We start from the raw sequence: 70,908 nt of genomic DNA, 5'->3' as shown, positions 1-70,908 counted from the left end.
GGAGGGGCCTGGTGGTCTCCGTACACCTGCCCTCATCAGCACCAGCCAGCAGGGCTTTCCTTTGCAGGGGTGATGGGACCCCACACGTATAAAATGAGGCAAAGGTGACCTCTGTGTACCAGCTCCGAGATGTGTATGGCTTCACCGCAGGCTGCCACACGTTAGTGCAAAAGCTCACGACGGCCAGGCTGAAATTATTTTTAAAGTAGTCCAGACCAGCCAACTCTTAGCGAGGCAGAACCTGCCTTCTCTGCACATCCCGTGAAACCTCACTCGGCACTATTAGCTGTTGGTAAGATAGGGTCGGTGAAGGAGCTAGGCCCCACCGACCTTCACACTTCCCCGACCTTGAGACTCTCCACTCTCACCTAGACAGGCAAGCCTCCCCTCCGGTGCCCCCTCTCCCCAGAGTTTTCCTACTCTCCCGCCTTCTGAAAAGCAACCCCACAAAATCCAGCCCCAGGGACTTTCCCCATGTGCAAGCCTGTCAAAGCATCCCAGGATAAAGCGTGTGTGTGCTATTGCCACCTTGCGGTCACATCAATCAGTCCCGAGTCCTGGAACCCCGACACTGGCAGACACTGGGACTGGGGGTCCAGGCAGCAGCTGCCAATTTCTGCAGCAGAGTGGCAGACAGTGACCGCCAGGACAAGGCCAGCAGAACTCAGAAGGCTGTCCTCTAAGCTGTCCTCTTGCTGCTGCCTCTGACCACCCCCCGCCCCAGCAGAGGCTCCCCCAACCCCCAGACATGAGTTCCAGACAGCAGCTACCTCCCCGGACCTTCGTGGCTTCTATGGGTGGCTTTGCGAACATGGTTTATTTCTTTGTTATCTTGCTTTTGCAAGTTAAATGATTTTCGCCCCTACTATCAAAATAATGCTTGGGTTTTACTTTTTTTTAAGTTTGCACACTAAAAAAAGTACAAGAAAGAATTGCAAATATGCTCACAGTCAAAGACAAACAGCATTTACAGTTGGGTACATTTCCTTCAAATTTTTTTCTATTCATTTTTGTCTTATAGTTATTAAGATCATGTGGTACATTCAAATTATGCATAATGGCATTGAAGTCTATTTTCCCCTGTTTATAAAGGAATTGCATGCTCATCACAGAAAAGCTGCTTCTTGGAGGTTCGTTAGCTATTCCTCATCTAAACCATACCCAAAGAGTCAGGCCCATCATCATGAGTTTTGAAGATGTGGAAAATCACCAGTCTGGTTTTTGGCACTGAAAATGGCCATTACGTTGTTCTCTGCAGCTCTGCTTCTGGTGGAGGGGGAAGGAAAGTCTTTCTGTTCAGCTTCTCATGTCACAAGCACGCAGAGCGGGGCCACCATTCTCACACGCCAGAACAGAATGGCACGGGTATTATTTTAAGTGGACGCCCAGGCTGGAAAGAGATTCCATCTGAGCGGAGAGGACGAACAGATGTGGAGTCTCTGCATGTTTCCTTCCACCCAGGACCCGAGGCATCCCCTACATCTTCGCTCTGTGTCTCATCCGGGCCCAGACCCCGAGAAGCGGGGCGGGAGACACAGGCAGACCGAAGCTAGCCTTTCCGACTGCGTAAAATTGGAGAGCATAGCCATGTGTCTGGATGCGTAAGCCATGTAAAATTCTGTAAGACCCTGGGGTTCCTGCACTTTTCCAGTGATGTGCTGGAGGTAGCTTGTACAGTTTCTGAGACCTGACTGTGCCCAAATCTTCCCAGCTGCACGTTCAGGGAATTCATGGTGGTAGATTAGAACTGGACACAGTGGTAGTATTTATACCACTGAAATTGGCAAATGCTACAAGTCAGGGGCTTTTCCTTACTCCAAAAAGCTGATTGTTAATCATTTAGGAGCACACCACTGCCTCTGATGTTCTAAAACAATAGAATGTAGGAAAAAACCAAATCCCACACGTGAGACTACAGCTCCCTTGTACAGACCACAACTCCCAAGGTGCAGTGCGCCACGAGTGTACCCATCCTTCCTGTTCTGTGGTTTTCCAGGGGATGTGGAATGATGGCAACAGATTCATGTAAGAACCAACGGCACCTGTACTACTATAATTCAAAACACTGCAACAGTCAACTTCTTTTTTAGCAATAGAACCTCCTATTTCAAATAAATCAGAGCCACTTAGACGAGCTACTAAAAATCATGGAGACTTTCTAAATGTACTAGAAATATTACAGGAAATGCAAAGGGAAAGCAGATATTTTTAGCAAGGCCAATATCTGGGAGCTTACTATCCAGACCTTTGGTGTGTGTGGCTGAAAGGATTTGACCACAGCCTGGCCAGCCTGCTCTGGAGCACCTCCCTCCCAGTGTTCCTCCCCCCGGCTCTGCTCTGTAAGCCGGTTTGTTCTCCTCACTGCCGTCGCGGAAGAGGTGGGCCAGCCCTGCTGAGAAGACACCTTGGACACCTCCGACCAGGTTGTCCTTCCTGACACAAACATCCGTAACCTTGCCCGTCTTGCCTGAGCAGCCGATTTCACAGGTGTGTGTGGAACGGTGTGATCGATGCCTGTCTGCACACCCATGAAGGGAGGCCATGTGCTTTCACTCAACTCTCAGCCCAGCACCTGTCAAGGAGACTGCCAGAAAGGAGGCAATCTGCAAAGACTTCTGGACTAATTAACGAGATTGATGGTAGAAATATAGAATCAACATTTATAAATTTCCTGCCAGACTCTTACATCCAATAAATAAGGACCATTTAAAAAAATAAGTATATTTGCTCACTGAATAAACACTTACTGAGTGTGTACCTTGTGTAGGGAACAGCGCTCCGTGCTGGGCACATGGCTGTGGTTTGCACGGTCCCCACCCCTCTCTTGTGGAGCACACGATTCTTCTCCACTGTGTAGGAGACCCCGTCCCTAACCCAACCTCGGTTGTGTTCTCCCGAGTCGTGTTTGTAACGGGTCTCGCCCTTGGGCTCTGGCCTTCGTCCATTTGGTACAGTTTTAGCAAGAAACCTGCTGGATCAGTTTAGCAAAAATTCCCTGCCATTGATATGACGTAAGAACAAAATACATATCGTGTCTGTCTCCCCATTTCCTGGCATTCAGTTCCTAAAATTCTCGGAGTATATCTGAAGTGATAAACGTCCTTCTGTATGCTCACAAGATGACCAGGGGCTCCTGGACAGCCTCAAGCTGAGGACTGGTTGCCAGGGGAACCAACCATGTGATTAGAGGGTTGGCACTTTCAGCTCCTCCCACCCCCAGAGGAAGTGAGGGGCTGGAGGTCGAGTTAATCACGAATGGCCAGTGACTTAATCCACCATGCCTAGGGAACGAAGCCTCCACAGAAAGCCTTCTGTGATGGTGTTGGGAGAACTTCTGGGTGGGTGCTCACACAGAGGTGCTGGGAGGGCGGTGCAGCTGGAGGTGGCATGGAAGCTCCATGTTCCTTCCCCACACCCAGTCCTATGCATTCCTTCCACTTGGCCGCTCCTAAGTTGTCTCCTTTCTAATAAATGGGTGATAGTGTTGCCGTAGGTAGGTAGCTAGACATTAATAAAGGAAAGAGAGCAAAGGGAATGAGACACTGAGCTTAATAAACTGGGGAGCGTGAGCTTGTCTGCTTCACCAGGAAGCTACAGCTTCGCACTTCAGGGGACCACAGCATTTCTCCTCCAAGGGGATTAACACCCCTCCCTTCCCCCTCCTGTACTGGATTGTTGGGGGGTTTCATGGGGAGGTGCTGGACCGGACTGGAGTGGCCTGTCAATCTAAGTCAAGGGTGTAAACCTCCTAAAAGCTCACAAAAGCTTGGGGAGTTGATTGGTTCTTTGAAAAGGCACCTGGTCCATTCTAAACTCAGGCTAATATAATTCCAAGGGAACAAAGAAGCTCTCTCGCCCACCTGGTGATGCACTCGCCTCAGTCCTTTGACATTCTTTCTCGCCCAGGAGCACTCGGCCATGCGGGTCTGGCAGCTACCAGGCCCGCAGCAGACTGCATGGGCTCTGAAGCACTCAGCTCTAATATGAAGCAAGGACTCTGGACACTGGCTTTTGTTTCGGCCTTGCTGAGGCCACAGTCGGACTTTTTCCATGGTGGGGTGGAGGGAGCTGGGACTTTGGAAGCCCAGAGGCATATTTCTACCCAAATGAACCATTTGCCACACCACAATCTCCCATGCGTGGGGCTTTGGAATGCTTTCCACACTATTCTGTGGAAGAGCCTAATTTCCACCAACAACAATAGTAAATAAAGCACTTTCCTGAGTTTTGTGAGCCATTCCAGCAAATTATCAAACTCCAGGAAGGAGTCCTGCCTTGTAGCTATTTGGTCCAAAGCACAGGTGACACAATGGGACTTTAGACTGGCGTCTGGCATGGCAGCAGCCTAGTGGGGCTGAGTCTTGAACCAGTGGGGTCTGCTCTGACCCCGGGCGGCTGGTGTCAGACTTGAATGGAGGGCACACAGGTGGTGACTGGGGAGCTGGAGAATTAGTTAGTGTGGGGAACGTACGCATTCAGCGACAGAGGGCGGTCAGCAGAGTGAAGGAGAGTGTTTTTCCTTCATTGGTATCTGACCACCCTGACTTTTTGATCAAATTCTGCTCTTATCATCCTGGCCTGCCTTCCGCAAAAATGTTGCCAGGCCGGTTTGGCCAGAATTCCCCCTCACCCACTCACCGCCCCCCCTTCCTTTCAGTACACGGTCATGCATTGACCCACCCTTCTCCTTGTCTCCCTGAATAAAGTTCCCTCGACTCTTCTTTAACAAATGTCATGAATACTTTTTTTACCACGACCTGCCCAGGCCTCTATAAGTAGAGCATACTTGAAGAACTGGCCAGAATTCTTCTGCCCAACCAATTATTAGTTTTCTATATATAACAATGGATCTATTTTTGCCTCTTCTCCAGCAAGGCACGTCATTCCAGAATAGCGGCTACAATTCATATGCAACAGAGAGCCGTGCTCAATTAGTACGGTCTTTCATTTGGACCAATCCTTTATTATAACTCCCCCCAACCCCTGCCGCCTCTGTGTATGACCATCAGGAAGTTTCTGGGTTCCTTTTTGGCTGTTATAGTGACATTATATATAAATTGAGCCAAAACCACGTTGAAACCGGTATTTGGAGTCCAGTGAAAATCAATTGAAAAAGACTGTGTTTCTTGTAAGATATTTCTGAAATTTGCATCCTGCTACTGTGAATTCCTTTGATCAATTGACAAACTTCATTATCAGCTTAAAACTAAAGTGCTCCATTTGTCAAAAATTTCAAGAAAAGCATGATTTTCCTAGCCATAGCTATAGGAAAAAATGGTGCAAGAGTTTCTCTATATGGTAGCCCTTGATACAAATCAGGCTTGTCTGAGAAAGAGCTGCTTAAATCTGTATTCTCTGTAACACAGCGAAGGGTTACACAGCTTGGAACCCTTTTCATGAGCACTAAGTGAACTGCTTTGAGAAAATGTCTGTCCGTTCCTTCTTTCTCTCTCTCTCTCAGTGCACCTCCCTCACTCCCTTCCTCCAGCCACCAACCTCCCTCTTTCTCACACGGTCACACAACCACACAAACACAGACGTACACACAGGAGCAGTCCATCCCCGAGCACTTCAGTAACATTTTCCATCCTCATTTTCTTTTTATTCAATGCATATTTCTGGAGCACAAAGACTTACAGAAGTAAAGAACATAGGATCAAAATTTGCTCCCAGCTCTATGCCTCCCAAAGCTACCATGACCACCAGAATAGCAAAGAGGAGACATCTGCATTCTTGTTGACAACCAAGGAAAGTGCCTCTGTGCAGGGACCCTGGAGGGCTGTGCAGAGCACAGAGCTCCTCCGCATTGTGCCAAGTGCTAGCCAGTTCCCTACGGTGGCTGTGACAAGGCACCGTGGACTGGGTGCTTTAACATCAGCTAAACATCTTCTCTGGTAGTTCTGGAAGCGCTGAGGAGGAATCTGTTCTGCATCTGGTGGCTGCCAGCAACCCTCAGCTTGTGGCTGCATCCTCCCATCTCTGCCTCCAGTCGTCACACGGTGCCTCCCTGTGGGTCTGACTCCAGACTTCCTTCTGATAAAGACACCTGTCATTGGAGAAGAACCCGCCCTAATCCGGTAGAATCTCATTTTAACTTGATTACATCTACCTATTTCCAAGGGCAGGAGGAGGGGAGCCCCGGGGGGCAGGGACACTGTACAGTCCAGTACCTAGCAATTGAAGGAGGACTTGAGAGGAGATAATTACGCTGCCTCTCAAACATTCATTCCACCCCCTGCCCCCGGGAGAGGAGCCGCCTGGGCTGGATGGGGCCATTCCCACACCCAGAGAGCTCTTGTCCCAGCCTCCGTGCCAGTGATGGGTTCAGGAATCAGCAAGACACCTCTGCTCCTGACTGGTTTGAAGGTAAACAAATGAACCGAGCCGGCCCCTTGAAAGGGAAGCCAGAATTTGCCTTCCATGGTTGAGGAGAAAGCAGTCTTTTTTCTCCCCTGTTTTTTGCGTGGGTTTGATTTTTCAACAATGCTTTTCATTTTTTTTGAAATGCCCATTTATTGTAGGAAATAGAGAAAAGTACCAGAATTATGAGCTTATTCCTAATTTTGCCAACCAAAAGTCGTCACCATTATCAAGCATATTCTTCCAATCTTCACAACATTGACACCCCGTGTTATTTCAGCTTTATTGAGATGCAATTGCCATACAACATTGTAGAAGTTGAAGTGGTACATACATAGCTCAATTCTTTCAAATATGCACCTAAGTACAAACATGTGTAATTAAACACAGAGAAAATGTCCTGAAATAACACACGTTTACTAATTTCTGGAAAAGGAAACTGAACTGTGAGCTACAGTGAAAAGGATTTTTGACTTTATGTTTGTGTTTTCTGGCAATGTAAGAAGGTACTGCTCGGTTAATTTAAAAACACAACTTCAGAAAAGCAAGGAAGCTATAAGCAACATTGAATAAATAAATTATAAAGCACATGAAGTATTTGGAGTGTATTTACATGGTCCTTCCTCCAGGCCTGTTTCAAACGCCCCATCCCCTTGACACCTGTTTTGGCCCACTCGGCCAAATCCATTCTCTCTCCTTCCGACCCCGCAGCATGGCCTCCCCCCACAGCCCGTGCCCATTCTGCCTCGACTGCGCCCCAGGCTCTTCCTCCCCCACTCAACTGCCAGCGTCTCCAGGGTAAGGCTGTTTCCTCCCTGACACATCCACTGTATAACACCCTCACCCCAAGCACAGCGCCTTGCACATAAAAGATGCTACTTATTTGTTGAACTGGATTTTGAAATAGTCCCTTGCGGAACCCTGTAACCATTATTGATCTCTCCTTGTAATAGCTACTCTGTTCTTTCCAGGACTATAATCCATACACCGCTGTCCAGGGCAGATTCGTATGTCTCTGGTTGATGAGTCAGCTGGTTAGAACTCTGTGAACAAGACCTTGATCTTGTTAACTGTCTTCTGTTCCAGGGCCACAGGCCGCACCCCGAGTTCCAGCCAGCTGTGATCAAAATGGCCATCGTGTATAACGAATGCCAAGTGAGAAAGTGGGAGGGGCTGTTTCCCAAACCATCGCCTTGCGCTGGGTAGAGAGAGATGTTTCCACACGCGTGTTCTGTTGGGGGCCTTTCTGCTCGCTTGCCTTTCTCACGTGACTGGAACCCTCACTCACCTCTGCATCTGCTTCAGGGCCTGGCCCTACTTGGTGTGTACATTCAATGCGTGATTCTCAAATGGAATTTTACTAAGAGTGAGTATTTTGCTGGTGGAGTATTATTGTAATACACGAGGGTCAAGTGCAAAAGCAGTTGTCTGTGTTACAGGACGGCAGCAGGCCTCTGAGTCTTTCCTTTGTCTAACCTGACAACAGCCGGTAAATGAGTCCATCACTATGTTACACAATACAAAAAAAAAAAAAATGAGGCAAACAAAGTATAAATTCAAGGGCACCGGGATAATAAAATGTTGCAGTCACACCTAAACTAACTTAGAGTCTATGCCTATAAGAGTTATTGTTTGATATAAAAACACGCAGCTTTCCAAATCCTACTTAATCTTAGTTCATAGCAGTGCATCTCTACTGCCAGCCACCCAGAAAGCTACGGTGGGGCAGATACAGTGCGTACAAGTCTTCGAAAAGATGACCTACGATGGAGTCACTGGATTTGAGTTATGCTGCAGTGCGCTCTGGGTCTGCCTAACCATTGCCTGGAAGTGGGGACCACAGAATGGAGAGGGTCTCGCCAGTGCGACAGCAAAGGCGGCCTCGGGTGGGGGTGGGAGGGGAACAGGGCTGTCATGAAGACAGTCCTAACGGGTGGTATTGGGATACGGACAGCTTCCTACACAAGGTTTAGCGAAACCAACTCTGGGAAGAGGAGTCCTGCTTTGGTTTCCCCTGGGTTCCAGCGCAGGAATGTGCTAAGTTCCGTGCACGGAAATTGGCTTCCAGATCCCTCCGATTCTCAAAGGCAACTTAAATATAAAATCAAATTTACCCTCTTTCTTGAAAAAATCTGTTATGAAAGGCAGAACAGTGGCCTCCTGAAATATGTCCATACCCTGACCTCCCAGAACCTGAGAGTGTGGCCTTTATTGGCAAAAGGGACTTTGCAGGTGTGACTAAGTTAAGGATCTTAAGGTGGAGAGATTACCCTGGATAATTGAGGTGGGACAGATGTGATCACAGGGTCCTTCAAAGACGGATGTGGGAGAGTCAGAGTCATACCAGGGGACATGTTGGCAGAAGCAAAGATTCAAGTGACAGAGAGCCAGGAGCCAAGGAAGGTGGCAGCCACTAGATCCTCCGGTGCCTCCGGAGGAACGCAGCCCCTCCATCCCGGTTTTAGGTTCCTGACCTTCGGCACGGTACGCAGATAAATGCGTGCCTCTTGAGGCCACTGAGGTCATGGCTCATTTGTTACAGCAGATGTAGGAAACAAGTACATCTGTCATCCTCTTTCTGTGACCCAGAAAGTCTGCAGGAAGCAGGTGACTCATTCCCAAAGGGTCACTGAGGACAATTGTTCAATAAAGGAACCATTTTCAAGACGTGGGCTTGGTTGAAGAAAACCAACCAGGCAAGGTGGTACGTCCCCGCGTGGGCAACATCACAGCCGTTACTCTGCTGGACTGGGGGGCTGGGGTAATTCAGGGCACCCAGACAGTGTGGCAGGAAAGGGCCCGCAGCTGAGTCAGCCTGCAGGGAATGGAGAACATCTCTGTCCCCTGCTCCCACCCTCTCATCTTGGCCAATGCAGCCCAAGGCCAAGTCCCCCCAGAGGCCACGGGATGAGGGAGCCCACTTGAAACGTCCCTAGGCATCAGCCCTACTGGGCACAGAATGGAAGGGAGAGAACAGAGAGGAGATCCAGCCTTCTCCGACCTTCCTCACCCGGGGAACGGCTCCACCATCCTCCAACCTGGAGTCACCTTGGTCTTCTCCTCTTCCTCTCCCTCTTCCCAGGCAGGTTCAGCTCTGACGCAGAGTCAAGGCTGTCCTGGTTTCCCACATCCCTGAGGGCCCTGCACCGTCAGAGCTGACCAGGGCGGGCAGACGGGCCTGCCCCTCCTTGCTCGCGTCTTTGCCTCGTCCCCACGTCACATTCCAGCAGCACAGAGCACTGCTGTCCATGCTTCCAGGTTCATGCAAAGTGATAAGATAATACAAACAATAACTTGGACACGGGATATACTACTAATCTGCTGCCTTTTCGCTCGCATTGTTGCTTTACGGGATTGCGTAAATTGTATCCGTGCAGCCCATCACACGTAGTGACCTCAGACGGAAACATTCACAGGGACCTGTTGGTGAGGGGCAGGTTGAGTGACTTTATTTTCACAGCTGCCCAGAATCTCAGCGAGAATTGTCAACAGTGAAACTCACCGCGAGGCCCCGCGAGGGACGTGGCATGACTGCTCAGAGCATTAAAAAAAATAAAAAGGTATGGTATTTCCAGAATCTAGGGGACTAGAAGCAAAAGGAAGAAGAAAAGCATTAACGGCAGGAGGGTAGGTGAAGCCCAGGCCCCGCACATTAGGAAACAGGACTTATCTGCGCAACTCAGTGGCATTTCAAATATTCCACCATTTCCCTAAAAACGCACCATAATTCTTCACTCAGGAAAACTCGTATTTATCTCACTGCTTGGAAAGTTTATGGGGTGCTGAATGTGAGCTATGGAGGCACGGTAGAGCAGAAAATTAGTTATGCTGCTAGACTTCAGAGAACTCTGAACAGAATCGCTGAGGCAAGGACAATGACTCCGGGAGGGAAGCAAGCTGCCTTCCTTTGTTCAAGAGCTCAGCAGTTTACAATTATATGTGTCTCATTCTGATTATAAAATAACACGACACACTGTAGGAAATTCAGAAAACACACCGAAGTATTAGGATGTAAAACACTCTCCAAAAAACGGCATTATACAATTCCTTCCAAAATTTTTCTATAAATACGTTTGCTTGAGAGGGGGCTCATTCTATCTGTCCCAATTTTGTGTCACTGAGTTCTTTTTAGGTGGCATTGTACTGAATATGTTCCCACATCATCAAAAGCATCAGACACTTATAAATGAACAAGGATAAGGAGAAATGGCCTCATCAGTGAAATTGAGACCACTTATTAAGCAGCTGGAAAAGAAAAGAAAATTCGATCGCTAGAATTCTCTCCTTCCTCCAAAATAAATTCTAGGCCATAAAAATTTAAGTATTAAGAAATAAAAATATCAAAGCACTGGCATACAGCTGCAGATAAATATTTATCATTTTGAACTTTTCTAATTTTTTTCACTTTCTAGGCATGCCATAAGAGCAAAACCTTTATGTAAAAAATGAAATTTGACTTATATAAACATACATTTCTTTGTGTAAAGAAATCATGAGTCATCGCTTCCTGGCCTTTTGGCTAAGATCAAGTGTAAGAAAGCGTGAGTCCAGCTGGAAGAAAAACGACAAAGAGGGATAAAATGTTTGCAACCGACCTGGCAGGTAATGGGTTAATATGCAAAGAATACTTACAATAAAAAGCACTTAAATGACTTAAGAAGTCAGTTCACAGCAGAATCATCACAAATGGGCCATCTGAAGTGGTTCGACTTCATTAATAATCAAAGAAAAACAGCTAAAGAGATGCAGACACTTACTTGCTACCAGGCTGTCAGTGGTTGATAATAACTGGTTAAATCCACTGTTGACGGGAGTGTTGGCAAATGGGCAGCTCATTCATCTCTGCTCCCATCCCATTAGCCAAAGCCAGTCCTGATCCACACCCACCTTTAAGCGGGTGGAAAGTTCAGTCTTACTAGGTCCAGAATGAGAGAAGCCCAGCAAATAAATCAGCCGCCAGAATAGCGGCCATGCTGAGCACTGGAATAGTTACTGGATTTTTATTTTCTCATTTGTTGATATTTAATACTGTTGTTATATGTTTACAACTGACTTATATCTTTAAAAGCTAGTAAAATAGCTTCAAAGCATAATTCTAAATATTTTTTAGAATTTTTAAAATTTACTGATATTTAGAGAGAGAGAGAGTTGTTCCACTTATTTATGCATTTATTGGTTCCTTCCTGTATGTTCTGCTACCGAGGATCGAACCTGCTACCTTGGCATGTTGGCACGATGCTCTAACCAACCGAGCCACCCTGCCAGGGCTAACTATTTTTAATAATAATCCATGTGTGGCTGAATCATAATTAGTAACCCATTACCTTATCTTGGAGATTTGTATTTTCTAAAAGTTTTGCTGTTATACATAACACTGCCATAAACATTTTATTGCAAAATGGCTTTCCCTGCATTTCGTCAGAATAGCTTGTCATCTGAAAACATTAGTGGATCAAAGAGTGTGAACATTTTCTCATTCACCTTGTTTTCTTATCTTTCTTGCAACAAAATACAAACTGCATGAAATAAAATGAAAAATGACAAGGAGAAAAAAACGGTATCTGGAAAAATTTCTCATTGGCAATTTATTGGTGGATATTCTTATTTCACAGAGCAGGGTAGTTCTATAAATTTTATGGAGAATTTCATGGGAACTGGGGAGAGGGCAAATTAGACAGTTAACTGGCCTCCACCCTAAGTAAGAAACCAGAGCAGTCACATGAGAACCAGGTCCCCGAGGTCCTGTTTCCACGCCACCATGTCTTAAATACATCCCCAACGATGGGCCATTTACTTAACCTCTGTGGCCTCAATTTATTGACTACAAAGGGAGATTAAAATGCCCACCACTCGGTGACATAAAATAAATACTAAGATGTACTAAGGACCTGCTGTCTCTCTGACAACCACCATTCAGCTGCTTCTGTTGGCGTTTTAACAACAGTGGCTTAGGGACGTGTTGTCAAGGCTAGAGAGGAACAGGGGCTGTGAGCCCCTCCGGAAGAAGGGGACCAAGGAATCAATGAAAGGACGCCACCGTGTACTTTTTGGAGCAACCCCCTCCTCCTGCTTCCAAAGCCCAGGGGAGTGGCCCTGGGCGGGAGAGGATATTGAAAGGGGTAAAGACAATGCATTTAAGACCTGCAGGTTTTAAGCTCACCCTTGAGCAAGGGGAGGAGCCCCTTTCTCTAACGCAGTAGTTTCCAACTGGGATGATTTTGTCTCCCCGGAGACTGTCTTAGGCAAGTTGGGGGTCGGTGATATTTATATTGGCACCTGGGTGGACGCCAGGGACGCTGACAACCATCCTACAACGCACAGGGCAGGTGTCACCACAGAGAACTGTCTCGTCTAAATTGTCAGTAGTGTCCAGGGTGAGAAGCCTTGCTCTAAATTGATATTTGTACACCCATATCAATAGCTTTACAGATTTGATTAGATGTCAAGATTGACTGTACTTTCTTCTAATTGGTTATAACACTGAAGGTCTATATTATCATTGAAAATTTTTTTTAATTTTGGAAGATAAACAAAAACTGAGTGAAAAAAGTTAAATAATGTTTTTCTTAATAAAGGGAATCAACTTGCATTATAATCTGTTTAGGGAATAATACCCATTCAAATACTGTTTATCAAAAATCATAGGATTGAAGTCTGTGTTTTAAAAAAGCTTTTATTACATGGCAAAGAAAAGAGAAAAATATGAATAAAGTAAGAATTTATTTTAAGACTCTAGATAAAGGGAGAAGCAGAACCCTGAGGGAAAAATAATAAAGACAAAACTAGAAATTTATGAATTTCAAAACACAAAGTGTTAAATAAATCCAAAAATTAATGATTTGAAAAGGCTGTGACAATATGCCAGTTCCCTAAACTTACATGGCCCTAAGGGAATCTCTGGTGCTTGATAAAATTAGATTTCCAGGTCCCCTACCTCCCCAAACTCAAATCCAGAACATTTAAGGACGGTCCTGAGATGTGTGTTCTTAGCAAGCATTCCAAGTGATGGTCGTAATGGGCAACTTCAGGAAACCCTGCAAGCAGCCAATCTTTAACCAGGCTAATCAAAAAAAAAAAAAAAAAAAGGAGAGGCGGACAAACTATAGGTGAAGCGATTAAGCAAAACACACAAGCGAAAAATCCCCTCATAGACACATAGACACAGCCAATAGTATGGTGACTCCCAGAGGGAGAGGGGGTGGGGCAGGTGGAAGGGGGTACGGGGGTAAGTGGTGATGGAGGGAGACGAGACTTGGGGTGGTGAACACACAGTGCAGTGTACAGGTGACGTGTTATAGAACTGTACACTTGAGACCTGAATCATTTTATTAACCACTGTCGCCCCAATAAACTCAATAAAAAGGAAAAAATCATAATGAATGAAAGAGGATTCAGAACCACATTGATGAAAAAGACTTTAAAAATATGAAAGAAGGAAGTGTCCTCTTTTACAGAGTAGTGTCCTCTATTACAGAAAAGTCCTATTTCAACTCTGGCCTTTGTAGCTATTTGCATTCTGGTGATGGATGGGACGAACCCCTGAATTTGTCCTCCCTGCCCCTAATTTATCCCTATACGTCTCCCGCTCATTGATTTATCTGTGAACTTTGCTTTTCTCGTTCATCTCAGTAAACTTTTCCTCCGAGAATTCTGGAGCATCCGATCTAAAGTTTCCTGCTTCCGCTGACTCTTCTTTCTCTTAACGCAGTCGCTGTACTTCTCACCCGGAACCAGCCCTCCCTGTTCTGCGTCACTCTGTGAGCACCCTCAGGTGGTAGCCTGGTCCCTTTGCCTGGTGGTGACCCTGGGACCCGGTATGCCTCACCCTGCCTTGCAAGTGAGCAGAAACGTTCCAACCCCGGGCTGGCTCGTCAGGCCTCGGCGCACCGGTGCCGGCGGCAGCTGAGCCTATGGAGATGCGGCCTCCAGGCTCACGGCTCTGACACTAACCCAGAGTGACTGAGCAGCAGATCGGTGACCTGCCGACCCCAACGTAACTCACCTAATGCTTGTCCCCAGGTCCAGAATCGTGCCAGCGACTGGGGCCAGCTCTGCCTTTAACTGAGGAGCAACTCTCTGGGCATCTAAGACGAAACACGTGAAATGCACCGTTAACATTTATTTGTTGGTGCTACAACATGCTCTAGATTGTTCCTTAGGGTTTGGCTGTTCTGTCCTGTCCCACAGACCTGCCGTGGGGTGGGCACCAGTGGCACGTCTGTGGGACAGGCGGACATTGAGGTGACTTCCCCGCAGATGTGAGCACGCTGTTTACCAAATGCAAGGGGCCGTGTACTTCCCTGGCTGCAGAGAGCTTTCAAAGTCTGGAACCCAGGAGAATCTCCCTCAGTTCTCTCAAGAAAACAATGGAGCACTGTCTTTTTTTTATTATTATTATTAAGATTTTATTTATTTTTAGAGAGAGAGAGGACAGGAGGGAGAAAGAGGAGAAAAACACTGACGTGTGAGAGGTAGGAAATCGAACCAACAACCTTTCAGTTCGCAGGCCAGCACCCAACCCACTGAGCCACACGAGCCAGGGCTGAACACTGTCTTCAAAACAGCAGCACAGCGTCTGGCCCAGAAAATGGTGCCGTTGCTCTTATCGGCAGAGGCAGTCAGTCACAATTCCTACTCCAATCTGTGCATCCCCTAAGCCGTTTTAATGAAAGACTCCCCCAGATCGAACATCTTTGGGTCTGGGTGACACCCAGCTGTCACTGGCCCAGCTGGAGGGTCCGGAAGGCTTCACGCCCACAAGAGCGAGCCCCGGCCGGGCCTGCCGGGAGCTTACCTGTCAGCAGGCAGGCCGACTGTAAACAGGCCATCCTGGTTAAGTGGCAACTTGTCCCGCAGTGGGACGGTCTTGTCGGGCGATCTGTTGTTACTTTACACACACTCGCTAGTTGTGCAAATCACAGGGTCCCTGGGTGTGCCCATCACCTCACAAAAGTAAACCTCAGTGGGAAGAGGTGGAGATCATGGAATCCCACAGATGGAGCTCGGAGCTTGAATCACTCTTTCTTGTTGTGCCGTGAAGCTTTGCCCTCATTGTGGGACTGGTCTTTTTTCCCTGGCAGCGGTGTTGGAAGTTGCCGACCCTTCGCCTCTCGGTCCATTGGCCAGTGATGTGTCACAACAGCCAGGACTGGAAATGCAGCCAGGCCCGGGACAACTTAAAGACCCATCGCCAATGTGCTTCTTTTTACATTGCAGCCTTTAGTTGCCCATATAATTATTATTTTTAATGTACGGGCAATCAAAGACACGGACAATAAAATTTAAGCCAACCCTAGATTAAACTGTGGGCGAAATGAAATTTCCTAAATTTGGCCCCTTCTCCCTCCCTTTCATCTCCACCCTGAATACTCGAGTTTCCTCCATTGCGTACGGTCCAGCAGCCAGGGTGCCTCAGCTGTTCGTCAGACCCCATCCTCCGGGCTCCCCACTTCCTCTGACCACCCAGGCCCCTCATGGGAGCCTGTTCATTTTCCCAGGGAAAATGACCCACGGCATGGGAGGCGTGGAGGGCCCTTGGTGATAATGTGGCCAAGCCCCTCATTTTGAGTCTGGAAAGTCCGAGGACTGGAGAGGTGGGTGATTTGCCCCAGGTCAGCAGAATCTCAGGCGCTGGGGCCCAAAGAGAAACCAGGGGAGGGGGTGCATGTGGAGGAGGGGGGTACTTCATAGGCCTCTGACAACCTGGGAGCCTCCTCTGTCAGCAAAGGGTCCTCACACCGCATCCCACAGGCAGTTCTCCTCACGATGCAGACTCCAGGTGTGATTCACGGGAAGTTGGTTTTGGAATTCCTTTCTGCCTAAATACATCTTCAAGTATCGAGAATCTTCTGTCGGGGCTTACATTCTCCGACTAGAATGAGAATGCGAATGGCTGTTTTTCAGGGGCAGAAATTGGGGTGATTTTTCTCTTTAACTTTCCTTTTTGAACTAGTTCTGCCCTGCCTGAATTCCTCACGATAAGCATAATGAATTTTACAGAAACAAACGAAATTAATAGAATATTGTCATAATATTTTTACCTTAATTACACAGGTAAGTCTAGCTTTGCAGACCTGACCATAGAGAATCAAGTTAACAGCTAAAGGTTCCCAATGATAAAAGAGCAGCTTTTAAACACTCTCACTATTATAGATCAGGACAAATGTGACTGTCCCTGGGGCTGATGATAAATGGACACAGGTGCATGTTCACCTGAGCGCACCTGGGAACGCTCAGGGCTGGCTCGACTCCAGAACGGAGAGAGCTCTTTCTGGGAGCAGCAGCAGCACGCGCCTGCTGGGGATTCACATGTGGTCGAACTCGGCTTTCTACCGACTTCTAGATTTACCCAGAAATGTACACAGACACTGTTTGGAAGCAGGGTGGGCAGAAACCACATACCTCCCAAGGGTAAAGCAGTAAAAGTAGTCAAGAGAAACCACTGCTGGAAAGTGGAAATTTAATTGAACTTTTCTTAGTAACTTATATTAAGTGCTCAATACAGTCACTGGTATACAGTCAGCCCTCCGTAAGTACTGGCAATCAGTGTCTATGCTCCTGGGAACCACAACTCCCATGATGCACTGTTCCTCCTTCATCCTGCCTACAACTTCCAAAATGCACTGCTTTTCTTCCATCCAACCTTCCTGCCTACCTTCATCGCCCTTCTGGGAAGAGGACAGCTGAGAGCAGGTGGGGAGCAGAGCAGAGAATGCAGCCCCCAAGGAGAAGTAGCTGACCACATAATTCCCTTGGAGGTGCAGGCCCCCGACCCCTCAGTGAGGAGGTAATAGAGTGATTTAAAGAAAACAACAATAAAAGAAGGCCATCGTAATCTTGCTCAGGCAAAGTCATCAGCTGACTCCCCAGGACTGTCTGTATTCATTTGCTTGTTTGATGTTACCCAGCTCCGCCTTGTGTTAGAAACGGAGGTCAGCTCCTCCCAGACCACGGCGCGAAGATGTCTGCTCATTACCAGAGTTCCAGGTCGCAGCGGGGTTTAGTGTTTTTCTGTTTCCGTGGCTGGTTAGAGAGACGTTAGAGGAGGCTCTGCAGGATTCCAGAGAGGAAATCTGATCAAATTTCTGAGTGATTCATGGAGCTGCTTTAGCTTTGCAACCAGAGAGCCTTCAAGGGTTACATCAAGAGATATCACACGGTTCATTCAAACACACACCTTAAAATTATGCCAAGCGTAGATCATTCAGGAAAACAACGAAATGGCTCTGCTTGAGCAGAGACCAAGTCCAGAGTTTTCAGGTGACTGTATTTTATCTTAGGAAAACTTCTGAGAGCTGACAAGAATAATGTATATTGCAGTTTTAACGAGATGAAAATGAGTGCCTCCACGAATCATGTCGGTCCGAATGAAGGGGTCGTTTTGCGGGTCAGAAGTGGCCGCATGTGGGCAATTTCACAGGGTTCACCCTAGAGGCCGGGTCTTCCACCGAGCACGTACTGAGCGCCTGCTCTGTGCAGGCCCCCACAGCGGGGCTCATAAGGCGGGGTGCGGCCCAGCCCTTGCTCTCCCAGGATGCATGGGCTCTGGCTCAAGGAAGCTGGAGTGTAAGGGGGCCACTCCAAGAGGCAACTCCCCGGATCTCCCTCTGAGCTCCTCTTAGATGGGGCGAGGCTGACAGACCAGTGAGGGAGCTGCGGAGGCACTGAAAAGCTTTCATGTTGTGTTTTGATGTTGACACGCAATACTGAAAGTCAAGGAGTCTTGAGGGCAATGGCCGCTGTACACCCCAGGGAGCAGCCGCGTAGCTCTGGGAGGCAGTGCAGGCGGCTGGTTACTCTTGCACAGCACTGTCCCAGGCTATGGGCTGCTGGTCAACCAGCTATTGGTGCAGCTGCCAGGAAGACTCATGCTGACTGACAGAAAGTCAGCTCAACACCCACACCATCAGCTAACTGTTGTCACCAGCCATGGCCAAGGGAAACCACCCCTGGGAGAAGAGAGCGAAGCCAGCGGGGGAGAGGGCACTTCCCACCGTCCCACCGAAACCCACCCTTGGCATCCAGGGGAAGCAAGAAATGTTCTCGCATTATAATCCTCACTCTGAAGAAAATGAGCAATTCGCCAAGGAAATCTGTTGAGTGTGAAGATCCAAACTTTTGGGGTGCGGTTTCCGATCAGCTACCAAGGTCTGAACTTCAGCCAGCCTCTGGACTCCCAATAAAGACTGAGGCCAGAGCGCAGACTGTAAAGTAAATGGTCACGTATTTATCGGAAGCTTCCATCTAACATCCACGCAAAGAGAAGATGGGCGTCTGGATTGCTTGAGTCTCTGAGTGTATGCGTGTTAACTTACCCTTAACGGTGCTGCGTGAGAGGGAAGGCCCCAAGGAGAGTCAACAAGCATCAAAACTTTTAAAAATGTTTAAATATCAAAGTGAGGAGGAGTAGCCCACTGTGGTACAATCAGGCATAAAAGAGATTAATTCAATACAATTAAGGAAAATATATGGTAATATGAGCCAACTAAAAGGGAAGTGATTCTCTTCATGTGACCACAAAATTATCAATGAAGAAAGTTTCATGAGTACCATCTGTTGAGATAGTTATTAATAAACTAGATAAATAAATCAAAAATACTGTGTTCTGTAGTTAGAGGGAGACCCTCCCAAAGGGAGCCGCAGAAAGTCCTGAGATGATGCCATCGTTAAGGCACGTGAGACCTTCCCGTACTTGTGGCTGTGACTGGCGCGTGGGTAGCAGCCACTGGGTTTCCTTCGGAATCCGGGGATAAGCTAGGAGAAGTGTTTTCCTGGTGATGCTAGTGTGTCTCTCAAATGTAATCAGGGGAACCCATGTGCTCCCAAAATGTCACAGAAAAAACAAGAAGAAACCTTGCTGAAATTGACTCTAGAATTAATCATTGATGATTATAGTTACAAATATAATACACATAGATACACCTACATACACACATAAACTGTAGCTACATCTATATCAATCTGGTTATTTATTCATCCATTCACGTGACAGACAGATAAAGTAATACTTAAATCTATTGCAAAATGTGTGCCAGGAAGCACCACGCACAGTAAGGGGCACAGAAATGAAAGGCTGAAGGAGACCCATTTCTGATAGCCACAAATAATCGGACCTTCAAACTGGATCAACACAGGCGCAAAGAAGGTTCACCAGGCTCATTCGAACAGTCCACGTTACACGACATAATGTATAAAGTAAGCAAATAACATTAGTGGCATTAATGGACTTTAGTTACTATTACAAAAACTATTAGTAGCTGCATGTTCAGATCCTGCTGTGCAGCTGGGCCCCCTGACCTCAGCCTGGTGACTGCATGTCTCAGGGGCTTTACCACCTAGAAGGGATAGACATGGGGGTTCTCGTTGCTAGAAAGGGCGGGTCCCTCTGTGGGCATGGTGCTCTTCTCCAATAGTCCCCGTTCTTATCCTTCCAGGCCCTCCGGGAACCATGTTTCCCTTCCCCTGGAGGTTGGACGTGGTTGCGTGACTTTCTTTAGCCAATGGGCTGTGAGTGGAGGTGGGGTGTATTAGTTCAGGGAAGCATTTAAACAGCAGCAGGGAGACCCTCCAGAAGGCTCATTTTCCTGTCCCCACGAGTGTGGTTACAGGGAGGTGCCACACCACGCCACTGCGCGGAGGCCAGCTGCCCAGGCCGTGGCTGGGACCCACAGCGGCCTTTGCCCCTGAGGGAACGAAAGGTCTGTTGCTGAGCCAAGTGTTGGAGTGATCGTGGCAGCCCAGCCAGCCTGCTCTGACTGGTCCCAACCCCAACGTAAATGAGCCAGATTTCAACCCAGGCTGTAAATCAATCTCTCGTAGATGCAGTTAGCATAAATCGGTCCCCCGAGGCCTCATCAATCTCGAGGCAATTGAAAACACAAAATGTCTAAATCTTTCAAGGTCAAACACAGGTCCTGGTACAGCACAGAACCTCCCTGAAATACAAATCGAGGACGAATCAGCCATGTCTTATCAACATTCTTCAAAAGGCGGATCAGGAAGGGGCTGCAGACCTGAGCTTAGGGAAGGTGCCGCCCGCCGATGAGGGTGAATCCTCACTCCCTGGGCCCACAGCCACCGCACACATGCAGAGCAGGCTCACTCTGACCCAGGCTGGCTCTGGGCAGAGTCTGACCCTGACTGCCATCAAAGAGCCCACAGGGGACAGTAGCCCAGCTGTCTGTCTACGGCCCTGGGCACTAATTGCCATGGAAGTGTGAAGGCCTGAGCTAGTAAGAAACTATGGGAGCTTTTATGGGCACATGTCTGCCTATTAAACCATTTACAAACCCCTAGCAGTGGGAGGGGACAGGGGCATGGATACTTGTCGGCACCTGTTTGTTGTGGTAAGGAATAAGGTAGATCATGGCTGACACGTAGCTAACCAAAGCCTGATAATGTTACCATGGAGATGAACTTTAAAACTTCAGGCTAAGCAAAGGAAGCCAGACCTAAAAGGCCACCTACTGCATGACCCCACTTACACAAACTGTCCAGAATATGAAAATCCACAGAGAAGGAAGCAGGTGGGTGCTGCACGGTGAGGCCCGGAGCTTGCAGGACTGGAATCTCAGCCTGACCCCCCCCGGACTTTCTGGGCCCCCAAATCAGCATTTCCTGCGATGTACGCAGGGCCTACCTCTCCCTCCGAGCCTCTCATCACTGCTTCCACAAGCCTGGGGTGGGGGGTCGAGTGTCACATTATGTGAGGATGACATCGGAAGCCACAAGCACAGCCCTGGTTTCTCCCTTCGCTGGGTTGGTTCTGCCAGCCCCGTACATCCGCTGGCCCGCGGAGGATGCTCGTCCATATTCACCCACAACACACAAGCCCTTCCTCATCAGAACTCACACCCTTGCTGTGAAGGGGTCTCTCCCAACAGCCCAAGCTCTGCTGGCATTCGCAATGAGGCAGGAAGCTGAGCGGGTCTCACCGAGCAGCAGAAAAGGACACTGTTCCTCATGAGCCAGCGGCAGGTCCCTGCTCAGGGGTGACTCTGAGACGTGGTGGCAAGGGGGTAGCCAGAGTCAGTGAAGTGTGTGACCAGCACGCCCCACTAGCCCAAGCCTGAGGATGGGCGGGGAGCAGGCTCTCCTTCCCTGTCCTGCATTTTAGGGGGTCCTCATATCCCAGGAAGTTACTCTGGGCCCCAAGGGACAGCAGACAGGGGACAGCCCAGACCTGTGGGGAGAACTGGGCAAGACTGGGTTGGACCACAAGTTTGAGGACAGGGCAAATTAAACCCACCGATTGTTTGAAGGGAAGCAGGTATTCAGAAGGTGAAGGAAAGCCATGGCCAAACACCCTGGAGGTGAGTGGACATGTCTCCCACCCACCCACACGTCTGTCCTCCTACGGCCACAAGACTGGGCAGGAAACCCGCAATCTGGGGCATGGGGTCTCAGAACCGGACGCAGCACAGCTAACCCTGCCCCACCCTCAGGGGAAATACACTCTCCTCTCTTTCTCCTCATGGACTTGCCCTTGCGAGGAGTCGGTGAGGCCACTAGGAGACCCAGACGGGGAGAACGTGGGGAGGCCTGAGAGTATGAGAAGCAGACGACCGGGCGCCCAAATCCCATTGTCAGCTACTTCCAAGAAGCTGCGCTTGAATTTCGCACTGGGGTTGAATTTCGTATTGGGCTCTCCCTTAACAGCTTCCTGTTAGTACGCCCAAACGCAGACGCTAGAATTGAGTCAGTCTCAAAAATGCCAAGTTTAATGATTAATCTGGCAATGGAGTTGTACTTCAGCTTCCAGAGAGAGAGAGTAACCAGGCTTATGCTAAACAAACATTCACCACACATAATTTTCCAGGTTTGGCTATAGAGGGCCGACTTGTAGTCTGTTAAACTCTTCCCACCTATCACGGCAGACGCACAGTGCAACCCTTTGGGGAAGAGTAAGACTCTCCTCCAGCTCAGCTCGTCTGAAAAGCAATAGCGTGAGTTATGACTTCCGGTCTGTTGGATCTTGTTATCTGAGTTTATAATCTAAAGGTGATGATTAACATTTACTCTTAGCGGTTAGATGCTCTGCAGTGCTTCGCTGAGCAGCTCCGTGAACCCATGTTAATTATTTACTAGTCTTAAGAGGTTTCTCTTCAACAGTTTGCTTGTTAGAGGTCATGGCCAAGTGGGAGCCCCTGGGTCTGGGTTCAGCCGCTTGTTCCCACAGAGCTGACCTGGGAAGAAGGAACCGCAGACGCCTCAGCGATGAGGGTCAATGGCCTGCGGCTTCGGGGAGTTTGTTTGGTTACTGGACCGCAGCAGGATTCCCAGTCCTGCCCAGCCACGGTGACAGCTGAGCCTGGTGACAGCTGAGCCTGGCGGCCACTCAGCAAGCCTCCCCTGGTGGGACCCGGAGACGTCCAGCCAGGTCCCACCCTTTCCCCGCAGCAGGGCCGCATCTGAAAGAAGAAAACACGTTGGCATAGGAAAGGGCAGCATTATAAACAACAAGTAGGACACTTGAGAAGTAGCGAGAGAATTCTCTCCCAAGGCCCCGTTCTTCCTCCGGACAGCCCTCTGAGAAGCGTCACTGCCCTGGTAGGCTCCGCGAGGACACGCCCCGCACACCCAGAAGGTGGGGACAAGCAACTCCCCTGTGCCCAGGTGAACGCCAGGGCCATGCAGTAGCTTCATCCTCCGGGCAGAGTGGTCAGGTCTTCCTCTAACATTGACCTCCTGGATGGCCTTTGCCAACCTTGGGAACAGTGCGCGCTCCTCCACGTTAGAGAGTCCCCCTCGGTGTTCGTGGGTGTGACTGATGCCCACACAGCTCTGTGAACACACACAGCCGCCTGTTAATCAGAAACAGAATCGGAGACAGGATGTGGTCTCCCCATCCCCTGAGTGAGTCAGGGTCGGGGCCTGGGGCCTCCCCCCAGTCCCTGGGCCGTGCCCCCCTCTCCCCAGCACCCCGCCTTGTTCTCGCCAGCGCCGGGCCACGGAAAGCGCACTGACTGTTTTCTCGTAAGTTCAGCAAAGGGTCGGGCACAGCTCTTTGTAGTTTCGTAGAAAAGAATCCAGTGTATAAAAATTCTCTTTATGGAAGACCTGGCAAATAGTAAGCTCTCTTAAAAAGAAAGTTACATAAGCAATGTTGTGACATGTTTTGTTGATTCTGCGTTTGAGCCTCAGCCAGAGGAGCGGCTCAGGGCGAAGACGCGTTGGAGCAGTCGCTGCAGGTCAGCTCGATTGTTCCGGAATTCCTGCAGACGGCCGTTCCTCTCCCCTTCTCCGCCTGCAGGAGATCCAGTCAGCCTGCTGCCGTGGCTTCCGTGGGCCTCTTTGCCTTTTAGGTCTCTCCCATCCTAATAGGTTTTCGTGGGCTCCGTCGTGGCTGAACTGCGACCCCCAAGTTCGTGTTGACGTCCCAAGCCCCCAACCCCCAGAATGTGCCTGATTCAGAGGCAAGGCCGTTACAAAGATAATTCAGTTACAGTGAGGCCTTGAGGGTGTCCCTAATCCAACCTCACAGGTATCTTTATGTGAAGAAAGTAGGACTCAGCAAGGGACCCTGGGTGTACACAGAGTAAACGCCACGTGAGGAGCCAGCAAGAAGACAGCCACCCACAAGCCAAGGGGAGAGGCCTCTGGGAAAGCCGGCCCTGCCAGCACCTTGATCTTGGACTCCCAGCCGGGAGGACTGTGAGAAAATACATTTCCGTCGTTGAAGCCACCCAGACCGCGATATTTAACTGTGGCATCCCCAGCAAACTAATACAGGCCCTAAAATGTTTCATTTATTCCTGATGTGAGAAAGCCCATTTTGTTCTTCTGAGTCGAAAAGCAATCGGAACATTCTTGGGAGCCCCTCAAAGTATCACAGATCCCTTGTGCCCGATGGAGAAGTCGGCCCGACGACCACCGGAGCTACTGGCTCACTCCTGGTTTGCGTCTCTGCGTCCCCTTCGGGTGTCCTGCACAGAAGCCCATGTTCTATGGCAGCCCGAAGCCAGACCACTGGAGTACGAGGGCTTTGCCCTTTTGAAACCCAGCCTCCTCTGATGATCTTTGAGGGAACGCTTTGATAAACGTCGACTTCATAATCAGCACGGAGGCCTCAGATCACTATTCAGTCAGAACACTGCCACCTACAGGCGTCAGCCGGCGTCTGTGCCCCAGCGGTAGGCAATCCCTCAGGCTCTCAATTGCATCAATCATGCGTTTGAAATCAAAATAAGATAGCAGAGGCCGAAATGACTCCCAAGAAATCACAGAGAGTGTCCTATTTAGCGTGGGACAGTTACACACATTTTATGTGTGACTTTGACGGGACAGAGGGATGATTCTTTAGGCCGAGAAGTCACTTGGGCTCTCCTTTTTCTGCCGCAACATTGGGTCCCCATTCAGTGGGGCTTAGGCAGGGCTGGGGCCCACAGCCAGAGGATTCTGCGATGCAGTGTGGGTCCCCCAGTGCGGAAGGAGTGTGGGGACAGCATCTACAAGGACTCAGAGGCACCAGACACGTTGGGGAGCTCAAGACAGTGTCGGGTGTGGGAGGAGGAGGACGAACCCAGAGGTAAGGGACTGGACCAGTTGTGGGGGATTGTTAGTGCTCCCTGCAGGGCTGAGCTCCACAGAGCCCCGGTCCCAGAACAGGAGGTGTGAACCTGCAGGTTGCAGATTGAATCATGCCCTGTCCGAGAGATGTCCGCATTCTAATCCCCCAAAGCTGTGAATATGGAACCTTAGATGGCAAAAAGGGACTTTGCCAATGAGACCGCATTAAGAGTTTTGAGTTGGAGAGATTAATGCGGATTATTAGGGTGGATCAGTGGAATCACAAGGGTCCTTATAAGAGGGAGGCAGGAGGGTCCCAGAGAAGGGAGATACACAGATGCGCTTCTGGACTCCAGAAGGAACCAGGTCTACGGGCCTGCTTTAGACTTCCGCCCCCCAGAGCCATAACACCGTACATTCCTGCTGGTGTAAGCCACTCCGTTTGTGTAATTGTTACAGCAGCTGCAGGAAAGTCATACCCTGAGTAAGAAACGGCATCTCATCCGTCCCTGGACACACACAGCTGGCCCTTACTGGGGCTCGATGGTTCTGCCCAAAGGTGCCTGCCTCCAGCCGGCCCCGCCCACACTGCCGAGCTCACGGCTTCCTCAGCGCCCACGGGAAGTCTAGCAGCAGGTCGGGAGAGGCTGTCTCAGAGGCTGCTGGCCCGGCGCAGCTTCAAACCAGAAGTCCACACCTGCAGAGTGATAGATTCTTAATGATATTCAGAACAAGAGTGGTTGCCATGGCAAAGCACCATACATACCACTTAAACAACTCTCGGCGATGCTATTGCTTAAATAATTAATTGCAGGGTTGCTGTTCTGCTGCCCAGCAGATAAACACTGGCTGAGAGTGATCTTTTCTACGACAGTCAACTACATAAATGGGCCACGGTCACGTTTATTTCTGGCCTTTTGAAATGTAATATCCAGAGCTTCTGAGGAAATGCTTTTAGTCTCGTGAGTTTTGTATCCCCGACTTAATCAATAATCCGCGTTACCTCTGAGTCACGGTGAGAGATTAAAAGATGACAGTCGTCAGCCCTGTCCATGGGAGGCCGTTCTAGGGGTTCGATCGGGGCAGAGGGAGCCATGGAGTGGGCCACTGTGTGAATCCATTCGGGTGCCGCGACATGCCGAGGGGTCTCTCCTGGCTCTCAGAAGTTACTTCTCGACGGCACAGCATTGGCCTTGAAGACAGCACACTCCAGGGCATGGTTTCAGGTCTCCGGGGCTCCCGCAGAGCCACCTCGGTGCTCAGCATCAGCCCCCGTGACAAAGAGGCCAAACTGTGAGGGGCTCCTGCCCCTGAGACTGGGACCGGGAGGGTCAAGCCTTTGAGTGGAAAACACTGAGTCGGAAGAGTCACAAACCGCACGTTCCTCCTCATCCCACCACTGGACCCCCTCATCCCACCACGGGACTCCTCATCCTACCATGGGACCCCCTCATCCCACCATGGGACCCCCTCATCCCGCCATGGGACCCCCTCATCCCACCACGGGACTCCTCATCCTACCATGGGACCCCCTCTTCCCACCACGGGACTCCTCATCCTACCATGGGACCCCCTCATCCCACCATGGGACCCCCTCATCCCACCACGGGACTCCTCATCCCACCATGGGACCCCCTCATTCCACCATGGGTCCCCCTCATCCCGCTACTAGTGAGCCACTAGTTGCAAATGTAACCTTCGGGCATTTGGGGGCAAGGAAGCTCTGATTTCTCCCAGAACGAAGGCAGGGCTCCTCGGCACCTCAGGCTGAAGTCAGAAACTGTCCTGAGAGGGTCAGCAGCTTCCTCCCCGGGAGCTCGGTCTGCAGGTGTTGCATCCCGGCCCTAAGGCGGGCGTGGAAGCAGGAGCCCAAGCGAACCGAGAGTCCTGCCCCAGGCCAACTTCACTTTCAGCCTCCACGATCTCCACAGATCTCGTCGATCTTAAGGCTTCTCAGAAATGGTTGTGAAACCTAAAAACACAACAAACAAAACCAGACTCACAGAAACAGAGACCGAAGGGGCGGTTCCCCGAAGGGAGGGCGTGGGAAGGGGAAGGGGAATTACTGTTCTGTGCTAAGTTCACACAGTGGCAGATAATTCCTAGAATTCGTAATTATGTGTACATTGTAAAGTGTAAAAACACCAAATTGCTACACCTGGAAGTAATATAACCAATAAAAGATTGTATACCAACACAAGTTAAAAAATTTTTTAATAGAAAGAAACGGCGGCCAGCACTCTCCTTATTGGGCAGATGCACATGGGAATCTTCTAGAAAGTGCTCTGGCTGACTCCTACAAGCCTGGGGAAGGAGCTGTGCGTGTCCCACTGGCCGAGCGTGTCGCAGCCTCACCCACTGTCCCAGGAAGGACTGTCCTGATGCTTTGGGGCCACAGAAGGAACGCTCTAGCCCATAAATGAGCTGGGTTCAACATATCTGTCCACACTGGTCATTGGAAAAGCAACACACAGAGACGCAGAGTAATGAGTCTGGGTTTGAATCCAGCCCTGGCACCTACCAGCAGCAGCTTTTGCGCGAGCTCCCTACTCTCTCTGCCTCGGTTTCCCCACCTGAGAAATGACAGAGATGATAGTGCTAGCCTGCGGCGTCAGAGGGAGGATTAAACAAGTCAATACTACAGGGAAAGTGTTTGAAACAGCGCCTGGCCGTGGATGAGAGCTGAAGAGGTGGTGTCACCACTACACACCTTTATGAGCCGCCTGGGCCATGCAGGGCAGCCCCGGGCAGCTAGCTCCCGCCCTGCGGCCCTCAGCACCCCGCCCACTCCTGCTTCCTGCCTCGCTCACCACAGGCTCCCTGCAGCCAGAGGAAAGTGTGTGTGATCCTTGGGCGAAGTCCTCGGCCACCAGGCCCTCGGGTCTCCTGCCCACAGCCATCAGGGTGACACTGCCCACAGGGTCCCTGTGGGCAGAGGAGGAACCAGCCAAGCCCAGGCCCGAAGGTCCCTGGCCTCCTCGTTCAGCCGTTTTGATGCCTGGTCGCCATCTAGTGTCCGAGAGGAGAGACTGCGCCTCTCCCATCCCAAAGGGTGGGGAGCCGCTGGAATGGAGGACTAGGAGGCCCCGTGGAAGGTGTTGGACCCAGAGTGTTACAGAGCAAGAGGGTGGGGGTGGTTCATGATAAATTATTACAGAAAGGATTCCGCCTTTCTGTCTCTGGAGGTTCCTTCCCCCCACGCCCACCTGCTAGGTTCGCAATGCCCGCCGCCAGAGGAAAGACGTCTCTCAATGCCAGAGACTGGTGAAAAGGAAAGGAATTGTTTATTCAAAAGTTACACAAACTTAGAATAATGACCTAATGTCTTCAGTAAGATACTAAAGTCCTCTAGAATACCCACAGATGCACAGTCCTTCCCTCTCCCTGTGCCCAGTCCGGGGTACCGTGTCTCAGGAAAAGAAGTAGAAGTCCGTGATTCAGGCTCCCAGCACCATCAGCTGTGTGGCTGCTGCGATCTCCAGTTAATCCAAAGCCATGTGGCACCTTCTCATGGCCCAGCAGCAAGAGTCCTTTCTCCCCTTTCTCTATGGCTGCAAAGTCTCTCCTGCTGCCTAAGCCGCGTGGCAAGAAGAAGCACTCCAAAACCTCGTGGTCCTCTTTACTCTCCTTCAGAACCGCGTGGTCCTTTTCCCCACTTCAGAACCACATGGACCTCTATCTATCTACTTGCTTCAGAGCCTCGTGGTTCACTCCTTCCTTCAGAGCTGCATGGTCTCTTCTTTCTCCTAAAACCTTGTGGTCCTCCCTACTCTTTGAAGCCACGTGGTCTCTCCCCTTCCTATGGCTGCCGGGCCTAGGTTTAAATCCCAGTGCCCATCTTCCTTTGCAGCCCCATTTCTGACTCCTCCTACAGTCAGCTACACCTGCCAGCATCCCTGTATTCTTCCAGCTTTACTGGGCTGCCATAGTAAGTCTGGGCAGGTGTGGCCCCATGGCTTGGAGCCAATCATCTCCACGCTCTCACGCAGGCCCTGTAACCAGGGGGAGTTGCTTCCCAGTCCCATCTTGGGTGGAAGCCACTCCCATCTCCCTGGCTCAAAGCAGGGCCACAGCTATTTAACATATCTATGAAACCAGTTAAAGGTTATAGATATGTTAAATGACTGCCAGGGGTTAGCTGCAAAGCTGTTGCTACCCAAAACAGCTCTGAATGGCCCTGTTCCATGTGTCCCATCCCCCCTGGCTCAGGCCTGTAGGGGTGAGGACATCCTATATACATTTTTCTAATGTTTCCTGGACACCCCGAGTCCTGGACCCCATTACAAATCCCTTCTTAGGGCCCTCATCTTGGCTGCACCCTGCTTCAAGAGGACATCGCATTTTAGGATCCTCATCTAAAGAACCCAGATCTGGCCCCTGCTTAAACTCCCCAACACGGGGACTCCTTGTTGCAATTTTTGGACAACTCCGAATGCTAGAACCCTAGTGCTTAGCTGAGGCCCTGTTCCGTACCTTTTTAACTTGTCGCTTTACCCCAAAGTTTCCCAAAACAAACATCTGTGGAAAGGCTGGGACTGGGCTGGGCCTGACTTCTGGCGTATACATCACTATGTGGGACCAGTTTCCAAGCTTCCGGTTCATTTTTGTTTCATTCCCTGGTTATGTAGCCTCACCCACGTTCCATGGCCCAGAGAGAGCCAAAGTCCACCCATCCCAGGGGAAGCGAGGAGGGATAGACCAGGTCCTCCCGCTACCCAGCACAACCGCCTGGGAGGCCTTGGAGCCAGGGCCTGGCCACCTCACAGGCAGACTGGCTCTTCCAGGCCAGGTGTCCTGCGTAAAAGCTCCATGGAGGCTATGTTGACTGTCCTGTCCCAGATGGATTGGGCCGATAAGCCTGGGCCCCAGGAGGATGTGAGAAGGTTTACTACTCACATGGTGGGGCTTTGGGGGAGATCAAGTGGGCGCAAGCCAGTCCAGAGCTTGAGCAAATCAGAGTGGTGGTGCCTTTGGTTTTCAGGGTGGTTAGGAGTGGGCCGGCTCAGGGCTTCCAGCCCCTCAAACTTCCCACCCTGCCACCGTGGGAGGGGCCATCAGCCTTCTCAGCTTGTTCACCGTGGAGCAGATGGGGGAGCGAAATGTGGCAACTGAAATGTTCTCAGCAGTCAAAGATCACAGCGGAGTCTTCCTCTTGATGTCACTCCCCCAGACAGCCAGGGCCAGGCCGCCTGGAGGGACGGCCTGCGTTTCCCAACCTTCTACAAAGAATTAACTTGAGAACACACGGATTGCAAACCCCAACCCAGCCCCACTGAGTGACTGTCCAGGAAGCCGGCTGGTAAACCTGCACTGGATCCAGGGGGTGCTCACCAGCCCGGGGAACGTGAGGGGCCCATTGGATGTGGAGGACTGACCCCTGGAATTCAGCCACTCTTCAGGGGGACCGCCTCTGGCACCGAATCATTGTCCGCACACACTGCTCCTGTAGAACAGAAGTCCCCTGGCAGGACGCGCGTGCCGGCCCGGGACACAAGCTGTGTGTGTCTAAGGAGCCTGTTGATCGGGTGGAGCCGTAGGTCCGCGAGTTCCTGGTCACCTAGGGCCCGGTGGTCTGGGGCTCTGTGTGGAGGGAGGGAGGTGACTGGAAAATAAAAACCAGGGTGTATTTTGTATTCGAAAGACATTCCAACCTTGTTGAGTTGGCAGGGCCGCTTCTGAAAATAGAAGTTTCTTGAAAAGTGAAGCATACATTTATCACATGACCCAGCAATTCCACTGCTAAGTATCCACCCCAGAGAAATGAAATACGTGTCCACACGGCCTTTTGCTGTGCTCTGCTCCCAGGACGTAGGGGTTCCCCCCAAAGTCCTGTCTCACTCCTCAGTGCTGGCCCCCAGCTTCCTTCTGGGCACCCAGAGTTCCTCCCTGCCTGGTCTGCCAGCTTCTGGGACGCTGGCTTCGCTCGGGTTTCAGATGCTCCCTGTTTTCTGGAGCCACGACTGGAGATCCCCGGACGTCTGGAGCAGAGCCCTTGTCTTGCTGGTGCCCCCAAAGCTACAGGACCCTGCCGGTCCCACCTCCTTCCCTCCACCTCCCTGTTAAGTCTGAGGGGCCCCTCCCTCTCAGTGACCATGAGCCCTGCCCAAAGCCACCGAAGAGCTGTGCCCTCAGTGGCCGTTGACAAGAAGAAGGAAAAGCAGAGTGGTTGACAGGCAAACGAGCCACCCGAAGGGAAAAGGAAAACGTGAAATGGTCTCGGAAACGTGCCACTGAGAAGAGCCAGAGGACGTGCGTGGTTCTGGCCGCGGAGGTGCCGGGGCTGCAGAAGCTGTGAGCCGGGCACCCAAGGCGCCCTCAGACTCCGTGCTCCTGCGGACGGAGAACCGGCTCTCTGCAGAAGCGCGGAGAGGCTCTGAGCCGGGCAGAGACCTGTGCGAACCCCAGCATGCCAGGCAACCGCGAGGGAGCTGCGGCGCCATGGCAAAGACTGGGGTCACAGAAGGGAAGTTCGGGGACACTTAGGAAAGCACAGACGGTCGGGAAGAAATGAAAAAAGAGGCAGAAGCGGAAATTCTGTTTGAAAAGACTCGGGCAGGGGGCCCTGGTCGCAGTGACTGGTCAAGGGACTGAGCCCTTTGGAGCCTGAACTGCTAGGAGAGATGCCTGCCTCCGAAGGGAGGGGGTATGGGGGGGCTGTGCTTTATAGCCAGGAGCCAGCCCACTGTGCCACCCCCAGCCCACCCACCCACAGTGACTCCCCCCAAAGCCACCGGCTTCTGTGTCTCTCTCTGCTTCTCCCTTTTCACTCTCTGCAGAGGTTCTGGAGGACTGCCTTGGATCTCAAACGGACTGTTCTTGTAAGAGACGGTGTCGTTAAATGTATCCTTTTCAAGGGTATCAACAGAAGTGTCTCATGGGAGAGGGGGGGCAAAGAATTGTGTCTTACCACAAAGTACTTCCAAGAATAGAGTCACCTGAATGTTGAGGACGCTACACGTTTTTAAGGCTAATTTTAAAACTCTGTGGAACTTGTTTTTAATACATTTCTGCTTTACAAAAAGGGAGCGCACCCAGGAGTTGTAGAACACCTTATGCTGGCCATACTGTGCGTACTCCAATTACGTAAAGAAAGTACATACTTTCTTTCAAAACTTAACTATAAACCAGTAAGAGTGGATGCTGGTACCGCTGTATTTTCACCTTCAGTTCAGGCCCGCGCTGCTTCCTCTGGCCTCTCTCTGGTCCTGATGCGGGGCCCTCGGCCTGTTTGAGTCCCTCCTCAGGTCTCCACCTCCACCTGACATGTGTCAGCATCTCCGCTGACGGACCCTGGGTTCCATCTGCCCTCTCCCCCTAGAAAATCCTGCCCTTTTTTCACGTGCTACCTTCTGCCCCAGCCCTGCTCCCCCCGCGCCACCTCCCAACAATTTACCCTCAGTTTCTCTTCCATTTTCCCAAATCCTCACATCGAGACTTTTGGGTTAAGTCTCCACGGATCCTAAGTCATTTACACCGGGCATAATGAGGAAAAGAAGGGAGCACACGAGACGGCGCTGCAGGTGACGGCTGAGAGGAGGAAGAGGCACCCACAGAAAGCCGATGCGAAGATGAAGAAACTGAGCCCGGATCCGGGCTCACACCTGCACGGCCTTCAGGTGGGGCCGTGCGGGCTTCGGCACACAGCCATCTCTCCTGGGCGGAACACGGCGTCACCCCGAGTCTATCGGGCTGGTCTCAGAAACAGCAAAGAAGAACCGGAAAAACTCATCACCAAGCTGCCCGCGGACTTGGGGACCCTGGCATCCGTCAGTGCCTAAGGGTCCTGGAATTCCCACCATCAACTGACCCTCAGGCTTCGCACCTTCCTCTCATTGGTCCCAGCAGAGCGGGAAGCGCATCCTATCATTCTACTTTTCACACTCTCATTCCCGGGTCTCTGTTCTCCCTCTTCCCTCACTGAACCCTCACTCTTCCTCTGCCCCCCAAACAGTCCCCTAACCTCCAGAGGGAAGGAAAACTTTCACGGTTAATACTCCAGCCTGGGCAATGAGATACTTCTCTACCTCTGACGTGACAGAAGCCTGGTCGTGCCCGTGGGTGGTGATCTCCAATAGCACGCTAGACAGAGAGGCGTTCTGCTGCACCCCCATACTCCCTCCTCACTGCTACAGTGAGGCTACTACTCCTCCCTCTTTACAGCCAACTGCCTGCCCGACACCCCCACCTGGATGTCCTACCTCAACCCAACCCAACCCCATCTCATGCACTCGCTCCCACACCAGCCCCTTCCACGCAGCCCCCATCAGTGCGTGGCTCTCCATCCACCCAGCCACCAGACGCAGAACCCACAGCCCCACCCTTGACTGCTCCCTTCCCGTCACATGCAACCCATCCATCATCAGACCCTCTGGCTCTGTTCCCAGAGACCTCTCGAGTCCTTCCCCTGCCTTCTCCACCCCTGCCATCGCTGCGCTAATACAGCGTCCCATTCCCTGTGTCGTGGGTGACTGCAGCAGCTCGGCGACCACTCTCCCTGTCTCCCCTCACCCCTGCATCCATTCCCTGCACAGCCGAAGATTTCTCAAATGCAAATCCAACAATGTCATTTCTCCGCTTCAAACATTTTAATGATTCCCCATGGCCTAGAATGAAATTTAAATTCTTTACCCTGGATCATAAGGTCATTCATAATGGAACAGAGATAAAAGGAAACCTACTAGGTGAGTGTTCATATTCCTCACCCCTCAGAGCCCACCCACCGCCCTCTGCACAGGCAGGTGTGCGGCTGGGAAAGGCTCCCATGGTCTGAGCTTCAACCCGCCTCTCAGGGCCGGGCGTGGGCCGCAGACCTAGGAGAAACCTGGGATGCCCAGATTGACTCACTTTAAAATTGAATGAGAGCAAGTTGCAAAGAATTCAACGGCATAGCTCCTGGTCCCCAGAGGAAGGCAGGACTCTGCACCTCTGGCCTCAGGCTGCCCAGGAAGGGCAGCCACACTTGTCGTACGCAGGGCTTTGGGTCCCCGGGCAGTGCTTGATGGAAGTCACGTTCCAGTGGGGGCCCGGTACCGGAGTATCGAAGAAGAGATCAAAGCCACTGGCCGGAGAGCCTGCGTCATTATGTTAAATGCAAGGAAAGCACATCCAATAAACACGCTTTCTCGAAAAGTTTGTCTATAGACTCACCTTTCCTTTGGAAATCGTAAAAGGAGCTAAGCATCGTGGGCACTTACCACGTGATGTGCATTTTACATGTCCTCTCGCTTTAGTCCCCTCCCCCTTGCCACGTCCATCTTCCAGGTGGGGAAATGGAGACTTACAGGGATGGAGTAGTAAGTTTGTGGAGCTAGTAAGTGGCAGAACCAGAAAACAAACCCCGACTTGCTTGTTGCCAACCCCCAGGCAGGTAACGGCTGTGCTGGAGCACCTGGCGTCTCTTTTGAAACAAAGCGCACGTCTCAGGTTGGGCTTCCTAGAAGCAGAGCCTGGTGCAGGGACAGCAGTGCAGGTGATGGGCTGAGAGGGGAAGGAAGCAGGAGAAGGAAAGGGAAGGAGCGAAGCAAGAATGCAACCTCAGAGAAAGCCTGGCCATGGCTTCATCCATGGAGTTTGTGGGTGGGGGGCGGGGAGGCCTCTAAATCTGAAATGCTCCGTAGAATTGCTCCCCACTCCTGGAGGCGAGGGAAGCAGGCTCTGAACAGCCTGCATCAGTCAGCACTGGAAAGAGCTGGGGGATGGGTGCCCCAGCAGTGAGCAGAATCCAGCACACTTCACGACTCCGAAAATACGTAAATAATTAAGCAAACAAGCAGTGAGATTTCTCAAATCCTCTAAATCTAAGCTAGGCATTAAAACGCCTTTCTTCCCTGCTTGTCGATGCAGGTCTGTAAGCCCCTCAGGTAGTCCGTAAGCACCAGGCTGGAATCACAGAGAAGAGGCCAGGGGTCCACAGCATTCTCAGCCAGAACCGTGGTCCTCACCCCGACATGATGCCTGAGCGGTCCCCTCCCCCGAGGGAAGAAGCAGACAGCCACGTGGTGCAAGGCCACAGAGAGCGCGTGGGGCAAGGTGCTGCGGGAGGCCTCTGGGAGCTGCGGGGAGCAGTCCCCCGCTGAGAGTCAGCAAGGCCACAGAAGCCCCGGGCTACGGTCATAGCACCAGTCCTGCCAGCATCGTGGAGCGAGGGCGGCAGCAGATTCTTCCCCAGTCAAACCTCCAGGCGAGAACACAGCCCGACCGACACCTGGAATGCAGGCTTGGGAGGCCCTGAGCAAAGGACCCAGCCCAGCCACGTCCAGACCCATGGAAACCCCAAGATGGTCAGTGTTGTGGCTTTAAGCTGCTACGTTTGTGGTGATTTGAGAGACAGCAATAGAGACCTAATACAGGGCGACGTGGAGTAATGCACTAAATCTGTGATTCACGGAGTGACTGACATTTACTTACGCTTAAATGTATTTCAGAAATGCGGGGACTATTATTATACCTGCGGGAAAAGGAGTGTGGGAGCTGTGGGAGGGTGTGCCGTGATGTGTTCACTAAACAACATTAATTAAATGCAGCGAAATCCGGTTGGGGGCCCTTTGCACGGCTCCATGCGTGTCATTTCAAGCACATTAGCACACAACACAGCCTCGTTCAGCCGGCTCCAGAGACATTCTGATTCTCTAATTTGTTAATAAAATTCCACCTTTCACATCCCAAGTAATTGCTCTCTATTATCTATAATATAATTATAGTGGCTCTGTATTTTAGCAGCAAGAAGTTTCTCGCTTTATTTATTTTAAAGAAATAACACTTAAACCTCAAGATTAGCATAACAAAGGCAGACTAGCTATATTTTTCAAGGCTGTATCCTATTTCTCATTTTAAAAACCCATAAAGATAGTCAAATATGGAGAGGAAAACCCCGAGGTCAATTTCAAGGTGAAATTTCTGCCGTGGTATATAGACTATGTAAATGGATTAAGAAATACACATTCTATGTTCTGAATTTAAAAAAATAAATAAGTGATTCCTGACAATTTCCTGCAGGCTGACACCCACTACACTAGCCACAGAACCACGCCCTTCACAGCCCCCCCAACCCCCCAGTAGTCTCTCCCGGAAAAGTACGGAGACGGATGGAGCGGTGCGGGCAGTGTGGGGGCTGAAAAGATTAGTACTTTTTCTCCCACCTTCTCAGTTCTCCTGGCTGGGCTACTAGCCAGATGAACAGAGACAGATGACAGGAAAGAATCGAAGTTTAATTCATGCGCTTGGGGAACTCACATAAGCATTAACATTTCAAAAGCAGCGAGGCAGGTTAGAGTATGGAAGACATTTGGGACCGAGGAGAAAGGGGGCGGGAGTGGGTCTTAGACCTCAGCGGTGACAGTAGACGGTGCACAGGCAGCTGGGGAAGAGTGAACACACACGGTGGGCGGGCAAACCCTGCCAGGCCACTCAGAGACCAGGGGACCCCGGGTTTCTAGCTCACAGGCCCCTGCCTGGCGCCCTCGGTTCCCCACGCTGAACTCACATCAGGCTTGGGCGGGGCCTGCAGTCTCCTTCCTGAAGCAGGTTTCTCTGAGTCTCTTGGACAGGAAAGAGGGGAGGGTCCAAGGTTCTGCGTCCCTTGTTTCTTAATATCCCAAAAGGCAGCTTTGGGGTGGCAGAATTCTGGTTCCTTCTGTGTCGCCATTAGCCTGAGCAAGCAGTGACTAGGTTCGCTCTGCTGGCTGAGGTGCCACCTGACTCCACGGCCTGGGCTCCTAACCACTGGGCCACTTGGCCTCCGAAGGGCTCCAAAGTTCTGCCCTTTAGAATATCGACTGTGAACTGGTTATTAAGTAACAAAAGACTCGTGAAGAATGTTTGATCCCCCCTTTTCCTGTCAAGAGATGCAGATAGAAAGAGCTACATCAGAAAGGAGATCTTAGCTACTCACCTCAGCCTAATTAATTTGAATTATGTGTGGTAGGTGGGAAGGAGCCGAGCAGGGCCCTGCTCACTAGATCAGCCCCCGCGTCCTACTGTTTTCTGGGTTTTCTAGCAGAAACTTAACCTGCCACGTAAGTTCTGTTCTTCCTCAGCTACCTGACAATTGCCTCCTTCCTTTGAAATCTGACACATACCCCCTATTTCTCCTTCGTCCAAAATGACACCTATACCCAAATTGCCTCACCGTCTTCCTAATTTTCATTTTTATATGAATTCCCTGTATGCACATTAAAAATTTGATTCGTGCCCGTTGATCTGTCTCTGGTAATTTGGTTATTCGCCCAGCCAGAAGAACTTCGAAGGTGGGAGGAAAAGTACTACTTTTTTTCCCCCAACACCTCACAGAACTGGGCGTGCCTATAAAATTTTGCAAATTGGCCTGGGCCTAGATAGATAGATGGATAGATAGAGATACATATATATATATACATATACATATACATACACATATGTTGTCGGTGGAAAATAGGTTCTTCCTCAGGATCAAGAGGAAAGGCTGCAAGGAGATTGTGACGGGCCAAGATGGTTTATTCTAGTGGAATCTGCCCCTGGGTTTCCAATTTCCCAGCTCCTTCCGTCCCGCCGTGAAAAAAGTCCAACTGTGTCCTCAGCGAGGCCAGAGCAAAGCCAGTGTCCAGAGTTTCTGCTTCCTGTTAAAGCTGAGCCCTTCGGAGCCCACTCCGTCTGCCGCAGGCCCCAGTAGCTGCTAGACCCGAGTGGTCACGTGCTTCCAGGTGAGAGAGAGAGCTCGAACACATGGGCAAGGGTGGGTTCCCAGAGGCGGGGGAGAGAGAGAGAGAGAGAGAGAGAGCTTCTTTGTTCTCCTGGGATTACACTGGCGTGGGTTTGGGATGGACCAGGTGCTTTTTCAACATAACCAGTGAACTTCCCAAGCTTTCATGGGCTTTTTGATGGGTCCGCCCCCTAGTTAGACTGACAGGCCTCTGTGGTCAGTGCTCCCCGCGCCCCGCAATTATCCGGTACCAGAGTGAGAAGGAAGGACTGTCTACCCCCTTTACAGAGCGATGCTGTGCTCCCCTGGGGGGTGAAGTTATAGCTTCCTGATGAAGCAAACAGGCTCACGCTCCTCATTTATTCAGCTCAACGTCTAATCCCCTTTTCTCCCTGTATTAATAATCAGCTGACATCTATGGTAACAGGAAGATGTGAATAGGGGACACGCATAGACACAGATACAGGAATAGGTAAAGGCACAGAGAGAGGTTCAGGTGCAGGCACAGGTGCAGGTATAGAGACAGGTGAAGCTGCGTTTGTCTTCAGATCTGTGAGCTGGAAGCTGCCATCGTCCTGAGGACGTATGAGGGGAGGGCCCTGCCTTACTCATCCTGTTGGCAAACGCGTCCCAGGTGGAAGTCCCCTCATCCTGAACGAACAGGGGAAAAGAAATACTCAAGAGCCCTCACCCTCTGTAGCTTCTGTCTCATAATGGTATGCAAATGATGATGCAGATAATTAGCATCAGTAATTAGAAAATGCACTGGAGACCCAGACGACCTCTCCCAGCGACGCCATTTGCATCCTGAGCAGCAGAAAGATTTGTTTGCAAATTACTTCCCAAGTCTATTAGAATTTCATTTCTGGGCCTTTTATTGATTTATTTTTTTATGCTGCACACAATACTCAGGAATCAATTTACTGCTACCTGGAGATGACCTTCACTGATGACGACAAAGACAAGTTTCTGTCACTCTTGACATGAGTCTCACCCTCCGTCCCTGTGGCCCCGTGACTGCTCGGGAGCAGCCAGTCCAAGCCCCTGTGGCGTGATTGGCAGGTTTAACCTCTGCCATCTGAGCTCTCACATTTCTCCCTGGGAAGGGCCTGGGCATCTTGCCAGGAGACCCTCTGGTACAGTGACACCCCTCCTCTGCCCCTGCCACTGACCGCATCAGGGAAACCTCAACCTCATCCCTGTGGCCATGTGCCCTTCTCTGTTTCCAAGCGACCCTGCAAACAGCTCAAGTGTCAGGACGGTGCTCCTCCTGCTGGTCCCTGACCCGCCTCCCTGTGACACAGGCCCTGGAATCCCAGATCTGGGGCCTGGCCAAACGGGACAGGAACACCTGCCGGGTCCAGTCCCAGAAATTCAACACACCTAGAACTCTCAAATCGCCTCTCTGCGGTTGTCCATCTAAGCAAGCTTGGCTCTGTGCTCTGTGGTCTCCAAAATAAAGCTACTGGGTTGTCAGCACAATTAGATTTTGGGTTGGCCTGGCCGATCACTCCAGTGAGAGGAGAGGGCTCATTTCCAATGCTAAGTTGCCTAAAAATATCTTCTCAGAGCTCAAGGGGGCGCAAAGGCCAGAGGCTCAGGGACCGCACACGGATTCCTGCTGAGCAGAAATGATAACCAAACTTGTGGAGCCTGAAGGACTCGTTGTTGGTGTGCAGACCTTGGCCTCCACGACTGAGGAAAGTGATGGCTTATTAACTTAATTTCCCCACGAGAATTTCATAGTTCAGCTACTGTGTGTTCAAGTTAGAGATGCCAACTAGAACTCCGAGGTTGCTTCTGTGGTTATAACTGTGTCTCCTTCCTTCTTTCTATGAGTAAAATGTTAAAAAAAAAAAAACAGATCATTTTCTGAATATATTCTATATTATTCCTGACAAATAACTGCATGTTTCTGGCCAAGATGGATTCACAAAGACCCTCCCTAATGAAACAGAGTTTTGCAGAAAGTGGATAACTAAATGCGCAGGGCCCCCGAGAGGAGGGAAACCAAGCGGGAAAGCCCTCAGGCCGCCCCAGTTCACAGACCAGAAGCAGCTTCCAGCCTGCAGGACTGAGAAGGCGATCCACACAGAGCCCAAGGGTCTCCCTGGGTTGACAAAAAAGAGGTTGAATGTTGGGGAGGCCAACATGGCTAGAATGTGCAGGGGAAATGCGGGGAAAGAGAGAGCTACAAAAAGAGAGTGAGAAATCTGGGGACTGCCAGAGAAGAGCCCTCAGATTGCTGGCTGCGTGTTGACTTATGAATATTTGAGAAGAAACTGTTCGAGTCCAGGAAAAGAATCACCAGAGAGCAGCAGGCAGAAGGATTCCCGAGCTCACGCAGGGTGAGAAAGAGCTTGCGTCCTGCCTGTAACACGTGGTTATGGGGTAAAATCCTCAGAGAGTGCACGTGGGCGGTGGGATCTCTGGCCCGGGTCTGTGCGGGGACGGGCTCTGCCCCTGGCACGGGCTGGGACCTCCGGGCTCTTGACGCGTACAGGAAAGAATTCAGAGCGAGGCCGAGGGAGACTCCACATGGCAGCAAAGGTGAGTTGCATTCGGGTGAGACAAAGCGGCCGGACGCGCCCTGGGCAGGCTGCGAAAGCACAGGTCCTAGTGATCGTGCGCGTGGTCAGTCCTGTCTCAGGGTGTTACGTGTTTCCAGGGGTGTGCTGTTTCCAAACTCTGTGGTGCCAGGGTCTGGCTCTGCCTTGTGGTTGGGAGAAGACCCTGTTCCCAACACAGCTCATTTTGGGAGTGCCGTGGGGCTCATTCCCTTTGGCCCCTCTACTTAATTTCACTCAAAAAAGTGTTTGCTGAGACTCTTTGGACGGAGAATCTGTGAACTTTACTCATTGCCAAGATCCATTCTTTCTTCCCCCAAATCATTTACATGGAAAAGTTCAGACACACAGAACAGTTGGAAAGCTAGTAAAGCACACGCCATCTACCTGCTGTCCAAGCCCAGTAATTGCACTTACTTCCTTCACGACCACACACGTAGTCATTCCCGTAGGTGGTCACGAGTGTCAGAGAGCAGAGAGGCAGACCCGCCACACACCTGCGGGGCCACATCTCTGCATTTGTTTCCAGGTACCTGCAAGGCTGCCGTCCTGGTGTCTGGCGCTGGAGGCTGAAGTCCAAGGGCAGGGATCAGGAAGGAAGAGCAATATAAAATGTAGGAGATCAAGGCCAGCGCCCCACAAGGAGGGACAGAGAGCTAGTCTTCAGAGAACAGCAAAGTCTGCAACTGACCGGCATGTCGTTCTTGCCGCCACTGACTTCGATGAAGCAGGTGTTCTGCAGAAGCTGGAGCCCTACCTCCTAGGGCTAAGCACACGCCCCTGGCCCAGCCATTGCAGAAGCTGGAAGGGGATTCCAGAGGAGGTGCGCTGGCTGCCGGCCCAGCTGTTTGCTCTGCCAACAAGGCGAGGGGTGAGCCCGAGGCTCGATGATGATGTACGTGCAAGACCCACAGACATGGCAGCCACATCCTTTCCACCCTCAAAACCTCTCAAGAATGTCTCTTGTGACCCACCCTAACCAGAAACATACAGGAAAGGGAATCTGGGAAACATAGTTCAGCACGGCCAAGTAGATATATTATGAAGCCACCATTTTGAATTAAGCTTCAAAAATGTTGCCATTGTACCTCTAAATACTTCAACTGTCATCTCAAGTTTCCCTCGTAAATGGCAAAAGGAAATAGCCGTCTGAGGAACTTAGAAAGGCAAATTCTTGGCTGCCATGTGTAGTATGGATTTAAGTTTTCAGAACAAGGTCCATACATTGTTGCAGTTTGATTTTACTCCTATTTAATACAGTATCTTCTTTTTTTAAAAAAAAATTATGTTAAATTTATCTGGCCTGGTACAGCCTCGATTGCTCTCTTGCTCTGCCAATTATAGGATAAGATCATCAAAGTCATTTTGACAAATATCAAACTTGTATTCTGGAAAAGCAAGTTGGTACAAAATTTCTGATGGGGAGCCTGCTTCTCAACTACCAGCTTGAGTTTTAAATGTTCAAAAATGAGTCTTTTGACAAATGGCTTCTCTCATTCTCAAGCTGTTTCTACAAAATTTCCATCCTGAAAAAAGGAAACATTTCAAATCTTTCTTCTTGAAGATCTGCTTTGGAGCTCTCATGAAATCTCTCTCTGGTCTTGTTTTCTTTTCTCGGCACTCCTTGGGAAGGCATTGCTACAGTAAAGACTGAAACTATGACAAATTTCATGTATTGTCTGTCATTACAGTCAGAATATTTGCTCAGCTGTTGAAACTTGAGCTGAATTAGCAGTGTTAAAAAGAGACAACAGGCCCAAAATGGAGTCACTTGTGCTAAGCCCCACATCACCAAACCTAGACTTAATGCCCAACTTCGTTACAGTTGCAGCCTCTCCCAGGACTGGAATCTTGGACCAGCCAGTCTGGAATTGCCTGGTCAGCACTAGTGAGGTCAGCCGCCTGATAGACCCCCGATGTCCCCCAGAAGAAGGTGACCCTACCTGAACTAATCCACCCTTTGCTAATAACTCCCTTGTCCTGCCCCCTCCTACCCATCTGTTCAGTGGGGTGCTGCCTGATTCATGAATCATTGAATAAAGCCAATCAGATCTTTAACATTTACTCAGTCGAATTTTTTTTTTAACGGGAGCAACAGATGAAGAATTTACAACCAAGCAAAACTTCACGGCAATAAGTAATTCAAGCTGATTATAATTGTAAGACATTTACTCCGGATGTTTTTAATTCTTAAAAAGATTTGACTTGAAAGAACATCTCAGAATTTTAAGGCACTCGAGTTGGCATTGGCGGGATCCACTCACGTTAGGTTCAGTCATTCAAAAAGTGGGTGCACATTTCAAGCCTAATAAAAACGTTGCTTCGAGAATTCCACCAAAGGCAGCTCCCCAGTTAATCCTGGGTTGAGTTCCGCACTCATGTTTCTGATCTTCCTGCCACCCCCGTGGATTCTCGCCTGTGACAGCTGTGTCACTGGTGGCTGGGGTTCCAGACTAGTCCACAAAACTCGTTTAGCCCACATACACCCACATGACAGCTCTAACTGTGGTGTTTCAACTACACCTAGCGCCGTTGTCTTACAGAAAGCGAATTCCGAATCCCAAGTTGCAATGCCGAGAACGTATCTTCTCTGAGCCCAAGAGCCAGACATCAGTAGTGGGCTTAAATTTTGCTTAGTAAACTATATCTCTAGTTAGCACTTTCCAAAGCACCCCTTGGGAAGCTTCCCAACCAAAAAAAGAGCAAGGGGGAGAGGAGGAGGGAGACAAAGCCTGATTAAATAAACTGAGGAAATCGTAAGGAAGAAAAATAACTTTTCCTCTGCCCCTCTGAGTTCTTAGCTGACACCCTATAATGAAAGACGGATTAACTAGAGGGACACAAAGAGCATATTTTGGGATGGCATGTCCTGCTCCCCTTCGAAATGCGACACACCCGCCCTCTGTCTTAGGAAACTTCGGTTCACCTCATCCGGTTGAAGGATGATTAAAGAAGACAACCCGGCTGATGCAGGCAAACACGACATTTCATGGTGTGGATGGTCTCCGTCTGGAGAACCGGCAAGTGCGGCAGGAGGAAGAGAGTGTTTAGAGAACAGAGAACGAGAGACGAGGAGAAGAGAAGTAGAGAAGGGCTGATTGGCTGGGCCACTCCGTCCACCTTGCCTGGGGTGGACTAAGCAACCAGGAAACAAGTACTGAGCCCAGTACTGTGGGGGCTGGCTTAGTGGAGGGACTGTGTTTCTGTTCTCTCACACCACCTGCGCTGGACCCTCCCTTCTGGTCCTTCTGAACGTGGCTGATGACCTTGGGCAAGCCCTGTAGCCGTGGCCCGACGGGCTCTGGTTTCTTGTAAAAATGGGACGACCCGAACCTGAGAGTGCACCAGTACCCCACATATGGCCCTTGCTAACGGCCAGCCCCCCAAGGCTTCATCAATGAACAATGGATTGGCTCTGGAAGTCCAGGGATGGGACGGGTTTGGGGTTCATCGAACCCAGATTCTGTCTCATGTCTCACATTCCCTCAGCTCTGCCCTCAACAACATGTCAACGTCACCTCTGTACAAGAAAGGCCTGTAAGACAAGAAAATGTGGCCCGCAGCCTCCAGCGTGGCCTGAGTGGGTTCCCATCCCATTTCTGGGCCAGCTGCCGGGAGGTGCTGTCTTCCCGTGACCGGCACGGGTCGCTCTGACCGGGCATCCAGAGAGAGATTTCCCTGCTTCCTCACACGTGTTCTCTAAAGTTCCACCTAACTCTGCAGGCTCTGCAAGTTCTAGGAAATAACAAAAGTAAATCAAAACTTAGGAAAATTAAGGAAACCAACAGAGTGACAGAATACGAACGAGAAATACTTCCTTATAATTTAACTCAGCTGTTCCCTGGTCTCCTGGCGACACCGTGTGCAACTTGGGGGCCGGCGCCGTGGGTCTTCGTTAGCTTCAGAAGGGCGTTGTGCGGAAACGCCGCCGCTCTTCGTGACAGCGTCCCTACCACAGGCCTTGTCCGCGATACCTGGCGGCGTTAGCTCCGCCCAAAGGACAGAGAGGCAGAAAGGGGCTGAGAGGAGGCGGGCAGAGGGGCCCCTCTGGGCCTGTTGTGTGCTAGTTACTGTGTGTGCACGTGTGTGCCCACGTGTGTTTAGGCATGGCGTGTACACGCGTATGCGCATGTCTTTGTGTTTCTCTCTCAGGACCAAGGAGGAGTGTTATTCAACAGCGGTTGGCCAGGCTAACTCTGAGTCTCCTACTTGACCGTGCAAGCCAGCGTCTCTCTAGACCAGATTGTTAGTCATCTTTAGATCCCGGGCCGGAGTTATGGGGACAGGATACAGACATGCTTAGGGCAGGTCACGGTCCCTTATCAACACGCACACGAGTCGCAACAGCGAGCTGATCCCGTGATTGAGTTTGTCATCTCTAATGCCAGGTGGCAGTTCACAGAAGCGTCAGTTGTCTTGTCCAGCTGCGCACAGGTGGCAGCTCCCGGTGCAATGGCATTGCTTGAGCAGGGTCATAATTTTCAGGTTGTTCTTTTGGCCCAGGCTTCAGTTCAGGCAGCATCTTCGAGGGGTGCCCGTGGGGAGTGGATGCGGAGCAGACACGTCTGCCCAGGATGCAGACCTGAACGCGCAAAGGGCCGTGGGAAACACGAGCGGGGTGGGGGAGAATCTCGGAAACGTTAGGGTTCCTTTAGCCCACTGCACTCTCTGCCCAGATTCCAAGGTTAAGTGACACCAACATTCTCAAAGTAAAAATGATTACATGTCAGCAAACTGCAAGTTGAGCCCCGGATCCTTTGCCTCCAGATCAACACAGTTCTCGGCGATGTTTTCAACGCTGACGTCTTCTGCACAGAGATGTCCAAAGGCTTCCCGGGGCAACATCACTTGCAGCCACTTTGACAGTTATGTGATTAAGTGCTGGAGATGGAGGAGGGGCCCACCCCAGCCACCTCTGGTTGTGGCTTGTTCAGGGATTGCTTTTAGAGTGGAGACCAACAAAAGCACAAAGGAACACATTTTTAACACACCGACGGCACCAAGTTGAGGGACGTGAGCTCATTGTGACTGAAACACATCAGCTGAGTGACCCAGACAGGCTAAGTACCGGGTTGGGCCTGCTTTTCAGAAGGTCGTTTTTATGCTCACGGGGACAGCGTCTGTAAGAATTGCTGAAGAAATGACTCACAGGGTTATTACGTGTCTTGCACCAACCAGCATGAAATAATATTTACAGAAATTACAGGCTTGGAGCAGCAGGCTCCACGCGGGGGAGGCCCAGGCGGAGCCGAGAGGGTGGGCTTCGGCCCGGCAGTGCCGCCGCTGGGAACCCTTCCGCAGGGCGTGGCCAGACGCCCCGAGTGCGCGTCCCAGTGCCGTGCATTCCTCAGTGTTCCGTCAGCTCCGTTTCCAAATGTTAAACACTCTACAACAGAGTGTTCATTGTACTGCAGAATAGTGTCCTATCATTAAAGATAATTACCGCAATGTCTAATAACACGAGAAATGTTTGCAATATACTTAGCGTGTTATTTTCTAGGGCTGTCAAAACAAATTACTACAACTGGGTGGCTTCAAACCACAAAAATCTTATTCCCTCACACTTGGAAGGGTTAGAAGTCTGAAATCCAGGTGCCGCCGACATGTAGGCAGGCAGCTCCCACCCGAGGCCCCGGGGCGGCCCCCCCTTTGCCTCCTGCAGCTGCAGAAGTGCCCAGGTGCTCGGTGGCCTGGGACGGCAGGAGTCCCGCCCGGGCCTGTCCTTGCCGCCCCTTCCTCTGTGGGCCTCGGCGTCTTCCTCCCCTCGTCTGAGGACGCCTGCCAGTGGATTTGGGACCCGCCCTAAATTCAAGAAGATCCCTGTTGAGAACCTTAAATGAATCACGTCAGCAAAGACCCCTTTTCCAAATGCACTCGCCCTCACGGGTTCTGGGAGGACATGTGTTTGGGGGGCGAAGGCACAGTGCGACCCACTACAGGTGGTCGGAAATGCATCTGCATGGACTTTGCACAGTCCCACGTCAACAAGGTAGAACCGTGTGGTGTTTATACCCTCACCGCACGTATCAGGACGCCAGGGTGGGACTGGGGAACCAAACGGAGTGTGAAAGACTTGCCGCTACCCCGACCCCACACAGAGCTGCTAAGGGAATGAAGGGGGGCCGGCGGCCCCCACCTGGGCTTCTGCACAAGGCCCGACGGGCAAAGGGGTCAAGGGAATAGTAGCCTGCTCTGAGGAGGTGACGGAGGGGTCTCTCTGGAGACAATGGTCGCCTTGCTGTTCCAGCCCCCCTTGGGGAGAGGGAAGAGGGTGCTGGTACCCAATCCATACCTTGGGGTGGGGTCCAAGTGAAGTCGGGGGACACCAAGGACCAGGGTCCTACCCACCACTGAGAAGGAGGAAATGAACTGTGGACTGGGGTCCAGCTGCCACCAGGGATTGGAGAGGACAAGAGCTGACCAAAGGCTTTGGAGGCAGGGCCGGGGGCAGCTGTCCCTGGGGGACCAAGCTGCCGTCCAGGGTTTATCACGAGGAAGGGTGCGTGGGTATTTCCTGGCAGCAGAGTGGGCGGGGAAGCCAGCACACTCGTTTCCTGGGCTGCCCTAGGGGAGACCCACAGGCTGGTGCCTTGAAGGAGCAGACATTTATTCTCTTCCGGGTCTGCAGCTGTCAGCGGGCCGGCTCCTCCGGGAGGCTCTGACCGAGAAGACTCGGGTCCGGGCCTTGCTGCTGGCTGCTGTCTGCTCCCGAGACCCTTGGCCCTCCTCGGCCTCCTTGGCTTGTAGACACACCGCTCCAGTCTCTGCCTGCAGCAACACGTGGACTTACTCCCTCTGCCTCTGTGTCTCTGATTCCTTGTAAGGACACTCGTCACTGGATTGGGCCCACACTAATCCAGTGTGACCACCTTCCCTAATTACGTCTGCAAAGAGCCATGTCCAAATGGGATACATTCTGAGATTCTGGAGAGACATGAGTTTGGGGGACAGTGTTCAACCCAGGGCAGCCGTCATGGGGGCCGCTTTAGTCAGTCTTGGGGGGCTGCGTGGAGGGGGGAGAAGACCCAGGGAGGGCATGTGGGCAGTGACGCAGGGTGCCCTGAGGCTGGCCGAGGAATCTCAGGGACTCTGCGGCATGGAGCTGTGTCCGTTTAGGGCCCAGGCCAAAGCAACCACCGCAGAGAGAGCAGAGGACATTTCTGCAGAAACTGGAAGAACCAGCCTTACTACATGTCAGGGTCCAGGATACAAAGCTACGCAGCCCCCGAAGGATGAAGGACGGTGCAATCCCCTCCCTTGGCTCACTGGTTGCCAGGCAGAGGCTGAGAACAGGCCCTGCCTGCCTCCCCGCAACCCTCACCCACCGCAGGCTCAGACCAGGAGCGTCTGAGGCCGGAGAGAAGACAGCGTTGGTCACCTTAGGGTTTGGGCTGTATCATAGGACATACACTAACATGTATATAACATGTTATATCAGTGATATGATGTGTATGTGTTATGCTATATGACATGCAGTGCTACGTGTAGTGTTGCATGCATGTATATGGCGTGTTGGTGTGTAACTTGTTAGTGTGTAACATGCACACGTGCCCTCCAGCACGGCATTATTCTAATTAGAGGCGTGAGCCTGTTTTAGGATCAAAAGTAACCAGAGTTCTCCGTGAACCGACAGAGGCCAGAAAAGCCGGTGCAAGCGACTAGCAGCTCGTTCTTGGTCAGAAGCCTATTTCCATGGTCAGTTTTAAAGGGAACTCAAGAGGCAAACGTTTGGGCGAATTTTATTTATTTTTAAATGTAACACTTTCTTTTACCATGTGATGCATTTCCTTTAAAGGTGTATGAAGCTAACTTTTAGAGCTGAGAATGGAATGTCTGCAGCCCAGTGCGTGGTTGGGATGGGAAGCAATACTGCACCCACGCTCAGAGTCCCCTGGCTCATCCAGGGGACCTAGGAGAGGGACACTCCACGAGGAAGCAGGAAAGAAGGGAGAAGGGAAGGTGGAGAGAGCGGGCAGCCTTGGCTGCTGCAACCATGCAGAGCGTGACCTCTGCGGCAGCAGCACCAGTCACATCACTTCTGACCAGGGAATGACACACGCTCCCCAGTGTCACTGGGACCTAGTTCCAGGGACCCGCAGAAAGCGTCAAGCAGCCCTTCTCACCACCAGCCCCCAGAGCTGCCTCTGCTCCTGGAGCCTGCTCTCTTTCCCCAGCCCCGCCGCCAGCACCACTCCCCCACCCCGCAGCTCAGAGAAAAAGACTCAGATGTCTCATCTGCTCATTCCTTTGGCTTGGGGAGGTGGTTTTGTTGACTTTCAGGGATGCCAGTTTTCTGTTGAGTGGTAGCCAAGGGAGTGTCTATTTGGATACGAAAAGCAAGAATGCCAGCGTCATGGGCAAAGGAAAGCTGGGAAGGAGCTGTGGCTTTTCACCCTATTTCATGAGCTGGGAAGTCTAGGGAAGAAGAAAGTACTGGAGAACAGCGTGTTTAACAGGGTCCTTTGGGGTGAGACGCTTCCCCATGGCCCCATGGCAGGTTCAGAGAACCAAGCTGATGGAGTCGCATTCGTGCACTTGTATCAGAGTGTGTGGGACACAGGGGACTCACCGTGGTTTTGTAAGAGGCGCCATGGCGACATTGGATGGCCAGAGGGACCCATCGAGCTGACAGTTTGGCCCCCATCCTCTCTGAGAGAACTTCAGACCATTGGTCGCCTTTCTAAAGATTTGATTATTGCAATTTCTTTTTAGGGACAGGAGGGCAGGATTCAGAGAGCTGAGATACGATCCCTATTCCCATGAAACAGTGCTCCTCACACAAATGGTCGAACAAGATGGAAAAGCCTCGGGTTGCTGAAGACTGAACAAATCAGAGCCCCCGGAAGGAGCAGACAGGTGTTGCAGAAAGAAAACGGAGCAAGAAGGAAAAAGGCAACCTGGTAACTCAGAGCTGATCGGTCTACATTTCATTGTAAAAAGGCCGCAGCTTGGCCTCGCTGAGGGACTTTCTGTGGGATGCTTCTCACTTCGCTGCTGCTCAGCCGCTAACGCTCCACAGTCACAAAACAAGCCAGACCACATGCGGTGGATGTGTAGAAAATTGATCTTGTCATCAAAATTAAATCTCCTGCTGAGATCCAGAAAAGAAAGTAATGCAAACAGAACACCCTAGGAAGCTGCCCCAGAGGTGCCCAGGCCACGGGTGGGCGTTGGGACTGAGGCAGCCCCAAAGCTGAGACCTCGCCCGGGTACTGGGACAAGGGAGGGATGCCGAGACATTCCAGGAATGGCAAAGAAGGAAGCACATTAAATATTTGAACTCTGGGCAATCTTTAATCCAAGCCATGGAGGGAGCTTATTCCCAGGGCACAAGCCCAGGAACACATCGTCATTATGCTTTCAAAGCTGCTGAAGGCTCCCACATAAAAAGCCGCTCTGACAGGGTGACTCTGGTCACAGCTGCCTCTGGAGAGAGGCCCAAACTGCTCTGCTGCAAATTTCAAAGAGGCACGGTGACATTTTTATGGGGGGGTTCATCGAAGTTTGTCTTGCACGGGATTTCTGGGCAGGTGGCCACTGCACGGGATTCCTGGGGAGGTGGCCAGGTGTGCATGGTCACAGGAAAGCCTCAGGGTCTCTTTTTAACAGGAAGTTGCCCCCCTGAATTCCGGCCTGAGGGAATCAGACCATGTTTGCTCTTAGAGCAAACACCGCTGACCACACAGAGCCTGTGGGTCCCGGACCCTCAATTTGCATCTTTCATGGGGGCTCCCTGGCTGCCCATTACCCGTGAGCCCACAACCCCACTAGGAGTCTTTCTGTTCCTGTGACGTGTGACGTGCTAACGCCCTGGGGAAAGCAGTGCTGGGAGGGGCACGGGCCACACTAAAGCAGGGTGACCCTGTGTGATGATCACATAGTCCCAACGTACTCATTCACAGGACCCGTCAGACAGGTCCTTGGGCAGACCCCCGACCTCCCAGGGGACTCCTGCCCAGGGCCGGTGACTGTTGCTAAACAAGGGTTGACATTTCAGGCCCAGAGTTCGTTTATCCCTCGTCTTTCCCTCCAACAGAAGCGGAAGAAACGTGCTGGCAAAAATGTTTGGGAAAGTCCGGTGAATGCAGAGATCGGCAAGTTCCGGAAACGTGTCCATTACTTTCTATGTGGTTGCCGTCCTGTCCTGACCGCTAAAGAAATCACACCCGCCCTCCACAGGCGTCCCCTCGTCGAGCCAGGAGGCGGGAGCCGGAGGGCAGGGGCGGGGCTGTGCAGAGACCGTACAGGTGCATTGGCTTCTACAACATTGATAAGAGAAGCAGAGGAAGAAGGCACAAGAAGCAGATCACTCTCACTTGCGCAGGTTGGTGCCTACATGCTAAATGGAACAGCGGCACCTGGTGTCCGGCAGCGTATTTAAAGCATAGAGAACCCTGACTCCGTGGGGGGGCCTCCAGAAACGCAAAGGTGGTTCAATGTCGGCAACATATGAACCTAATTCACCAGATGTTTTTTTTTTTATCAAAGAAGAAAGACAAATTCCAAATTTGACATTCAATTTCAGAAAAGACAAATTTCAAATGGTATTCGATCAAGTTCAAGATACACTTACATTCTAAACTCTTAACAGTGAAAGGAGAGATACAACCTTAATAAGATTAAACATATCAAACCAGAAACCAGTGTTGTGCTTATTAACGGAGACACACGAACGTGCCCCTCGAACGCCGTCTGAGTCAGGCACAGACAAGCGGGCTTCTCGGCAGTCTGCTCTCCCGCCCGGCTGGAACACGTTCAGAGAACATAGGTGAAAGAAAGACGTGGCCTCCAAAGATGAAAAGGAAGCAAAATTAATACTATTAGCAGAAGTCATATTGAATACATGGAATATTCTAGAGTATGAACTGGAAACCTATTAAAAACAATATGAGAACTCAGTAGGAAGACAGGCCAAAAACCTAACAAATATTACTCAGTTTTACATCCTAAGATATGATGACAAAAAATCTCATTTATAATAACCACAGAAAGAATTATACCAATAAATCAATTATAAAAGAAATACACGCACACACTCGTAAACTCTATGAAGGACAGAGAAGAAGACCTCAGTAAACGGAAATGTATGTCTTATTCTTATGAAGCAAAACGCAAAAGTCTAAAGATGCCTGTGTTTTCTAACTTGCTCTACACGTTTGGTGGAAGTAATTTGGTTGAAAACATCAACACAATCTTTGCTGATACCTCGACAGGCTGCCCCCAAGGCTGAACTAGAAGAAAAGCTTGTGGGACACCCGGGGAGGCTCTGCCAGAAACACAGCAGACGGGGGTGGTGAGGTGGGCGCCAGGCTTGTCGAGCACTTAGGAGCTGTGGTAAGTGGAAGAGTTTGCCACGGAGAGGAATGAACAACCATGTCTGAGTCAGGGTGCAAATGCCCGATAGTGTCCCAGTGTGTCACCTGTCCACAGTGAAGTCCCGGGCCTCCTGCCATCGTTGGGGAAGGCCATGGGGACTGCTGTGAGTTTCAGCCTCATTGGCAATGGGCCGCATTCCAGTTTTGGGGTTCTCAAATCTTTGGGTCCTCTTGTAACAGGGTGCAGCCAAGAGGGGGGCCCCAAATAGGATTTGTAATGGGGTCCAGAAGAGCTTGGAGATAATTGGCTGCACACCACAGGGCCACACCTGCCCGGAATGCTGGTGGCTGTGGCCGATTGTGGGAGGAGCCAGAAATGGGGCTGCAGAGGAAGATTGGCCCTGGGATTTAAATCCAGGCACGGCAGCCATTTAGCGTCTCTTTTTGGGACCACGAGTCTTTTGGGGGACCATGCGGCTTTGGAAGTGTTCCCTTTTGCCACGTGGATGATGCTGGGAGCCTGAACCACGGACTTCTACTTTCCTGAGATGCGGTACCCCAGACTGGGCAGAGGGAGAGGGAAGGACTGTGTGCATCTGTGGGTATAGTCTGTATAACTTTTAAATAAATAATTCCTTTCCTGTTCACCAGTCTGTGGCATTGAGAGACGTCTTTCCTCTGGCGGCAGGCAAAGCGACCCTAGTACAGGGGAGGAACCCCGGAGAAAAAGGGGGGTCTTTTATATCGTTCAGCCCCCCAGTCTGTTCTGTAACACTCTCACTGCTGGGCCAGCCCTGCGGTAGGCTGGCCGCAGAAAACATGGCTCCACACTGGGGCAGGTTTCCAAGTAAGTGGCTTGGGGACAGAGTCCTTGGGTACTTTTCTGGCGACACCTGCTTTGACAGAAAGCCAGCTCTGCTGTGGATTCCATGGACTAAGAAACCTGCAGGAGGAGAGGAAGCTAGGCCGGCCTTTAGGTGGGGGAGGAGATTGCCTCTCGTCCCTGAATCACCAGACGATTTCTTTTTAAAAATTAAAATTAGTCACAAAAGGAAAGATGCTCTTTGGTGCTGAGCTGCCTGGGGCTGCTTGTCTTTGGAAGAATGAGGAATTCATGACCATGGTATGTTGGTCTCGAACCCGTGATTGACGTAACCGTGCTAAACATGGCCACGTGATGAGTCTCAACTCCTGGAATCCTTAGCTGATGCTCATCTAATGCCTCATGGCATTAGCTTATCTAAGAATTTGATAGTGACCTCTATTTTTAAAAAATAATCAGACAATGAAAGAGAAAGAGTACGACGTTTACTAAGGACCGCAACCACCCAAAAGGAAAACGACACGCTTCCTGAAGTGTCTTCACTGGCACGTTCCCTTCCGAAGTGTTCTACTGTTAAAGACAGAAGGACGAGAGGGTTAGACCCCCCGTGGTGAGCATGTCACATGCGTGCAATGGGGGTGCGGGGCCTGGGAGTCCTGGGCGCTGTTCAGCAGGGACCCCAAGATGGCACTGGAGACTAGAGCAACAAGGCAAAGCCGCCAGCAGCCTGAACAAAGAAAAGGGTGAGAGTCACCTTCAGGGAGAAGAGGAGGTACCGAGTCCAGGCAGTGGAGACAGAGCCCCAGGCAGGAAGTTCAAGTCTCAAAAAGGGGAAGACCAGAGGGGCCCTGAGGAAAGTCTACCGCCTCGAGCTGGGACACAGGCCAGCCAGAGGAAGAGCTGGCGGTGGGAGGGAAGAGACAGTGGAGTCAGGAGAGGGGTGGGCTGGCCTCAACCGCGGCCATCTGAGCGTATGCGGCTGGAGGCAGCAAGGGTCATGCGTTCATTCATTCCCTCATTCATCCATCCACTCAACAAACATGTATGCTTTGAGTATCTACCGGGGGCCACAAAGATCAATAAGGTATAGATCTGATCTCCAATATGAAGGAAGAGGGGAGGGAGGAAGGGGCTGCATACCAGTGGGGAAGGCAGAAGCAGAGTACAGTGCAGTGAGTACAATTCTGGAGATGCCCGGGGACAGGGAACCCGAGGGAAGGGATGCCTGGAGAAGACACGTCAGCTAGACCCCTGGGAGAGGCTGGGGGCGGGGGGACTGTGGTCCGGCAGCAGGGGCTTGGGCACGGAGGTCAGACCCAGACTGGGGGCCGGAGGAATAGTCCTCTGTGTGACTCTTCCATGTGGAACAGAGGCAGAGAGAAGCAGGGGACCCAGACAGAACCACAGCCCTGGGGGGAGGGCCCGATTCCTCAGGCCCCTCATCACAAGGGAGTTTAGGCTCCACCCTCCAGGAGAGCACTGGGAGGACTGGTGTTACAAAACTGGTGACAGTGCAGAAGTGACTTTGGGAGGAACAAGATGACACCATGCCAACCTAGAGAAGACAAGGCCAGGACATGGAAAGGAGGGGACGGAGCTGGGAAACATCAGAGAGGAAGGACGAACTTGGTGACTGGATGGATGAGGGCAGAGAGAAGGTCAAAGCTGGATTTGTTTCGGGTCTGAGTAACCAGGCAGGTGAGCTGGACCAGGGAAAAGAGTAAGCCCAGAAGGGAAGGTTTCCATTCTGAGTGTGGGCTGCGGTACCCACCTGACGGCAGGGTCAGCATGGTGCTATTAGGTAAACCTGTTGTTCCGCCAGAGGGACATCATGGAAGTAGAAGTCGGAATAATCCACGGGCAGGGGGGCACGCTGGGGCGTGCCCGGGATCACCGGGGGGAGAGGACAGTGCATGCAGAGCCCTGGGGGCCGTCACCATTTCAGGAGCAGGAGGAAGAGGAGGGGTCCGTGAAGAAGAGACAGAGCTCTGAGCTGAGAGGAGAACTGGGGAGGCACAGTCTCAGGCACCAGAGGGTTTCCGGGAAAGAAGGGAGTTTCATCAGCATCATGTGTGGCTGATGTTCAGCGGGGAAAGGGATGGACGGGCCCAGGAGGCAGAGAGGAGTGGATGGGGGGGGCAGTGAGTGGGGAGGGCTAGTCTCCAAGTCCGGGTGAGAAGGAAGAGGAGTGGGGTAAGCCACGTGGGGACCGTCCTGCAGCAGATTCCCGCTGTGCCCAGAAATTTGCCGCTCACTAATACTCGCTGGCAGCCCCCAGTCCATACTTCCAGAGCTTTCCCATTCAGTCCAGGTCATCTCCCAGTGACAAAGATCTCCAGCCTTTCAGCCTGCAGAGGTGGAAGGAGGCAGCTCTGCCTCCAGGTCTCGGCTCTCATGCTGCAAACTAGGGTCTCTTGGGTGCCACGTGTTTTGCACTTTTGTCCTCGCTGTGGGTGCTTTCGCTGTTTGCAGTGGACCCCCGGTGCCAGACCGAGTGCTGTCTAGTGTTCCTGAGCTCGGGGAGGCTTCCGGGTGCCTGGGGGGGGGGGGGGCACACGTGTGTTCCATGAGCCCCGTTCAGGCATGAGCTGGAGTGCAGCCGGTGGTGAGTTCAACGTGAACACATCAACAGTACATACCAAAGAAGGCATCTTCAAACAGAAACACCCGTGAACCGTGCCCGGAGGACGGCGGGAGCCTGCCCTGGTGTCACTGACGCAGTGTTTGTGGTGACTTCGCAGAACGGAACTACGGCGGAGAGTGAGCACAGGCGGCACTTGGGGAGGAGGTCGGCAGGCGTGCGCAGCGAGGGAATCTCAGAGCAGAGTGTGTGTAAACGGAGTCACAAACAGCCAGGCTTCCGCCGCCCTCCGGAGCACGGGCTGGGTCTCTTCTGTTTTAGGAGGGTGTAGGGGGGCCTGACTCCCCCAGGAGGGGGGAGGTCACGGGAGCTCAGGACAAGAAGTCACTGACAAGTCTCATACCCGGGATGGAAATCACTCAGCAAGCTCGCTAAGAGGCCCGCGTTTTAGGGCCACGCCTCTCACGTGGTTGGTGGTAGGTCGGTATGTTGTTACCACTTCCGGGCCATCACAGTCTTTGCCTTCTAGCTGGCTACCAGTAATCTAGCTCCACCCAGCCCGTGGCAGGTGCACCTCAGACAAAGACTCCCTGAGCTTTTGCCCTCTTGCACTGTTTTCCAAACATGGAGATAGCATCATGAGGCCGAGCATCCCAGGTGGGAAAAGAGGGGCCTTGGAGACAGACAGACACAGAGACAGACATCAGGACCTACGTCCCAATGCCGACACTGTGTCTGAGAGCAGAGGCCTCTAATGCTTCAGTTGCCTTACCTACAAAAGGGGACAGGAATGACAGAACATCACTGGGACCGTTGCAGGCTTTCTGTAAGGCCAAGTGCATGCAGGGTCCACACACAGCCCCGGGCACCTGTGGGAGTTCGGATTCTCACTGGTACAGGGACAGGCGGGAATTGGGCACAAGGTGGACACGTGCTGAACAACTGAGGAGAGCTCAAGACTGATTCTTGGCCCCACGCGGCGGCTGACAAGGGCCCCACTGAGAACCGCCCCGCGCTGGCCTCTGGCGTGGGGTGGAAGAATTCCAAACCGATAGCCCATCGCTGTAAAGGCGAATGCATCACCCACACTGCCGTGGGGGGTGCGGTTGCTGTGGCGCCCCATCTCTGGCCTCTCCATAATGAAAACGTAGGAGCTGTCCCAGCTATATAAAGACCAAGAAAGCATGAGACCCTCACATTGAGTCCTTTCAACAGGAGAGCGGGGACCGACTTGCCACAGCTCCTCTTTTAGAACAGCAAACACGGAAAAAGGTCAGAGCTCTTTGTTGAAATCATACCTTTCGAGAGCCACTCCGACATATGCAATGGTTTTCTAGCTACCTAGAGGAAGCCTAGAACAGTGTTTATTACATCACAAAAACACGACGCAGCTCCTGTTTTGTTCCGGAAACAGCCAGGCTCTGGGGGGCTGTCCGCGCTATAGGAGCCCAAGTCTCTGCCTTCAGAAAGCTCCCCACGGGGATGGGGACCTTCGGGGTGTGAAACAGACCACCCTGGCTGTGATTCATCCGTTCCTTCCAACACGCTCGAACCCTTATTCTAGACACCGTTCCTTAGCATTACAAAACAGAGGGTATTCTTAAGGCTAATTTAAGACAGTCATCATTGATCATCGTTTTCTTAGTATTCAACTAAAACAATAAGGGGAACAAGCTAAGACATCCCCAAGGAGTTCACGGTCCATCCAGTAGGGACAAAAACAGGTAAATAATAGTAATAATAATAATAATAATACATGTTTGAAGGGCCTGAGTCCTAGAGCTTAAGGGAGTGGATCGCCGCCCCAGCTCGGAAAGGGCAGACGGGGCTGGAGCCAGGCCCGCTGATTCCAGACCTTGCGAGTCGGCCTCCTCCCTGGGCACCCCGGGCCAGCCCTCCCAACCTCACTTTACGATTCTAGGGAACTTGGAGCACAGGGTGGACACTGCCCTGCGGAAGGTCACGGGAGGGCAGGGACACAGCCAGGACTCTGGTGGAAGTCAGTGTCCAGGCCAGGGTGGTTGCCTTTGGCCTTCCTCTTGTGCTGTCTTTAAAGAGATGTTTTTGAAGCGATCGGTTTCTTTGAAGAAATCAGGTCATGAATTTATGTAGAAATACATATGTATGCCTGCCCAATATAAGCATATTATTAATAATAAAACACAGCCAATTCATTGGGAATTCTATCTTTCACCCCAGAAGATGCTCTGTAAAGCCCAAAGAAGTGATTTCAGTTTATGAAAAAGGAATTCGACGAGTCTGTTTCTTCGTAATGAGCAGTTTCTTGCTCTTGGCCTAAAGCTGGTTTTTATTTTTAGGGAGCACACAGATGAAAATGAAAGCCTACCATTGGCATCTTTCATCCAATGCCACCTCACTGGTAGGTTTTTCTTCTATTTTAATAAAAAGTCAGTTGACTTCTTTCAAATTCTAATTGTTAAAAATTAATTATACTATGCTTAGCTGGTTCTTCTTTACTTTTTAAGAATAAAAGAATCTCAAGAACTCAAAGTGAAGAATTCCATCATTCACTCAAAAACACACTTCCTGAATCCCTGCTGTGTGCCAGGCTCTGCCCAGGGCCTGGGAGACAGTGGTCATTTCCCTGAGCCCTGTGCCCGGGGATTCAGGGGAGGGGAGAGAGATGGGGCAGAGAGGAGACCAGCAGTGTCCTGGGATGAGGACTTTTGTGAGGCCCACAAAGAAATGCATCTCTGACTTGGGCGGGGCCCCTGAGCTGAGCCCTGAGTGGCGAGGAGGATTCAGCCAGGTGGGTGTTCCAGGTAGAGGGCACAGCAGGAGAAATTGCAAGTATTTGAGTTCTGCAGGAGCTTAGGGCCTTGGTGGACTGGGAGGGATGAGGCTAGAGAAGTGGGCGGGGCCAGGCCACCAAGGCCTTCGTGGGCCATGCTGGGGAGTTGGACTTTATCCTGAAGGTGTACAGCACCATGTAAACTGGAAGCTCGTGAAGGCCCGAGGTTTGTTATTAACTTGCTTGTGTGTAGGTAAAAGCGAACGCGCACCAAATCGACCCCTGTGACTGCACCCAAGAGTCCTGGTAAATGCGTCCCTCACGATGCCCCTTTACCCAGTGGCTTCACAAACGCACAGCTGCCTTTGCTCCAATCCCCTGTCCCTGGGAACTCGTAAACCCACGAGACTCAAAGCTTGGGGTGGGTGTGGAAAACCGGGGCTCAGACTCCAGCTCCCCACACTTCCTCTCAGCTCAGGGTCTGGCTTTTGCACACCGCTGCCAAACCCCTGAAGTGAAGCAAGCATTAGGGGGGTTAAGTGGAGAAGGACCAGAGTCTCCTCTGGGTTTCCAGATACCCCTGAGGACAGCGTGCAAGCTGGACATCACGGGACCAGGGCCTGGGCCAATGCCAGAGAGAGAGTGTGGACAAAATCTACAGCGCGTCTTGCTGGGAGAAGGCAGAGGGTAAAGAAGAGTCACGGATGCTCTAACATTTTGCACTTGTGAAAATTAGGTGGCTGGTGATGTCTTCCATTGAGAACGGGAGCTGGAGAGGAGGCTGGTTGGGTTTCATTCACTCGTGCGGTATCCATGGCAACAGCATCTCATGGGCCTGGATCCCAGATGGAGCAGGGCAGGAGATGCGGGCTTGGAAATAATTGCATAATGATGATCAAGTCGAGCGAGTGGAGGAGATGACAAAAGAAGAAAGGAACTGGGTTACAGAGATAATACAAATGGTGGCCAGGATACAAATTATCCACTGAGAAAAGGAAGGCAGATCACAGTCCGCAGATCTGAAGGATTGAAATCCAGTTTGCAAAATGCAGAAAAGTGAATGGGAGACGAGGCGGTTGAGCAGGAGCCGTCGACACAACTGTGTCAGAAGCTTAGCGGAGAAGGCAGGAGGGCAGGAGGAACCCTGGGCCCAAGGAAGGGGCTGTTCTCTCGTTTATTTGTTGTTTGTTTGCTCTTAAAGTGGAAACACTTGATCACTTCAGTGGGAAAGAGATGGAGGGCACGGGAGTGAAGAGCCAATGGAGAAGTAGTCAGTACCTGGGAGGGGAAGAGACGGTGGGAAGGGGGGGACAGGAAGTGAACGGGGACGTATGACATTTGAAGGGGCGGGAGCTGCCATTCAAAGGCATTCAGTGCAAGAGCCCCCATTTCTAAAGACACATGTTTTGACCTGTGTTTTCTTACCTCAAGGCTCCTACTCAAAGCCCGTGTTGACTCTCGCTCTGTGCCACAGGCCCGGGAATCTTCTATTTCCAGGAGGAAAGACCCTCCTCATGACCTCTAAAAACAGAAAAGGAATGATGGGCTCTGTCATTCTCATCGAGATCTAAGACAACCTGGGCCACGTGACAGTGACCGAGGGAGCAGGTTCGCAACTAGCACAACCAGATCCCGTCCTGCCAGGAGAACACGACGGCTTCGCCTTCCTGATCAAGCTCTCCCACGCTCTGTCCTGCGTGGCGTCACAGCTGAGCCCCGTGCTTCCCTCTCTCCACCACGCGTGATCTGCCTCCGTCACAGCTGCAGGCCCTCGAGGGCACAGACTGTCACGTTGCCCGTTCAGAGTCCTCCGTGGCTCTGCCCCGCACTCCTCACACAGATTTGTTACATTGAACTAAATCGTCACGTTCAAGGCCGTCTCTGAGACGGTGGCCCATCTGTGTGAGTGACACTCCCAAAGCCCAGAATAGCTTTAGAATTCAGCTCTGGAGTTACCTTCTGAGATGTATAAAAAGTATCAGTCACAATACTTTCTGTCCATGTGTATATTTGTCCCAATGGCATTTCCCTAATGCAGTAACCAACCTCCAAGATGGGCTCCTGGGCACTCACAGGCTTGGGCATTTCCCTCCCCCCTGAACCAGGGCTGGTCTGTGTGATTAGCAAATATGCAGAAGCGATGGTACATCACTTCCAGAATTAGGTTACAAAAGACTGTCTCTGTCTCGGGTGCTCTGTTGCTTGCTCATCTCTCTCTCTTGTTTTCTTGGGGAAAGCCAGCTGCCATGTTTTGGAGACACTCAGCCCTGTGGAAAGGCCCACACGGTGGGAAACTGAAGCCCTCGTCCTCCAGCCCATGAAGATCTGAGACCTGCCAGCAAGCACGTGGGCAACGTGGAAGAGAACCCTTCAGCCCCAGGCAAGCAAGCCTTCAGACGCCAGGACAGCCCCTCTCAACATCTTGTCTGTGACCTTGTCAGAGACGCTGAGCCAGACACACCCTGCTAAGCTGCTCCTGGGCTTCTGGCCCTTGAAAACTATGATAATAACCTATCGTCACTTTAAACTGCTAAGTTTTAGGGTAATTCGACACACAGCAATGGGTTAGTAATCTGGTTAATCAGACTTATTTCTAAATGTCTATTGGCTACTTCTAAAGTCAAATCTAATGGCAAGTGTTTCCCACCCCTGCAGAGATACAAAAGAATGGGCCATAGATGCCGAAGGCAATTCCGAAAGAAGTGTTCAAAAATGTTCCAACAGCGCCGCTACTGGTGGAATAACTGCATTCTTTCAACGTGACGATCTGGGGAAGGTCTAAAACTGAGGTTTGCGTTTTTTAAAAAATCCAGCCTCAGCCTGTAAGCCGCAGCACGTCCAATACATTGGAGGACGCCTAGTGAGGATCAGACGCTGAACTCCGTGAAATACTCGTATCTGTTTTATTCGTTGTGGTGGAGAACTCTGTACGTAGAGCGAATTTCACAATTCTTTTGGGAAGCAGCTTGGAAAAAAACAGAGGCTCTGTAGTCTGGCAGATCTGTTTCAAAGTCCTATCCCTGCCGCTCACTGACTGGGTCAAAGTCCCCCGGGGCAGTGGAGCCTGGGGGGGCCGGAAACTCGTGAAGCCTCGGTTTGCTCATCCACGAAACGGGAGGGAACGCGGCACGGCCTCACAGGGTGGTTGTGGCGGCTGCAGGAGAATTAGGTGTCAAGCCACTGGGACAAAGTGTCGTGTGCGCACAATTAACACCAGGCGTTATTACTCATTTCTTCTGTACAAGCAGGTAATAACCTGGTTTACAGAGCTATCGAAAAGAATAAATCAGAAGACTGACCTGTAAACAGGGGAAAGTAAGTACTGGTGGTTGTGTCTGCCTATCATCAAGTACAGCTGAGAGTGGAGGGCCGAGAGGAGATCAAAAGAATTTGGGATATTCAGAGAACACCCCAAAGTGGAGCAGGAACAAAGGACGATGCTTATTTCCTGAGGCCGATTTGGTATTTTGATCCCTGGTACCGTTTAAGTGAATTTCAATGCCTCGAGTTTTCCTTTGCAGTGATCGGCACCGCCGGTGTATGCAATGCCGCACAGTCTTCTCCTTTTCACTTAAAATAATTTGCAGTTCAGGGGTTCACCTCCTATGAAACGACCTCAGCGGGGTCTGGCCTGAGAACAGGTCTGCTGACCTGAGCAGGAAAATGGGGCCACTCACCAAACGACCGTCCGTAAAACTGTTCGCTTGCGGGTCTGTCAGGAACGAGATCTGCAACACAACAGCAACCGTGAGGCCTTGCTGCTTCCAGAATATTCTGTGATTTCACTATTGATGCCCTAGATGGGCCTCTTAAACAAGGAGGAAGTGGGAGATCAGCGAAGACCTTGGCCACCGTCAGCACCAACCGGCAAAGGCCTCAGGGACATAAGTATGGCCCCTGAGCCTCAGAGCCCCAGGCCACCCCACTCCCATGAGAGGCCACACAGGAAGGAAAGAAAGGAGACCCTGACGCCCCCACCACCAACCAAGACGGGTAAGGGTCGGTCAGTTCTAGTCACGGGGCAGGAGGGTGACCCAGTGCAGCTCCGGTTTGGCCCAGACCCTCCCCCACCCCCAGCTACACGCTACTGCATACCTGGGCCCTACAGCTTAGGCCCTGAGCCCAGGAGGGGCGAGCGAACATGTCCAAGTTTACAGACAGACCCACTCAAGGGGAAAACCCACATCTGCCCGGCTGCCGGACAAAGATGTGGGGCCATCGAATGAGGCCATGTACGGAAAGCCCCGTGTGAACCCAAAGGGGCACCGAAACGGACAGTGTGGCGCTATGGCCTAGAGCGAAGAGAGAAACCAAAAGAAAAGGAAGTGTTTATTTCCTGTGATGACTGTACTTGTTCAAGGGCGATGTATAGATATGTCTAGTTTTAAATGACTCACTCACAGAAAGCTTTAATATGAGGTGCTTTCGAGAAAAAAAAAAAACATTAAAAAGAAAAGATCTCAACTTACCAAATAGATCACTGTTTCTCCATCTAGAAGATCCCAGTATATACCTAAAACCCATCTTCGTAAATGTAGGCATTGGTTTGTATCAGCACATGAAAGAGAGAAAAGGGAAAGACACAGGGTGGAGGGGGAAAAGGAAGGAAAAAAATGGGACAACTGTAATAGCATCATCAACAAAACATACTTCAAAAAAGGCAAATCTTATCTGGTGGACTCTGATCAATTAAATAAGATGATATGGTATATTAAATAACTTTATATGGTACCAAGCATGAATCTCTAAGAAAATATACAGGGAAAAACAAGTTATGTGAAGTTTAAATTGACTAAGACGCTTTCCATTAGACTCAGAATTACTCCCAAAGGTTGTGGGCCAGAAGGAGGAAGCTTGTTCGGTGCCCATCAACTTCCTTGGTTCGGTCAGCAGCCTATGGGGTAGTCTTGGTTCCTGGCATTTAGTCCTTCAAGTGAGAGGAAGATGCTGCAGAGCGTGAAGGCTGAGAATCCTGACCTACCTGCAGAGCTGGCAGATAGTCGGGACAGGGGTCCAACAACAACGCCCCCCTTGTTTCACTAAACCACAGACCAGTGAGCATCACCCCGAGACCTAAAACTTTGCAGATTTGCTCGTTGTGACTGAAGCTCCCAGTTTCACAAACCTCAGGGAAACGGAGAGAGAGAAATAGAAGTAGGTAGATGGATAGACATATCAGATAGACAGACAGACAGAGAATAGGCTGAAGAAAGTAAGGGATGTTGAAAATGACATTGAAGGTAAAAAAAGAGAGAAGCCCGTTGAGCAGCAGGGCGGTGCTTGTCCAGGCCTAGGTGATGTTCCCACTACGCTGGGACAGCGGTCCGCCCCAGACCCACGTGGAACAAGAGAGGCGCCGTCCTGGAGGCCGCCTAGCCCCCCTCGTACCTCCTCGCTGCTGTCAGACTCGGAGCTGGAGGACCAGCGGCAGCGCACCCACACGTCCTGCACCTGCCCGGCAGACATCCGCACGGTGCTCCTGCAAGCGGCTGCTGGCTGGAAAAGGCGAGACAGTGAGCGGCGTCTGCAGCGGCTCCCAGGAGGGTCAGGGGCCGGGCACCGCTGCAGGGCTAGATACAGTGAGGCAGACAGCACGGAAACATTCACAGAGGCCTTTCGTTTCTCCAAAACAAAAATTTCTCAAGACCTAAGGAGAAACAGACGAAACACTGAAACATCTCTCAGGTGTTTGTTACATCCAGAGTCCCGGGAAAGCAGATGCCCCCTCTTGAGTACAGAGGGGCTGCCCTGAATCCTTCCCCACTTGGGCGACAAGAAGTGGGGGGGGGGACCCAAAGGCTCTGCTTTGGCCTCCGATTTCATTAGAAGCAGGTGCTTGTGACACTGGGTGTGGGTCCTTCGTAAAACAGAGTCCTGGCGAAAAGTCTCAGGAAGCAAACAGTAAAACACTAAAGGGCTCCCGCTCAGCAGTTACACCATTTGAAGCGGCCCCGACACACACTGATAACGCAGCAAAGCCCTGATAACATGCACCTCTCAACGCAACCGCCTTGGAAAGCGAACGTTGGGTTGACAGTACCGCCCAGGGCTGAGGTCGAGGTGTGGGGCCATGTTCTGGTCCCTGGGGGTATGGAACCAAACACGTCATCCCCAGCTAGTCGGGGAGAAAGATATTATCCAACAGTCAACCGCAAAATAATGCAACTCCCGCTGTTAGCGTTTTGAAATTATCTTAAGTACAGCTTGAAGTGTCTGTGGGATTTTTGACCTCTTTGTATTCACTTTGCTGGGAACCATCGTTATCCCCATTTTAGAGAACAGGAAACTGAGGCAACAGAGGTTAAATAACCTGCCAGGATCCCTCAGGACCATGGACTCCAGAGCTTGTGTCCTCAACCACTGGGCCGCACCGCCCCCACCCGGGCACAGTGCATGCCTCCCCGTGTGGCTGGACAGCAGGCAGGGGCCCAGCTCCCAGTGGGCCACCAAAGCAGCTCTGAGTCATGGGAGAAGGCGAGGGGCTTCCTCGTGTTAGTTTCTGGGGCAGTGGGTGGGCCCTTCCCAGCCCACTTACCACGTAGTAGCCCCTTTGGAAGTCACAGGTGGCGGGATCTTCTCCGGAGCCCCTCCGGCAGGTCGTCTCTCGGATGCTGAATTCTATATCCATGCTCAAGCTGTTCTCATCCAGCATGTTGACCTTCGCGAAAACAGAGCGTCACTTTGCCACCGGAGTTTCTGAAACTCACATTGTTAGAAATGTCTCTCCCTGCACAGTGAGAAAACATTACAGAATCACCCCTAATTTTTTTTTTAAAAAAGGCTATCAGTCATCTCAGAATGCCCTGGCTCCATGCCCTCGTGCCGAACACCAGAGGGAAACGTGCTTTACGAAAGGCATGCGATGCTCCAGGAAGACACTGGAACCAGAACCTCCTCCGTGTCCTAACTCCAAGGCCAGGGTTGCATCTAGTGACTTAGTTTAACAATGGATCCTTGTTATTTGCAGATTCTATACTTGCAGATTTGCCTACTTGCTAAAATGTATTTGTAACTCCAGATTTCAATGCTCAGGGTCCTTTCGCAGTCATCTGGGGATACATGAGGATTTCAAAGAAGGGGCATATGAATGACCGATGAATTTGAATAATTGGAAAAGGCTAGAGAGAGGCAAGAGCAGGCAGGCTTCCAGATAGGACGGCGGCATGCAGGACGCATAGGGGCACCTCTCCATCACGTACCATTAAGGATCACACACACGCACGGAGGTGTGTTTATTTGCCAGGTGTGTCTGGGCTCAGGTCTATACAGGGTGGTACATGTGCTGGGTTGTGCCTGGGGGAGGGGGGGCCCGCACCCACCCCAGCTCATCTTCCTGGGCCAGAGCTCCACGGTGCCCGTAACCGGCTCTCTCAGGACTCATCCTCACGTTCTTCTTCATCTAACTAAGTGTTTGCTGTCCTCTGCAGTGAGCACGGCTGAGTCACAAGCAGGCCTGGCAAGAGGACACTGATTTCCCCACACCACCAGTGGGTTTCATGACGTGCCAGAGACAGAAGCCAGTGTCGGGGGTGGGAGAGAGGGTGAGCAAGGTCCTTGATTCTGGCCCGGCACCCTTCCAGAACGAATCACCCTTCGGCGTGGCAGCTGACCACACACGTCTCTCATCGCCTCCACACCACTCTGGACACGGCGGCCTGGGTCCAGGCCGGACACCTAACTAAGGCACAGCCTGTTGTCTTCATGACCTATGGCACACTTAGAAAAGACAACTGGGACAATCCGATTGATTTCCTGGGACTCTGGAAATGGGACACTGAGCCACTTTCTGAAGAGGAAAGGGTCAAGGTGAATGTGTTGTCCTTGGGACACAGGAGCCATGTGCTCCTCACAGCCCCAGAGGGAGCAGGCCAAGGGTGAGTGAAGGCAGCCCTCAGCCGGGATGGGAGACAAGAGCAGGCAGACAGAGCACATCCACTCATTCCCACCTGGCCTGTAATTTACGGAGCCCGTCCCACCTCCCAGGTTCCCCTAAAGTAACTGGAGGGCATTTCTGTCCCCTCTTCCCAGGAACTCTTTAGGCGGTGACTCCCCTGGGGACAGGGAGGGGCAGGCGACTTGCTGTCCACGTATCTCACTTCCTTTGGAGGATATTTCTGCTTCCCCTTCTTTGCCTAGCACAGTCTTCGTCACAGGACGCCCGAGAAGGTTCCTCTTTCCCTATTTCCAGGGCGAACAGGAAACTGATGACTACAGCATTGACAGAGGAAGAGGGGCGCTGTAGCTCGACAGCCAGAATTTATTCCCTGTGAATATGAGAAGCAGAACTGCTGAACCCGAAAGCCTCGTCTCTAATAGATGAGCAGTTCTTAATAGAGTCTCACGAGGAACCCGGGCACATGGGCTGCGTGGCGGGAAGGTCTGGAATGGGAAACGGGGCAGAGGGACATGCCCCACGGAGGACACAGGCTTCCGGAGAGCCCCGGGAGCCTCATGATACAATCGGAAATGGCTGGAAGAGGTGATTAGCTGTTACCATTTTAAACTGGAAAAAATAGAAAAAAAAAGTGTACCCAGCACACCGACAAAAGAAGCCAAAAAGCAGTAGAGAGAGATGTGGAGAGCAGGCCTGTGTACTCACTCTTTTTATGGTACTTCTGAACGCCCTGAACAGGTACGGGCTCAGGGACCGGGAGTTCACGTCCGCCACCGAGGCGCTCAGGGCTTGCCGCAGGGAGGGCAGGTCGTAGTCATATACCGGGAAACCTGGACGTGCAAGCACACGGAACACTGTGAGACCCTGCGCCCGGGCCAGGACATGCCACAGGTTACGTGGAGCTGAGTCCCTTACCTGCACAGGGCCCGCTGTTCATTCCAAAGACAAGCATGACCAATATTTCCAGCACCGCCTTCTGCATTCTGGGGAGAACTGTCCTTTAGAGCCAGGGAGACTGTCTGTGTGCGTCTGGGGGTGACACGTCTCCCAAGGGCAGCTGTCTCGTGATCAGGGTGACGGGCTTGCTCACTCTGACTGGGGCAGTGTGCCGCTCGTCCAGAAACCATTGATCCAGGTGAGTATTTACCGTTACCACCGCCTTTCCCTATGGAGAGGTGCCAGTGGGAGGCCACTTTTGAAGTTGTGACCTCGACGTGGGACTTTAGCCCGCGGCAAAGACACCAAGAGGCCCGGGGACTGCTACGCAATGTTTGTTTTTCTCTGTTTTAACTTCATGCACATACACAGCTCATTTTTCTCTTTTTTCATTTCTTTCGTGTAGGGAAAGGGGTGCATCTTATTTTCAACAAAATTCATTTTTCACTTGTTGTCTGTTTAGTTCCCTCTCATGTTCCTGAAGATCTTGCAGTTGACTGTTTTTGAAAAGTGTGTGGTTATTTCGAGATCTTTCTGGAAATTAAAACTGCAAAGACAATTGTTTAACCTATAGGACTTAACTCAGGCCAGCAGGAGCCCGCCCCCCTTCCCTGTGAACGGGCGTGTTTGCGCTTCCCCGGGACAGTGAGGTGTCTGCGTATTGACACGCTCACGCACAGTGAAAGCCCACGGTCGTGTGCGAACCATTGAAAAGAAGAGACTCATCATAGCAAAGACAGGGTGGGTGACGTGCAGGCCCTCATATTCTCATTCTGGGATTCACGTGGAAGAAGCTGTATTGCGCTGGAGTGTGTGCCCTTGGTCAAGGTATTCAACTTCTCTGAGCCTCAACTTCCTCATCCACAAAATGGGCAGAAATGGGCAGATGCGAGGTGTATTATTAGTCAGGGTTTTCCAGAGAAACTGACCCAACAGGATATTTATATATACATATGTAATTGTGCTTATAAATATTATAGATATATATTATAGTCGTTTCCATATAAATGTCTATTTTGAGATCATATGTACATATAGAGAGAGAGAATGAGAGAGAGAGAGACTTTAAGGACTTGGTTCACACCATGGCAGAGGCCACAAGTCCAAAATCTACAGGGTGGACCTGCAGGCTGGAGAGCCAGGGAAGAGTTGAAATTAAGTCCAGAGGCCATCCAATGTCAGACTGATTCCTGCTCAGGGCCTTCAACTGATTGGATGAAGCCCACCCACATTATAGAGAGTAATCTGCTTACTCAAGGTCCATTACTTTAACTGTTAATCTCATCTAAAAATATGTTCAGAGAAACATCCAGAACAATGTTTGACCAAGTACCTGGGCACCATGGTCAAGTGGACACATAAAACTAACCATCACAGAAAGATTAAATCACACCCCCTTGAAAGAGTGCTTGGCACATTAATTGCCCGATAAATGCTACATGTGAGCAAGAATTCAATTCAGTGGATAGCCTTAGTGTCTGTTGGGTTTAAGGCAACGGGCCCAGAGGACATCCAGAGGTCATCCAAAGGAGCTCAGCATCTAGCTCACCCTGCTTAGACAAGGCAAATGTGAGTTTGCCTTGTGAGTGTGCTTAGGACAGCGTAAACTGCCCTAAGGACCTCAGAGATGGTGGGGATGTCGGCCATTCACTCACTCCTCCTGAACTCGGCTCCCCAGTAGCCATGGGTCTCTTGAACTCGGCCTTGACAGGTGCAGAAGCATCCGACAGGAGAGGTGGAGACTCGGGCCAGGAAGAAAGAAGAGGAAGGAAACCGCTGTGGAGGGCACTGCAGCCACTCACCAAAGCACGTGGTGCAGGGCAGAGGTGCTGGCCAGGGTCCAACCAGGTGTTGCCACCAACAAGGAGGAGGGGGAAGAGGTTCTGGGCAGAGTTAACACGGCAGACGTGCCTCACAGAAAGTGCCGTGATGCAAATTTTAAATTATTGCTACTATGTCAGGCAACTTCATTAATTAAAATATCACCTCTGTCTTGCCTGCTCTCTGCGCAAAGGTTTGAAGTCAGGCTCCTGACTTCACGTCTCTCAGGACCGCTGCCCTGGCCCAAACAGCGGTCTTTCTGCAAGCCCCACTCACCAGCACATGGGCGCAACGGTGTGTTAAAATCCCTGTGTCTGAGTGCCCATTTACCCAAGCAGCAATCTGGGTCCAGCAGCTTCTGGCTTCATCTCAGGCCTCCCTCCATCCCCGACTAGGTTCCAGCCATACCAGTGTCCTTGAAGTTCTTTGGGGACACCCAACAACATCCGTGCCACAGCCCTTGTACACATCATTCCTCTCAACAAACAACGGTGACTTTTTTTCTTGCTTTGCCCAAGTCCGCTCCTTCCCAGCCTTTGGGCCTCTGCAGAAACAGCACCTCCATCCTGCCGCGTCAGCTCCTGCTTCTTCCTCCCTGGCACTTACCACGTGTTGCGATCTCGCCTTTTTGTCTGATGTTGTCTTCCTGTACTAGTGCACTAGAAGCTGCATGAGACCGAGACCCTGCCTGTCCTATGTACGCAGTGCTGTGATACCCAGACAGGAACGTGACTGAATGTTTGTTGAGTGAGTGAGTGAGTGAGTGAGTGAGCACACTTGGTGTCTCGGAACCTCAGTCCCAGTCTTTCCGTTGGAAGCCCGGAGTAGTTTCCGGTGCATAAAAGGTACGCAAAGGGTGTGCTCTGCGGTGAGGACCACTAAGACTGGTAATTCTATTACTCTTAACCTGGTGTGAACTCAACTCTGCTCGAGTCTTCCAGAGTTAACTGCCGACATCACCATCAACTCCAGGGTCTCGTTAAATGAGCGGAAATAATAAAAGTAATTGCAAAAGAGTCGAGGAGATTCGGGAGACGACAGTAAAGCCGCGTTGCCCGCACAGAACTATTGATCTTGCTTGTGGGCTCATTGGTGCACCGATGGGTCATTTTATTTCTCGGACTCACGGGGCAGCAGTCCATGCCGGCGCCGGGCACGCGGAGCGCAACAGTGAGGTCGGAAGGCGCCTCCGCAGAGTCCCGCCACGTCTGGGAAACCTAGGCGAGCAGACGGGAGCCGGCCAGGGAACTCAGGCCGTAGTCACTTCTTCCCGAATTCTTTTTCCCACCAGCGGAAATTGATGGCATTTGTTCCAGCAATTTTCTGCTGTTCCAAGAATTATTTAGCTACTAAAAATTATGTGGCCCTAGGCCAAGGGGGCAGTATAGTTTTTTTTACATAGTTCTTAGAAATGTATATAGAATTTATTGTAAGAAGCCTAACGAGCAGTGGGGATAAGAGTGACTAGTGGTGGGTGGACGTCCATATCGTAGACCATCATCTTCATTTCTCTTGAGACGGCTTTTCAGGGTGGTCATCTCTCTAGTAATATCACTTGAAAAAAGTCACTGAGTTTGGAGCAAACGTAAACCAAACCTTTATCTGATTAATGAACCACACACTTTGCAGCATCTTCCAGTCTCCTGTAATACCACGAACCCCACCATCGAGGCACACCCTGATTGCCGATGGTCCCAACCCTTCCGTGTTCTGGAAATGTTCTCAATGCCATTGTTACTTTTATTTTTTAGGGGACAACATGTTTATTTGCAAACAAAGTGGTATTAGAGTTTCTCACGGTGTGGCCCCCAGACCCGCTACTTCAGCCCACCTGAAAGTCCCAAACCCACCCCAGACCTACTACATCAGTAACCCCAGGGAGAAGACTCAGCGTCCTGGTTTGACAAGGTGCTGTATGTCCTATAAAAAGTGTTACTTTTGTTTTAAATCCACTGAACTTGTTTTTTGGTTTCTTCTAGTGTCATCCCTTGAAAATCATTCTCCAGCTTCGGATCATATGAATATTTACCTATATTTTATTATTTCACTTTTTGCATCCTAATTATTTAATGCACTTGGAGTTAGTTTTAATAGAAGTTGTGAAGTAATGATTTCACAATTTCTTTATTGTAGAACACCTTTTATGGCTGGGATATAGAAACGTCTATTTCCTGACCAAGTCATGACTGATAAAAGGACGACCTTCACCAAAACAAGAGAATTAGCTAAGCAAAAAGGGAGATCAGTTTGAAACAGCTTTCTCTCCATGTGACCAAAAATTCAATACCAGGTTAAACAAGATAAAGGTGTATTTCTCAGATTTAAAAAAAAAAAAAGTATGATGATAAGCAGCCCAGTGTTATTTGGTGGCTCCCCAACTACCAGGAACCTAGATTCCTCCAAGATATTCTCGTTTGTCATTACGGTCCATAATGGCTGCTGGAGCTCCAGCCATCACGGTCTATTCCATGCAGCTTGCTGAAGGAAAGGACAAAGAAGGAGGAATCTTTTCTCTTTAAAGACAATTTCCAAAGGTCATACACCACATTACTGCTTATATCTTATATCTATTTGGCCAAAAATAAGTTACAGAGCTGATGTACTACCAGGGAGACTAGGACATAGGATCCTTTAACTGGGAGATTAGATGTCGGGGTAGCAACTAATACTCTTTGC

The 70,908-nt window shown here is 51.0% G+C and overlaps 1 protein-coding gene across 4 annotated transcripts; it reads right to left on the bottom strand.

Moving 5' to 3' along the window:
* Window positions 1-56,148: 56,148 nt before the first annotated feature.
* On the bottom strand, window positions 56,149-66,616 carry SPP2 (secreted phosphoprotein 2). Of its 4 annotated transcripts, none has more exons than XM_024564317.3 (8): window positions 66,391-66,463; window positions 66,181-66,305; window positions 64,117-64,239; window positions 62,970-63,077; window positions 62,051-62,105; window positions 61,259-61,309; window positions 59,007-59,102; window positions 56,149-58,859 (listed from the first exon to the last, which is right to left on the bottom strand). In XM_024564317.3, the coding sequence occupies exons 1-7, from the start codon at window positions 66,455-66,457 to the stop codon at window positions 59,017-59,019; spliced, it is 615 nt and encodes a 204-aa protein (XP_024420085.2). In that variant the 5' UTR covers window positions 66,458-66,463; the 3' UTR covers window positions 56,149-58,859; window positions 59,007-59,016. The 4 variants fall into 4 exon arrangements, with proteins under 4 accessions (XP_024420085.2, XP_045053888.2, XP_045053889.2 ...); XM_045197953.3 differs by having other exon boundaries at window positions 56,154-58,451; window positions 66,391-66,615; XM_045197954.3 differs by lacking the exons at window positions 56,149-58,859; window positions 59,007-59,102 and adding an exon at window positions 60,471-60,735 and having other exon boundaries at window positions 66,391-66,616.
* Between the last annotated feature and the right edge of the window lie 4,292 nt (window positions 66,617-70,908).

Source organism: Desmodus rotundus, chromosome 2 (assembly GCF_022682495.2).
Source record: "Desmodus rotundus isolate HL8 chromosome 2, HLdesRot8A.1, whole genome shotgun sequence".
Taxonomy (NCBI): domain Eukaryota; kingdom Metazoa; phylum Chordata; class Mammalia; order Chiroptera; family Phyllostomidae; genus Desmodus; species Desmodus rotundus.
The sequence above is the reverse complement of the archived record's forward strand: the minus strand, read 5'-3'. Positions and strand labels throughout refer to the sequence as shown.

Coding starts and splice junctions, on each gene's coding strand:
- SPP2 (XM_045197953.3), bottom strand. CDS start 66,457: ATGCAGAAGGCGGTGCTGGAAATATTGGTCATGCTTGTCTTTGGAATG. Junction 62,106..62,969: donor AGTCTGACAGCAGCGAGGAG/GTACGAGGGGGG, acceptor ACATTTACGAAG/ATGGGTTTTAGGTATATACT. Junction 61,310..62,050: donor GAGAAACAGTGATCTATTTG/GTAAGTTGAGAT, acceptor GTTGTGTTGCAG/ATCTCGTTCCTGACAGACCC.